Source organism: Squalius cephalus, assembly GCF_949319135.1.
Source record: "Squalius cephalus genome assembly, chromosome: 3".
Taxonomy (NCBI): domain Eukaryota; kingdom Metazoa; phylum Chordata; class Actinopteri; order Cypriniformes; family Leuciscidae; genus Squalius; species Squalius cephalus.
The window spans coordinates 52,130,777-52,202,865 of record NC_137124.1 but is presented as its reverse complement, the minus strand read 5'-3'; the positions used below and the strand labels follow the sequence as shown (position 1 = coordinate 52,202,865).

The 72,089-nt window shown below is 37.6% G+C and overlaps 1 protein-coding gene across 2 annotated transcripts; it reads right to left on the bottom strand.

Moving 5' to 3' along the window:
• Window positions 1-25,090: 25,090 nt before the first annotated feature.
• On the bottom strand, window positions 25,091-68,442 carry dhx15 (DEAH (Asp-Glu-Ala-His) box helicase 15). Of its 2 annotated transcripts, none has more exons than XM_079865436.1 (14): window positions 68,030-68,199; window positions 59,919-60,255; window positions 56,685-56,878; window positions 56,352-56,511; window positions 54,268-54,486; window positions 46,885-47,052; window positions 37,306-37,392; window positions 36,881-37,030; window positions 36,456-36,564; window positions 32,411-32,602; window positions 29,968-30,090; window positions 28,300-28,490; window positions 26,206-26,375; window positions 25,091-26,087 (listed from the first exon to the last, which is right to left on the bottom strand). In XM_079865436.1, exons 1-14 carry the CDS (start codon window positions 68,095-68,097, stop codon window positions 25,970-25,972), a joined length of 2,286 nt encoding a protein of 761 aa, XP_079721562.1. In that variant the 5' UTR covers window positions 68,098-68,199; the 3' UTR covers window positions 25,091-25,969. The 2 variants fall into 2 exon arrangements, with proteins under 2 accessions (XP_079721562.1, XP_079721563.1); XM_079865437.1 differs by lacking the exon at window positions 68,030-68,199 and adding an exon at window positions 68,229-68,442 and having other exon boundaries at window positions 25,391-26,087.
• Window positions 68,443-72,089: the final 3,647 nt, after the last annotated feature.

The window sequence follows — 72,089 nt, the reverse complement described above, 5'->3', positions numbered from 1 at the left end:
TATAGAGCAGCAGTTCTGTTGCACAGCAGAAACACCTTCAGAGTGAAAGCACAACGTGAGCCTGCTGTTAAACTTCTCAAACTTGCCTCAGTAATCACAACTCCCTCTGCCTAATCGCAGTATTGTCTTATAAAGTGTGTATGCAATGAGCGTCTCAAAAGCAACAGGAGTAAAAAGCTTCGGAACAAAAACACGCAAGGGAAAAAAGAAAATGGATGGAAGTGCTGGAGCAGCAGAACTCAAGGCCTAAATCTATTTAATCACAAAATAAGGAGAGTTCAAGAAGTGGCAGAGTAATATTCCCTGCATAAAAATACTCCCACCTTTCGCAATGACCTGCAGTCTGCTCTACCGGCTGCTTTATAACAGAATACATTTGTGTGGCGAAGAAGCTTGAAAGCACCAAAATAATTTCATCCATCCGCTGCAGATTGGCCTTGGAAATTAATATACCCATGCTGGCCAGACCTGACCAGGCTTGCCACCAAAACAAGAGCCTGCGGAGTTATTACATGTAATAAATAAATAAATGGAAATGAAAGTAGGATGGACGGTAATTGCAAGGGAGACTGAGATAGGAGCGTATGAGCGATTCACCTCCAGGTAAGTGTGTGTGGGTGTCCAATGCTATAGTCCACAGTGAGGCAGTATAGGCAAAAAAGAAGACAACACACAAACATTCACAGACACACACAAACACCCTGAACCCTGAGTAATTAAGGTGCAGTTGAGGTGATCTCTTTGCCCTACCCTGGAGTAAAACGCTGGCTCTAAGACCCGTTTATCATCTTTACAGTAAACAATCATCAAACACATGCTCTCTATACTGACAGAACACCAGTATCACCTAATGTTGCTGCTTTCCTCTTGTAACAAGCCCTGGTATTTTGAAGGACAAACATTACTGACCTCAATGCGAACAAGAAAGAGTATGAATCAATATCATGGTGGAAATAGTATATAAACTGATAACCTTTTGATGTGGTACAGAGCCCCTAAAGGGACATGGTGGTTGGGGGAAAAATGAGATGGGAGGAAAAATTATAAGTCAATGTTTTTTTGAATTCTCTTGCAAATGTTTTGTGTTCCCCTGAGAAACTTTGTGTTTGATCGCAAAATGTTTGCGTTCCCCAGAGAAACATTACGTTCGCTCACAAAATGGGCCCTATCTTACACCCGGCACAATGCAGCGCCAAGCGCGACGCAAGTGTTTTTTTGCTAGTTTCAGCCTGACACAGTTATCATTTTCATGTCCTGCGCCATATTGTTTAAATAGCAAATGCATTTGTGTCCATCTGTGCGCCCATGGGTGTGCTGGTCTGAAAACGAGGTGTGTTCTGGCGCATTGTTGGTGTGTTGCTATTTTGAGGCAACTGAAATAGACTGTGCCATTGAGAAACTGAAACCTGGTCTAAGGTCAACGGCGCAATATTTTTTTTGTTATTTAAAGAGCGCGTTAGTAATGTGCGCCTATAGGCGGGTCCACAACGAGCGTACTTTAAACACACAGGGACGCAGAGCAGCACACAAATATGTCAAATATTAAAAATAAAAGGATTACAATGTAAAGGATTATTATTGTGTACATGGTGGAATGAATCCGGCTTGTCCCGTAGATGGTATGCTTGTGCACTTTAACCTCGCGCACGAGCAGATCCGTTTGCCCTCTGGATACACGTTCGGTCTTTCCACTATCAAATTCCGTCATGTAAATAGCAAATCCGCTATGGCGCGAGCACAACTGGCATTTAAAGGGAATGGGAGATGAGACTCTGATTGGTTTATTGCATGTAAAGCCGAAAACACACCCATTACTCATTAAGAGAATAGGGACAACCCTCTTAGACCATGCACCGGGCGTGCCGACCATTTTTCCATGGTCAACCATTTTAGGACATGCCCTAAGTGCACTTGCGCCCTGCACTTTAGACCATGCGCTTAGATCGTTAAAATAGGGCCCAATGTGTCTTATGCTCACCAAAGCTTATTTGAACAAAAATACAGCAAAAAAGTAATATAATGAATTAACATTATTACAATTTAAAAAACTTTTCCATTTGTTCTAGAAATATGGCTAAACTAAGTCAAAACAAGAATGGTCTAAAAAGTTAAGAGAAGATATCATCGCCCTTCACAAACAAGGAACAGGATGCAAAAAGATAGCGAAGGCACTAAAGTTCCTAGAAACATTGTTGGAAGCATAAGTTCAAAGTTAAAGGAACAGTTGTTACACTACCTGGACAGGGCAGAAAAAGGAAACTATCATTGGCTGCTACCAGATTTCTGAGAAGGCAAGTTCAGAAAAACCCTTGAGTGACTGCAAAAGATCTGCAGCAAGACTTGGTGGCAACAGGCACTGAGGTTTCAGCTTTCACAGTAAAGCACGTACTAAACGCATGCTGTTTCCATACCAGAACTCCAAGACATACACCACTACTGACCCAAAAGCACAAGAAAAGTCAGCTCCAATTTGCTAAAAATCATATAAATAAGCAACAGTAGTTTTGTGATTCTGTTCTGTGGAGCGATGAAACAAAACTTGGAACTTTTCGGCCCTTTGGATCAGCGATATGTCTGGAGGAAGGCCCCATAGGCTCGGTGATGCTCTGGGGCTGCTTTGCATCCTCTGGCACTGGAAACCTGCAGCGTGTGGAAGACAAGATGGATTCATTGAAGTATCAGGAAATCCTAGGAGAAAACGTCAGGACATCAGTGAGGAAGCTGAAGCTTGAGCATCATTTGACCTTCCTACAGGACAATGATCCCAAGCATACCTCAAATTCCACCAAGGCTTGGTTGCAAAAGAAGTCCTAGAAGATTCTAGAGTGGCCATCAGGCACCTAACTTGAGCCCCATTGAAAATCTCTGGAGGGATTTGAAGAAGGCGGTTGCAGCACGCAAACCCAAGAATATTACTGAACTGGAGGCCATTGCTCATGAGGAATGGGCTCAGATTCCTCAGAAATGCTGCCAGAAGCTTCTGTCTGGTTATACATCTCATTTGCAGCAGGTCATAACAGCAAAAGGGTGTTCTATTAGGTACTAAAGATGGTTGCAATGAAGGGGTTGGATAATTTTGAGACTGTCATTAAAGTCATTAAAAGTTGTGTTTTTCAGTTGAATTTGGGGAAATCACTTGAAACATTTGTGTTGAGCTATTTCATTTACTTTTTTTTATTTGTCTGTATATATATAACATATACATACCATTTAATTGTCTAATTATTTCAACAACTAATATTTTATTGCTACACCACACCTTTAAATATTTTCCTTTCTATGGATGGGCCACTATTTAATCACACTTATTCATGCATTTGCGTGAAGCAACTGATTGAGAATAATTCAGCAGTCAAGACTCTCTGCGCTTTTATGGTATCTCCAGATCATGTGCTATGTGTTCACATTTTCATGCAACACACACCAAACAAATCAGACAGACACAAAAAGATGTTTAACAGGTCAGCAGTGAACATGCAGCAGCTCTTTTGAGAAGTCTGATTAGACAGGCATTCATGCATGGCACGGCAATATGGCACAAAGAAAAGACACTACGATGAGATAATTTCATCTGGTAGACACATTGGTTAGGCACCTGTGGACCCCTATTTCAGAACATTTTCTAAGGATGAGAGATACTGAGTGGCTCAATAGCAAAGAATACTGTGTTATGATACTAAAGTAAAAGACAGTCGAACATTCAAATGCAGACTTCAGTTTAAAGTAATCACGATATTTACATCAAAAAATATCCTAATTTATAAGTAAGTATTTCCTATATCCTGTTTTTGACCCTCTCTTTGAATGCTCCGTTTGGATAGACGTGCCGCATTCAAGAATTGGAAGTAAACGCCCATTGCTATGATTAGGTTACAGTTTTGCATATTAAAATAAGTTTTAATGTCCCCGCCATTACACGTGTGGAATTGTTTTGAAAACTTCAGATGCTGAACAATATCTCATTTCACTGTTTAAACATTTGCCAACAATGTGAAATATTTATATGAATTAAATATCCTTTATAGATCTTGGTTGTGCAAAAAAAAATTAAGTACTTGGAGTTACCACATTTAAGCCTATAGTTGACACATAATAACTTGCGGTGTTTAGTGTAAACGGAATTATGAATGAATGTACCATTGTTTGTCACACTGTCATTCTTATAGACTATTCATAGTTCATCCTTTTCGATAAAATAAAATAAATGTATGTATTGTCATTTGTAGTGTCATGTTTTAAAATAAAATGCAATGTCTTGCTGATGAAAAAAAAAAAAAAGATGAAGCTTTTATTCAGTATTACAGTGAATGGCTTAGATCAAAACAATAACCTCTACGTCCTCCATGTGCTTTCTTCCATATCCGATAATACAATGCATTAACCCCATAAATGCCAAAGCAAAGGAAAGAACAGCAAATCACAACTATTCACAGTTTGACTGTTGCACTGCAGTATAAATGCTCAGTACATATCAAACAATTTGTAACAGACAAAGACATAGTCACACACGGTTAAAAAAAAATCAGTTACTCACACTTGTGTGTTGCGACATTACTGTCGGATCCAATGTAGTTGGCACTGCATCATCTTTTATTTTCAGTCTCTCTGAAAAGCCTGCGCCGAATAGGCCTAGTGTCTTGTTTAAAAACGAATCCGCAGTCAAATGAAGCGAACAAACAAACAGTCTTAACTGACACGACCTGACTGGATCTTCGTTAAAAAAAATAAAGTTCATCCACGCTTTCTTAATGTTAGTATCATGGACAGCAATGCAAAGACTGTATTTTTAGACTTAAAGACTTAACCAAATATATTGTAATCCTCAGAGGTATCTCTATTGTTTTGTTGCTGGAGTAATCCTTTGTTTGCCCTTTCTTGTATTCACTACATGAATCGGCAGGCGGGGCTAAAGAAGGAATGATGTAGAAGTAGGCGTTGATCTTCTTCTGCAGAAATACTGCAGAGGGCGGTATTTCGTCACACTATGAGGTAATAATGAGACAAAATTCGAAACAAGTCTTTTTCTGAGCTTTTTTTTCAATAAAAGCTGGGGGGGTTTCAGGGTAAGACAAAAACACATTTTGGATAAAGGATTGATGATGTATTAACTCTTTTGTTATTTAAATTTTGAACAAAAAAAGTTACATAGAGTTAGCCTGGCTAACGTCAGACCTCGTCTCATTGAGACGTGGTCTGGGAACCACATGTTCATGTTCTCGTATTTGAGGCGTGGTTTACGAATGCCCAGAGCCGTTTATTGGGCGCTACGAATGTCTATCAAATGCGCCTGTACGTAGCTCATACACAATCGTTTCAATTATACCAGATGACGTATGTAGAGTGACAGAAATTCGACGAGGAAGAAGACGAAATAATCTTGCATTCTAAACTACATAGAACACTATCAAAGGCTAGCCTGGCAAGCAAGACCTACATCAAGAGGTTAGGTCTGGCAACTCACCATAGACACGGCTCAATCCGAGGGGCGGGATAAACGGCTGTCTTTTAAATTCCCTCTGCACGCAATAGGACAGCGCTTCAACCAACCAGAGCGTTTTCCCAACAGCGGAGCTAACGTTAGTTGATAGATTCAACTTTTGAATCTGGCCGGCAAAACTACGAACACATCTTCCTTTTTTTAAGAATGACCTAAGTGCCGTTCTTTGCTCTTTTCTCAAAGAAAAACTCCAAGTCCTCCAGAGTCGCGGCCAAAGCCGATTCGAAAGACTGTTCTCCAGCAGCAGCCGCCATTCTTTGTTTTCAAGTAACGTTAGCAGGGAACCGTCGCAACTCTGTCGTCATTATGTTAAGCCCGCCCCGCCTACTCTATACACGATGTGATTGGCCTGACCCAATTTAGGTTTTTGCAGCTCGAAAGTCAATGGAGAGTTACTAGACTACCCTGGTTGCAAAATACATTTTGCTGCCGCTAGGGTGCGTCTAGATTTCTAGGCTAATCTAAGGCTGCATCGAAAGGTAACTTCACGTCTGATGCCATGTTGGATCCATAGATATAAACAAACTGCTTCGGTGTGTCGCACAGACGTCGTCATCGTCTTGCTGCTCCCTCCCCGTTCTGTGATTAGTTCCCTTTTTGAGGGGAAAATCTGGTCCATGGTGTCCAGCAGCCTAGCCTAGCAGCGTGAATAAAATCGCACTGCGCTCAAGCCAGCATGGGGAAACCCAGGCTAACATAGAGTACCTTTAAGTAGGAATACTTTTATTATGTTATGTTTTTTATGCCATTTGCTGTAAAAAAAAAAAAGAAAAAGAAAAGGCTATGATTAAAAATATTCCATACTTCCATACTCGAAAAGAAGGCTCTTTTCATCTCTGCAAGCTTGATGAATCATAAAGTTATTTGTTTTATTTTTTATTTATTTGCCCTTTATTTAACCAGATAAAACTTTCTGAGATTAAAATCTCTTTTACAGAAGTGACCTGGCCAAGATGAGCAGCACAACATTATAAAAAAAAAGAAAAAGAAAGGAATAAATAAAGAAAGAATCACCATAACATTAAAAACGTATCATCAAACCAGTTAAACACATTTACAAATTGTTTCTTCCTTTACCAGCTCATTAAGCAAAGATCTAAAAATATTCATTGACACCAGGGTCTGCAATTTCAGGTCATTTTGTACAAAAGGACACTTGTTTGATCAGTGGAGATGAACCGAACTCGTTGTTTTTAAGAGCACAGAAAGCCTGACAACTGTTTGCGTCTGGAATTTCTTAGGGACACGTAGAATTAAACGTAGAATTAAAATGTCAGCACCTTGGACAGCTCCCTCAAGAGGCGTACCAGCAGCGCTAGCCTTGAAAATGCTTCCCGATGCTTAACTCACTAACAAAACTTGAGCTACCCCAGAGAATACAGCACACTTCATAAATGAACCTGTCATCCTTCCTACGGACTGGACTGCGAGGCGGATGTGCACGCTGCAAGCACAGGAAGCTTAAAAGTCCAACTTAAATCTAGTGAACCTCTCTCTGAGAGAAATTCCCAGCATTTCTCCACATCTCTCTCTCCCAGCCCAGGCCCAGCATGCCATGCACAGCTGACTGAATAATGTAAAGGCTTTACCCACCGCTCAGGCATGAGTGGATAATCTGGCCACAAGGACACAGTGTGTCAACACTGCACTTATTTTTATTTATTTATTTCTTTAGTCCATTCGAGACAGGAGGGAAAAGGCAGCAGAAGTTCTGGAAATGAGGAGCATCTCTGGCTTTTAATTACCTTGCTAAATTTAGGGCTGAACACCAATTAAACAATGAATCCTTTGGGGGTTATCAATGGTACAATCATATGGCATGTTAAAATTCTACTTTTTTTATTATTTGCACACTAGCACTGCCAATTAGTAGTTCAAAATTCATTTTCATAAACGCAATCTTTGGCTACATCGCTAGCAAAAGGGAAAAATCAAGAGTTTGAGAGTAAAATACACCATTTCTATCCACAAATTTACAACTTTTCTTAATTTATTTTACATTTTCACAGAACAGAAAGGACAAAATAGGGTAGTTAATTCATAGTTCTCACTCTAGTTCTCACTGGAACGCCCACCTGGAGGGCAAAACAAGGCTTTTCTCCTTTGCCCACAAGTTATTTTTGAACAGGTTTGTACTAATTACTAATGTAACATACACCTTATTGATGAACCGCACTATACAGGTAAGCAGATGCGCCAAGGCTATGAGCGCAACACGCTAAATTGCAAGTTAAGCATTTTCCCATAGAAAACCATTCTAAAGAAAATACTAAACAAGGCTTAATGTATTAAGACAGTGATATTAAAAGGTCAAACTCAAATATATAGTCACGCAGAAGAGACCAAAATATGAATGCCCTGCGCTAAATTGCATGTTAAGTGTTTCCCATATAAAACCATCATAAAGAAAATGCTTAATATAGCTTGATGCATTAAGACAGTGAAGTATTGGAGGACCAAATTGCCTTATTAATAAAACATGCTATGTGCAGGCAAGTGGATGAACCCAGCGTTCATATTTATTTTACATCATCAATCAGGTATAAACCAAATTTGATCTTTTAATATCACGGTCTCAGTACATTCATTTAAAGTGCCCCTATTTTGCTATTTTAAAAGTTCCTAATTTTGTTGCTGGTCTCCTATAATATAGGTTTATATTCATCCAATGTCAAAAAAATACTTCAATTTCCTCATAATATACATTGCACATCACCTCTTTCCTCAACGTGTCTGAAACAACCCGATAAAGCATTCAGTCTTAACTCCTCCTTTCCAAGAGCCTACTCTGCTCTGATTGGTCAGACGGCCCAGTCTGTTGTGATTGGTCTATCGCTTACAGCACACGTTGAAAATTAAAAGTCCATTACTATATCTGAATTTCAGCTCCGGAGGCTTCCTCAGCACATGTATACACAGTCATACGAACAGTAACAATGGCGTCGGGTTTACCGTATCAATTCCAGCATGAGTCCTTATCATTTGGAAGTGCATACCTGGTGGATTCACAGCATGACATGACATGTCGACAACACAACTTCTCAGTTGTGATCTGGTTCTCAGATTCAACTACAGTGTTTGAGGGCGGGTCAAAGAAGTAACTTTGTCCGCGGGCAGCCAATGAAGACCATAGGCAGGCATAATGCAAATTTGTTATGTACGGTATGTTACAGAAGTGAGAATGGAAATGCTGACAATGAGTGTTTTTTATGTTAAGCGTTTTAGAATGTACTGCAACAGTCAAATGACTGAAGACTGTGAATAATCACAAAAAAAGAAGCTTTTGAGCAAAAATAATAAAAATCTGTATCATAACATTCAGATGAGTAGCTTATTTCCCTAGTGCATAAATATACAAACATCAAATGAATGCCTTCACCCATCCACTAAATTCCAGTATAGGTTGTCTTAAGTAAGGCCCATATGAAATTGCACAATCCAATACTCCTGTATGTCAGGTGCCTTTTCCAACAAACAGACTCATACATCATTTAAACTTTGCCCAGCACATGTCTCAAATGATATGCGTCAAATACAATTTCATTTCAAATACCTCTAGAGCACTGATGTCAAAGTGAGTCTGACACACAGATCCATACCTTACATCTCTGTAGATTTGTCCCAAAATCACATTTCGGTTTTATTTGCTTCCAAACAGGACGGTGAAGCTCTTTGCTTTTATTTTATAGATGTCATTCCTGCAATGGATTTTGCTATTCTGTCAATTGTGTTCATTATTAATATCAAGGACATGAGGGGAGGGGGGAGGGGTGATCTCCAGGTAACCTCATCGAGGCATCCGTTTTGTGAATTGATGTTTGCTTGCAATTGAACTGAATTAGTCAGATTCATAAAGCAAGAGGTGGTCTAGCACACAGCTGTGGCCACCCTTTGCTCATATCTGCTACTTATGATGAGAACTATGTTAAAAGGAAATACAACTTGGGTTCAAAACCAAAAATGGAAATTATTGTAATCAATTACTCACACTCATGTCGTTCCAAACCCATAAGACTTTCGTTCATCTTAGAAACACGAATGAAAATATATTTAATGAAATTTGAGAGATTTCAGCCCCTCCATTGAAAGTCGTTTGCACCAAAACTTTGACACACATTCAGAGAGCACATCAAATATGATAAATCAAAGCTGAAATATGGTTGCTTAACAAGCAGCAACAAACCTCATTGGTTCTCATGTATCAAGCAAGCATGTTTGAGCTTCTTTTTACCATATATTATATTAGGGATGCACCGATATAAAAATTTGGGTCGATACCGATAACGGCCGATAAATCTAAACAAATTTTTATAACATTTTTGAGAGCCTGGTTACAAAAACAAGTCTCACCATTAAAAGCCACGTCCCAAGCACACAATTATAATGTTATCATAATTTAAGTAGCCTATATGACACTTGCGGTGCACATGTTGCACTTACCTGTATTTTCATTTTTTAAGTGATTTAAATCATATTTCAAGCAATTTAAAACAATCATGGTGACCAGTGAGCATCTGAAGTGTCTCAGCTGAAGTAAATAATCCATTATTTACCGGCTTTCATATATCGGCCAAATTTTCTTATCGGGCCGATAACGATAACATTAAAAATGAACATCGGCTGACACGATATGGTGGCCGATGTATCGTGCATCCCTATATTATATTCTTTATGTTTGTGAGCTGATCATTGTTTATAGGCTATGTTGGCAAACACCTATTGGCACAACATGCAGGTGAGTAATTGATGTAATTGACACAAAAGCTAAACCTTTAAAGGACAAATCAATCGACAGCCCTAGCATAATGTTGATTACCACAAAAAATTATTTTGACCTTTTCTAAAAAAAAAACTTTTTCTAAGAAAATGCTGTTTTCAGAATATAGCCATAAGATTTACACATCGTTTCAAAATAGCTTATTAAGCTTTTATGTGAAGTTATATCCCATTTACAACTTCACGCATCAAACAACCTTTTTGCTCAACAGCTGAAAACAAGTTTTAACAGAAGAAAAAAAAATTAGAAACATTGATTGGCATGAAAATGTATTGAACCTGGGATACACCCATACAACCTCAAATGACAGTATTTGTTGCATTAAAAATAAGGCCATAATTGCAGTTAAAGCACTTATGGTAAATTATTATGGTCATATTTCTGTTAAAGAATTTACAAGAACTCTTCTGCAGAAATGTAGGGATAGCCTATTTTATCTGCATTTTATCATCATGTCAACAAATCTGAAATAGTCTATTGGATATATACAGAGTAGCATGCGATTACACTAGTCGTGTATTCTATAGTGGCTGTGTATTTTAACATTCATGGATTGTGTTTACTTCCATTTACTGCAGGGGTCAACTGCAGAGGGCCTGACTGTCTTGCAAAGTTTAGCTCACACACCTGAACCTGCTAATCAAGGTCTTACTAGGTATTCTAGAAACTTCCAGGCAGGTGTGTTGAGGCAAGCAGGAGCTAAACTCTGCAGGACAGTGGCCCTCCAGGACCGAGTTAGGTCCTGGAGTTTCTGCGTTTCTAGGTTGGAGTTTAACTGCATTTCGAGTCAAATTTAATTATTTTCTGTGGTAACATTATCCCACAAATTCTGTTGACTGATCCTGAAATGAACACAAAATAGTGCCAATTAATCCATGTGTAGACTGTTCTAATTTGGTGACGGGAGAGTAAAACTTTGAGATCCACAATTTCATGGTAATTTTCCCCAATATTAAAGCAGAAACTTACAAAAAAATAGTTTAGCTACATCCCTAATCATGACACATTACGTACAGTATGTAATAGGGCTGGACGATTTTGGAAAATAATCTAATTGCGATTTTTTTTACCAATATTGCGATTGCGATTTAATATGCGATTCTTTTTTAAGCTCTTTATCTTTTCTATTATTCAACAAAAACAAGCAATAAATCATTGTAAAATAGGGAAGGGAATCTTTAGGCACCTCATGAGCCGATACATTTTTTTTCTTTAATTGATCTTATTAATAAAACTTAAAATATTTAATTACATAATTATAAGTAGGCCTACTTATAATAATTACACATTAAAAAACAAAATTAATACAATTACATGTTAATAATCTTAACAAATATAGCTTCAAAACAAATAACAAAGAGGGAAAAAAATATTACAAGCAATAAACAAAGAGTGCTTTCAGTATTTAAGAGTAGGCTGTCTGAACGTGTTCATCTCTTGAAATTATAAGATGTGGTTTGTCCTGTCTGTTTAATAACTGACTGTGTCACATTACCGGTAATTTCGCGTCATAAAAGCATTTTGAGATGCAAACGTACATTTAACCACGTAGACTCGCTCACAGCCGCATGCTCAAATGCTCTTGGCAAAACGCACGTGAGTATTTGAAATTGAAAGCAGCTTCTGTCGGTGATTTTCATATTTTTAATATATAAGCCAACTGCATTCCAAGACATATGATGCCTTCGTAGAACATTTGTAAGTAAAATACCGGCGGGCGAGACCGCACACTACAAGAGTAACATCACGCAGACCGCGCGTATCTCATATCTTGCGCAATGAAGCCCGCGAATGTCCTTGTAACTCGCTTCAACTTTTCCGAACTTTATTAAAGATTATTTCTCGTAAGGTTCGAGTGGTGTCGTGTGTGTGTGTGTGTGTGTGTGTGTGTGTGTGTGTGTGAGAGAGAGAGACAGAGGAATTAGAAGCAAGCAGAATACGGTTGTTTATAAAGCACGCGCGTCGTAATTGTGTTTAAAACTAGCTCAGACATATACAATACAGAATCGTTGGAGAGAATCTATAACACAATATCACATAAATTAAACATAAACTGTTATTTCCTGTAGCCAGGTCTATATGTGTCGCGTGCCAAGTTGATGCTTCATCTGCAATACAGACTGGTTTACTCTCGCGTGTCACGTGACCAGACTATAATCGCAGCTTTGCGGTTTAAAAAATCGCATTTCATCATATCGCGATATTATCGCAAATGCAATTAATCGTTCAGCCCTAGTATGTAATGGGGGAAAAAACTTTTTAAAAAGCATTGAATGGAGGTGCCAAAACACTGGTTTTGATTGAGCCCCAAGACTCACCTTAAAGGGATAGGCCTAGTTCACCTAAAAAATGTAATTATGTCATTAATTACTCACCCTCATGTCGTTTCAAACCCGTAAGACTTTCCTTCATCTTTCTGTCTTTCTGTCACTCCATTGACAGCTACACAACTACCAAAATGACGCTTCAAAAAGTTAATAAATTGATTGTATAACTAATCCATATGAATTGAGCAGTTTTGTCCGGATTTTCTGAAGAGACACAATCGCTTTATATGATGAACAGATTCAATTTAGGCTTTTATTCACATTTAAACACTGATCAGCGAACACAAACAGCAGCTCAACCGAACCTGCTTGACGCGCAACAACTATAACTCTTTCAGAAGCTCAAACATGCTGCATAACACAAGAATGAATGTCATTGGTTCTCGCACCTCAAGCGACCATGCCTGTTTAACACAACTGATGTGCGAGTTAATGAATGTTTTTATGTGAATAAAAACCTAAATTAAATCTGTTCCTCATAAAGCGCCCATGTCTCTTCAGAAAATGTTGACTAAACCGCTCAATTGATATCAGTTTTACGATCTCTCTTTATGAACTTTTTGAAATGTCAAAGTGGTATAGTTGCATAATGTTGCTGTGGATGGACAGAAACCCTCAGATTTCAACAAAAAGATCTCCATTTGTGTTCAGAAGATAAACGTGTCTTACGTGTTTGGAACGACATGCGAGTGTAATTAATGACAGAATATTCATTTTTGAGTGAACTGTCCCTTTAAGATACCAACTACATAGGCTAACATAACTCCGATGAAAGTCACTGTACAATTCACACAGAGAATTCGGTGCGATAAAAGGCTTCTACAAGGAATCCAAGGGCAGAGGAGAGGAGGTATCCCGAGGTGTCCGCTCTTACCTGCTCAGATGAATTCTCCCAGGTGAAGTTGAGCAGACAGGAGGAGAAGAGCTCGTCGTCCGAAAGCCCGTAAGCGTCCATCGTCCCGTGCTCCCGCTCAAATATTTCTTAGGCGAAAACGTCTATTTCTTCCCCACGACGAGTCTCAGCCGGTTCGGTTCTCCTCGTCCTTGGGTTTAACGAACTGAAACTGTGAGGCGCGGAAGCTCAGCTCCGTCACGTGCGCACCGTCGCCTCCAAAAACCAGGATCTCTCCACTGGAACAGGGTTGTTTGATTCCTGTTTGTATCCTCTTATTTGGATCTTTATTTTCAAACATTTGACTAACGGGGCTGCCTGACTCAGATGAGGCTGTATAAAATAAAACTAGTAAAACTGCATAATGGTATGCCTCATGTTTACAGGTATGCTAATTAACAACCTAATGAGGCCTGAACTGTTGTAGCATCAGGATGGATAGCAAACTGGCTTGGAAATATTTGCAGATTTCTCTACATGATAATGAATAAGATAAGATACATAAAATAGGATAAGATTGTCACTTGCACTCATTATGGTGCGGTCAAAGCAGCTTCATTATGATTAGGGGAAATGTGCAACAGTCCACATATATTTTCCATTAAAAGGCTATTGTTGACAGTCTGTATAAAATAGATAGTTCACCAAAGAAAATGGAGACTTCTGTTGTACTCACCACATGTCGCTCCAAACCTGAATGACCTTCTTTCTTCCATGGCACACAAAGTGATAAGTGTATATTGTGAGTTTTTGGGCTTTTTCTTTATGTGTTTTTGCAATGTTAAAAAAAACAACAAGCACAATGTTCTGGTCACCCAGTTTATTGAACTATATCTCATTAATTATTCTCATGGACTATAGCCTACTTGGAATTTCTTGTTACACTCATCAAATCCTTGGAAGCAGTTTAAAATTTTAGTTTCTAACATCATTTCTAATCCCTATTATTAGCATCTCTCTCTCTCTCTCTCTCTCTCTCTCTCTCTCTCTCTCTCTCTCTCTCTCTCTCTCTCTCTCTCTCTCTCTCTCTCTCTCTCTCTCTCTCTCTCTCTCTCTCTCTCTCTCTCTCTCTCTCTCTCTCTCTATATACCTATAATATATATAGTTTTTGTCTGTCAAAAGGATGGAAAGCATTTTGAATCACCTGTCAGTGTTTTTTTTTTTTTTTTAAATTTGGTAAATGACTGAAAAAATTCTGTTAACATACAAACTTTCTTTTGATATCAAGGTTTAAATAGAATCCAGCTAAAGAATATCCAGATACTATCCAATTATGTAACATGTTAATGCCAGGTGTCAAAGCACCGCCATATTATAGCAAATTATAGATTCGTTTGAGGAACAGGCTGAAATGTAAGTCATTAGTTGTGGCTATAGACTTGCTGTGCAAGGTTTGACATCAATGACGGCAAATTATTAATTAATTCTGTGAATTAACAGGATAATAAATTGACATTGTTTTCTTAATTATTTACAGTCATTTAAAATCCTCTGTGGTGATGTTTCCTTTTTGAACTGCCTGATAAAACCTCTACATAGCCTGCTCTACATATCAAAGAGCATAGATACATCGATCAAATGTTGCAACAGATGTATTTTTTATCTTACAGGCACAGTGCTTGGTAAGTGCTTTTGAAAGTTTAGATGGTTATCTATTGACTTTAATTTTAGTGATTCTTAAGGAGCCCTTTCATGTAATATTTCCTTTTGCTTTGTGAACGAATGTAGATATACTGAAACTGAATAAATCTACAGCCAGCAGATATTATCAAAAAAGGCTCTTTTGAACCTAACTCTGGTAATGGAAGTGATGCAAGTAAACGCAGTAGATTGGGTTTGTTCATCATCCTTATTGTGCTCTCACAATATCTGATAATTTCCTTTTAGCGTAGATAGCGCTAAAGACCGCGCATTTATAATATATATATATATATATATATATACACACACTCACTGGCCTTTATTAGCACCAGTACCAGGTTGGACCTGTTAGGTTGGGGGTCTTAATTCTTCATGGCATTGATTCAACAAGCTTCTAGAAACATTCCTCAGAGATTTTGGTCCTTATTGACATGATCGCATCACGCAGTTGATGCAGTTTTGTCGGCTGCACATCCAGATCTAGGAGTGCCGAAAACCACAGTCTGTAGCAGGCATTAGGCGTCTTACATGATGAACATTGCTCTGGCCACATCTGCCGTCCTCATGCATGTTCACGCAGGTGATCAGGGGCCTATACCATGAAGCCGGTTTAGGTGGCTAGCCAGGTATGTTTCAGTTTAGTTTGCGCCAACCCTGGGTTTTAGGCACCATGAAAGTGGTTTGGCTTTTAGCAGTGTTCATCGTAACTGCTAACCGGCTAACCTGGTCCGGGGCAGGTTATGTTCCAGGTTGGAAAATAAAGTCACTCCACCTGTTTCTACTCCAAATTAAAGGTCACTACAAAGCAAATGATTGTTAAAGACAAAATCGTCTGGCTTTTACTAATGCTTATTTAGAATAATCATTTTGTATGATTTATATATTAGATATACCCTTAATCGGTCACACATGTACAATTTTAGTTTATCAATTATTATTATGTACAGTTTAAATTAATAAATATATGAAGGTAATATAAATACGCTTTAGATAATATCAATAGTTAAAGCTATAAAATGACTACATGTGAGCTTAAATGTTTAATTCTCTTTATACCTTTATCAACTGTATACATTAACTTCACAAATTTTACTTGCACTGATATAGCAAGACTTTTTCTTTTAGTTGTCCTCTTTCATATAGACAGATATTTTCTTCTTGCTGTGTAAATTTGTTTAAATTGTTAATATTTTTCAATGTCGTAATATTCTGCAGAAGAGAGAAGTTAATCGCACTGCTTCTCTCGCGAGAAATGAATCGCAGTTTGACTCTTTCTCAGCATGTGATTGGCTGTTTGCTACTGATGTCACACCTAAACTCAGGATCAAAGCCTGAGTTGACAGAGAAAGTTGATGATCAGCGTCATGGTACCAACAAAGCCTGATTGGATTTCTTTGGTTTTGTCAACTCAAAACTACTAATCCTGTAACCCTGAGTTTGTTCAACTTCCATCATGGTACAGGCCCCAGGGACCCTGGATATCTTTTTCTTTTTCTTTTTTTTCTGAAAGGAAAAAGGAAGTAGAAAGGTCTTTTTAGTGCCCTAAGTTATTGTAACTGTGACATTAATTGTCTACTGCCTGTAAATTGTTAGAGTCTTAAAGGGATGGTTCAGAGTTAAATCAACCTAGGGTCCTTTGCACCATGACCTCGAGCCAAACACCCCCCAGAAGCCTTTTTTCCCTTTGTCGAACATTATTAAAGTTAGAGCTTATTTAGAGATCAGCCGAATGGCTTAGTGCAGGCGCTAATGGATCCAAGGTTGTATCTCGTAACTTACCCCACTAATAATGCCCAGAATGGTACCAAACTTCCACAGTAGTACAAATAGGGTCTGTACTCATAAAACGAGGCATTGGGAAGTTTGGCTCGAGGTCATGGTGCAAAGGACCCTAGGTTGATTTTACTCCGAACCATACCTTTAAGGACTGTTCCACGTGCAACAATTGTTAGTTCAATGAGCAAGCATGAGAAATATTGTTTAAACCCTTTCCAATAAATATCTGCAAAGTTTATTTGGATTTTACACAATTATCTTTAGAAAAAAAGGGATGTTTCTTTTAATTATTTTGCTGAGCTTGTATATTTCCAGGCCCAACACACCTTGGTGTCTCACTGAGAAACTTGGTGAAGCAAATAGAAGTCATAGCATATGCTCCAGAATCTTGTAAAGCTCTCATTTCTCCCATTTTCAGCACTGCAGATGGTGGAAAATCACCCTGAACTGTCTTTTAACTGAGGTGAGATTAATTTCTCAAAGATTCACCATTTGCAGTTTGTTTCAAACAAGCAGGATACTCCTCCTCTCCCTGTAGGACTAATATATCAACGGCAACCTTGCGTCCGCCGCGCAGGAACCTATCACAGGTAGGCTGCTGAGCTCCTGTCAGAGATGGCGTGATTGAATTGTTCCATTGCTCTGTCACCAGAGGGGCCATTACTTCAAATTAGCATACAAATTCAAACCAGGACAGATTGATTTGTCACATTCCAGTCGACATCTTCCTCCGAGATTGGCTTCGCTAACACTGTGCGATGAAGATAAGACACCTGTCTCTGCTTTATTCAGGACAACAGGTGGAGGACAACATGAAAAGGGAGGTAGGGAAATGCTGAGTTGCCCACAAAAACGCAATTCCAGCTGAAGGAAACATCCTCGGAGTGCTGCGGGTGGCCCTGTCGGCCTATATGCATCAGCTTGATATTTGGTCATACTATGTAAGTTGGCTACGTTTGCAAGGCAATGCATCAGGACAATGTCTACACACTGACGTGGTTACTCCTAAATTTTAGTTCCAATCATGATAAATACTCTCATGTCTGAATTATTCACACAATTTTGAATGGAATTAATGCATGCTGATGGCAGTAGTGTGCATAGTTCTTTTAGTCAATGTTCCAGACTCAGTAAACCATATCTTTATGGACCTTGAAAGTTACCACAAAACTGTCTAGAACAGGAGATTTTTATTTATTTCAAGGACCCCTAAATATGATGATCCCTTTGCAGTTAACCCTTTTTATAATATAAAGCATTCTATGTACAAAGACCCATTTACACTGTGTGAGGAAAAATGCATATATTCCCAGACCCTACTTTGAAAAGCTCTACAATGTCTTGGAATTACTATTTTTTTAATCATGTATAGTCGGGACCATGTAAAACCAGGGTCACCGTGCCAAGACATGTTCCTGGACCAACATATTTTGATGATCCATGAACAACATTCCTGTCTGAAAACATCGTCTTAACCATATCCCTATACCCCAAAACCTAACCCTACCCATAACTTATGCCTAAAGTAAGAGAGAAATTATAGCCTCAAATCTGTTGGTTGTTTGGAATGTTGTTCCAGGATCAACAAATATGTTGACCCAGGAACATGCTGAACTTAGTCATTGGTGGAAGGATCTTAGTTATCAAAGATATCTTTTTTTTTTCTTTGCAAATACAACCTAAAAAGTGTTTTCACACTGCGAATTAGTGAATTATTTTACACATAATATATGTGTGTGTACTGTGTATAATGATTTTGTATAAATACACACACATGCATGCATACATACACAAGTGATGATGCATTTTTGTATCACCCTGGTTGCCTTGAAAAACACAATAGGATTTTTTCATTTGGCTTTTGGATTATTGCAGAAAATAAACGATAATAAATGATTCTTGCGTTTTGTTCATGACAATATTCACAAATGAACCCACTTTTAACGAAATATGAAGCCTAAATACAATCACCAGAAGTAAAAAGCTCCTTTCAAGATAAATAGAAACTTCAAAAATAATCACAAGGGGGTTTTATGATGGAATAAAACGTGACAATATCCTGAGCTTGTTAACCTCAGACCTTATTTCAAGCCTTTAACCAAAAACCCATTAAAAAAACCCAGGAAGTGCTAATAAAAGTACTAGTTTCTGGGTTTTGGACTATATATCTAAGAAATTGAAGGAAAAAAAAGGGTCTGAAACCATAACAGCAGTAGTTAGTTCACTTCAAAGGGCTTATGAATTGATCTTGGGCAGAATCATCATATTTATATATTATACAATGCTTTCAAGAAATGGTTAAATGAAACCTTGTACGACAAAACCGTTTTATTGAAATAAGACGAGAAAGCCAAAATTGTGGGTTTTGCTTCCAGCTCATGCCACTGACCAGTCTAATAAGAGACTACTTAGAAAAATAATGATTTTCTTGGGTAATTATGCTGGGAAGGATCAATTGGAAACACTCAGTATGACAAAACCCCTTTCCCCTCTAGATCAATGGCACATAATTTCTAGATCAGCTCAAACTAATGTGTTTTCTATTGGCTCCAGCGAACCACAGTAATCTCTGGCACAATTTCACGGTTACATGTGTGCTTGTGAGTAGAAAGCCATCTATTTAAAAACTTGGGGCTGAACAATATTTTTTTTCCCAACAGTCAGAAAAGATCAAAATAAACATGCTAATCTCTAGCATTTGCATATTGCACACGTTTTAGCCTTGATGTGAAACTCCTTTCCCCCTCTCTTCTCATCTACTCCACACAAGTACCCCTCCTTTCTGCTGATATTCCTTTGAAACTTCAATTGAGGGCAAATGCTAACTTAAGGTCGCTTTTGAAGTTTTCGCATCTCTCTCACGTGTCACCTTGCAAATGGCTCATCCCCTCTCCTCGCACATAACCGTGGTGTATAATGCCATAGGTGAAAAAATGGATTTGGTCTTCATCTACGACTAATGGATTAATATGGAAATAGAACAAAAAGACCCCCTGGGTGCCGTGTTCTCTCTTATCAAAAGTGCAGCAAAACACAACAATGAAACTTTAAAGTCTCAGGGCCAAGGGGAAAGGCACTGCCGTGGATTAATAAGACACTGCCTTCTGTATGTCTCAGGGAAAAAAAGGGAAACAAATACCTGTGCTCTTTCAAAAGACACTGAAAATTAGGTATCGAGCTCTTTTCCCCTATCAACAGGATCGTTCTTTCCTCTGTCAGGAGTGTTCGATGCTTTCATTTTATGATGGCACTATTAAAATACAATGGAAATGCAATGACAAAGGAACAACAATGAGACTTTGACCACTGGCATGTTGGGTGGACCTTAGCTGACCTGGGCCTTAAGGAAGCCACTGTTTTCAAGGACCCTCTCTTCTAAGATGCCCAGCTCAGCTGTACAATTTCTGTTGGTTTCACGCTTCAGCAAGCTCAGCAGGCTGACAGTTGTAGAACTAGCCTACAGAATGAGAGTTGGAGAAGTTATTTGAAATCCCTATATTAAAAAAAAAAAAAAAACTACATTAGGTTGAATGAAGTTGTCATGTTTTATTGTTTTACAACATGGAACCACAGAAAATTGAGCTTTTTTGACATTGACCAGCTAAAAAAGTTGACCAATCATTAAATTGAGCACTAATTTTTTTTTTTAAAAACTAGAAATTGGTCAAATAAAATGTAATGCACTGTTTGCTTAAGTATTTAGCCACTCGGTTTTTAGTTTTAGTAGGGTTGTACAAAATTCAGAATTTAAAATGCCCCAATTATACTACTTTAAAGGTTCCTAGTTTTGTTTAGGAGTCTTTTACAAGAGGTTTATTTTCTTATAATATACATAGCAGAATTGCCATCTTTTCTCACAGTGTCTGAAACGGTTCGAATAGCGATCCGTTCTCTAAACCCCTCCTTTCCGAGAGCGTACTCTGCTCTAATAGACCTTCTACGCCAAAGAAATAAGCGCGCAGCAATCGTCAGAATTTTGTTTTGAACTTCCATTTTCTATGGTATCGCTGTTGAACAGTAGTTAGCTGGAGAAGTGAATTTACTTCTTGTAAAGTTAACAAAAGTTATCAAGAGCATTGTAATGTTTGAAGCATTTGTCATAACAATTGTCAGTAGACCGGGAAGATTCATTCATAAATCCGTAAGATCTTATCTTCATGCTGTGGAAATATATGTGTAAAGACAGAACACAACGAGCGTAACGTTGAAAAGAAGCAGGGCTACATTAGGTCTATTGGTCGTACGGGCCAGTCTATTGTGATTGGTCTACCACTTAAAGCGCGTGTCGGAAACTAAACAGCCATTACCATATCGGAATTTCAGCTCAGGAAGCTTCTTCAGCACTTATTCATACATAGTGATACGAACAGTAATGATGTTGGTTTTTAAGTCCTCAACCTTTGGAAATGAATGAAAAGTGGATCTGCTTTCACGGCGCACAAAACAGCGCCTTCTCAACCTATCGACAACGCAATACAAACTATTCCAAGCAGGGTTCATCATTATATATACAGTGAATTGTGCAAAATCTGCGCATATCTGACTTACTTTAACATGCACGTCACTACACAAATAACAGCACGCTTGTTCATTTGCATTGAAGCAATAGCGAAGATTAAAAAGCATTTGGTTAACGGAAAAGAAAATATTTGTATTGTATTGTAAATGTATTGATCTGTCCACCTAAAACACATTTTTGGGGATGAGGATGAAAGAGGAAGGGAGGAGATGGCTGGATGACAGGATTTTGTTTGACTAAGAAATGAATGTATGAAATCCAAATTTTATAATAAATACAGAGGTGGCCAAAAATATTAGAACGGTAAGATTTTTTTAATGTTTTAAAAGAAGTAACTTCAGCTCACCAAGGCTTCATTTATTTGATCCAAAATACAGCAAAAAATTTTACAATTTAAAATAACCGTTTTGCGTTTTCTATTTGAATATATTTTAAAATGCAATTTATTCCTGTGATCAAAGCTGAATTTCAAGCATCATTACTCCAGTCTTCAGTGATCCTTCAGAAATAATTCTAAAATGCCGATTTGCTGCTCAAGAAACATTTATTAATATTATCAATGTTAAAAATAGAATAGAAAGAAAAAATAGAAAGCTATCGCAACATAATAAATGTGTATACTGTCACTTTTGATCAATTTAATGCATCCTTGCTGAAAAAATTCTTTCCACAAAAAAAAAAAAACCTCTTAGCCTACTGACCCTAAACTTCTGAACCATTTCTATTTTATAAAGTTTATAAACTTTCTATTCTTTTTATACCTAAAGGTCACTTGATGGAGTTTTTTGGTTCCTTGCCACTGTTGCCTTTGGCTTGCTCAGTTGGGGATATTTAATTTAATTTAATCGATCAATAATACTATTGATCAGCATTACTAAACGTGGACGTTTTTTCCACTAGAAACAAACCTTGTTGTGTTATTTGGATTTAATACTGTGAAGCTGCTTTGATACAATCTGTATTGTGAAAAGCGCTATACAAATATACTTGACTATTCATCAAATAATCCTGAAAAAAAATGTTTTCAACATTGATAATAATAATAATAATAAATGTTTCTTGAGCATAAAATCATCATATTAGAATTATATCTGAAGGATCACGTGTGCAGGAAGTAAGGCTGGAATTACTGACGACTCTTTTCAGGCAGAATCGTTCTTTCCTTTGGGAGACAATAACTCCATTTATCTGCATTTTGATCTTTGCAGACCTTTTACATTCACAAACAGCTATAACATGCCTAAGAAGCATAATAGAGGCACTTTGAGAACAGGGGCCAGTTGCATATACAGACACTACTGTGTCCTAAGAACTAGTTTGATCAACTAGTAGTTAGCTAGTGTAATCAGTCTTACTTTTCAGAATCAAATTGGACCAATATACGTTTTTATTTAACTGACTTATAAGTCTTGAAGAAAACTAAATTATATGATTAACTGGTAAGACTAGTCAAGCACTTTTCCTTTCCATTCATCAGTGTGAATTAGTCACACTCCATATAATGTTGAATTGAAAGTTGGAGGAATTTACTAAATTGACTTTTTATTTTTAAATTAGTCATGGATTTTCTTTGAAATTAATCTTAATACTACTTCCTTACGATCAAATATGAATTGCATTCTGCATTCTTTTTGCGCCTTAAGTTCCAATTCAGTAACTGATTTGGAATTTAAAAGGTATTCTCAATTCAGTTCTAAATGGAGCAACTTTACTCAGTTGATGTGCCTTTTGAAGTGTTTCACAGGCCTTAAGTCTGTCTGGATGAATCTCAGTCAGCCACTGCGATGCTTCCCTTCCTCTTTGAAAAACTGCTTAAAGGGATATTTCACCGCTGGAAAGATGAATGTGTATTTAAATTGGGTAATTTATGTAGCAGAAATGGGAAATTATTTTAGAAGTTGGTGGCTTCTAGACTGAGAAAAGCCAAAAAATGTATTTTTGGCTCATGTGGATGAAAGACAACAACTCCCAGAATGCACTTGCTTCGCTGCCCTACGAGGCCACTCCCAAGCCACGCCTACCGGTTACAGAGGGCAGTATCGGAAGAAATGATACAACTAGGCTACTAGTTGACTCGAAACTGAAAAGACCCCGTTTTATCGTGAGATCCCACCCCCTGAGGGCGGGTTGAAAACATGCAGAACTAGCTCCTACTACTGGCTGTAGTCTCTAGGCTCTGGCCAAAAAAGCCTCCGATTACACAAAATGACGATTCTTGCGTCATCTGATGTTTTTTTCCAGACACACAATACAGATATCTCTCGTCTCAGGGGGACATGAGGGAGGGAAGCACAGTCATTCGAAAATACTGCCGGGTTTCTACTGAGACAAAGCCTAATGCTAATCGGGGGGAGTATCCCTTTAAGCTCAGTCTGGTTTTATGAAGCTTGTGAATGGACAGCACTTTTTTGAGATTTCGTCTTGGCCACTTCAGGACTTTCTGTGTAACATCGGCTTCATGCTTGGGTCATTGACCTGGAAAACAAATCTTCTCCCGAGTCGCATGTGTCGCAGACGGAATCGAGTTTTCCTCCAGGATTTACCAGTGTTCTGTTGCATTGATTTCAGAGAAGTTCCCCGCAGCATCACCACGCTTCATGGTCGGGATGGTGTGTTTCTGATAATGGACAGCAAACATGGCATTTAGCTTGATAGCCAAAAGCTCTATTTCGGTCTCATCAGACCAGAGATTCTTCTTCCATCTGGCTTCAGAGTCTTCCTCATGCCTTCTGGCGAACTGCAGCAGAGATGTCATATGACATTTTCAACAGTGGCTTCTCTCTGTCACTCTTCCATAAAGCTGTGACTGGTGAAGCACCCACATGACAGTTGTTGGATCCAGTCTCTTCAATCTCAGCCACTGAAGCTTGTAAGTCCTTCATTGGTCACCAGCCTCTTGGTGGCCTCTCTCTGAGTGTCATCCTTGCATGGCCACTCAGGTTTTGAGGACATCCTTCTCTAGGTACATTGACAGCCACGCTCTTTCCATTTCTTAATTATTGATGAACTCCAAGGGCAAGGGCTAATCAATAACTTGTATCCATCACCTGCCTTGTGCTCTTCGATCATTTTTTTTTCTTTCAGGCTCTGCAACAAAACCGACTCACCAGAAGTTGAGTATTGAGTATCAAGTATTTATTTTCGAATCAATTGAAACCCTCGGATGCTGCACAAATGACATGCATTTATTAATATTTAAAGGTAGCTTTGACTTTTATATTTTCATTTTAGTTCAAGTCTAAGAAATTGTAATGTGCTCTTTTAATTTTTAAATATTTCTATTGATAATTATTTTAGAATATACAATATAAATTATTTTAGTTCATACGTTTTATTAGTTTAAGTTGCCAAGGCAACATTTCTTATTTTCATCTACATTTTTTAAGTTTTTCATCTAATATTTATATTTAAAAAATTGAAATATCTTTATTTAAACTAATAAAAAACTTTTTCCACTAACAGGGCATAACAGTGATGCTTTACAAACTGAATCAAATTAAGAGACCAGAGAAATAAAATTAACTTGAATGATCTTGAACTCAAATTAAACCACACAAATTTTTCCAAAATATAATATTTTGTGCTCCAAATAGCATTCAAGGTATGAAATACCTAGTTTTTCCTCCATCATTAACAGATAAACAAGCGCCCAGATACTGGATTGTTGCGTTTGTATTCAACAGTGTGAAACAACCATTCATGGGTCAAAGTATTTCTTCGACCAGTCTTTAGAAATCAGAAGGAAACTGCTGGAATCCCAAAATGGCTGAATATGATTATAAAAAATGAATGCTGTAAAACATGCAATTAACCTCATAAATGAGCACATTAACATGACTGCCCTAATCTTAACCCTTACAAAGATGACCACTGATGTACATTAATTTATTGAAAACATTTATAGAAATACTAGCTGAACCGAACTCATTCAATAAATCAAACCATTAATAAACATTATGGTCAATACTACTTTATTTTGATTGCAACTGCAATGCTGTGAATGCATTTGTGCAATTTAGGTCCTCCTCATTAACTAACGCAGTAAGTAATTGTATAATTTATTCTTTTATTTTTATTCAACAAAAATAATAGTACGCATGAACTTGATTGAGCATGACTGATATCAAGGTTTTTTTTTATTATTGAAGTAAAAGCTCCTTTACAGAATAAACAGGGACTTTTCTACTCAATAACATAGCAGGAAGTTCTCAATGTCAATAAGGAATGTCAACATTCACATGAATGCTCATGCAAAAAAAGTTGATGGTGGTATCCCTGTTAAGCATTTGCTCCCAATCAATCATTAGTGCCTAAATCGACCAATTTAACTGTTTTTATCAAGTGCCAAAATGCACGGCGGAGCACGGAGCAAAGAGTTATAAAAAAATAATTATATCTTGACGACAAATCAAAACAAAAAAACAAAACACAGACAGAAATCTAATGTTGAATGACAATGTGTGATGATGTACAACCTCAGAAGCATTGCACAGCGCATAGTGAATTCAAAATGTATAGTCCTTATACCGTTCGGTTAGGTTCAGTATTGAGAGTACTCCTTGGTTTGAAGTTTAGCAACAATGCGCTCCAGTTGCCTCTTAGCCTCGCACTGAGGGAAGTTGCCCATCTCGTAGTATTGTGGAGCGATTTTCACCAGCCTACAGGAAGAGACGGTACACAGAATGTTTACTAACTTTCTCCTTTCTTGGTTGCAAAAACAGTTACTCTTTGCCAACAATGCACAAACAAATTCTGCATTTGCATGTTTTAGCTTACCATTCGGGTTTTATATCAGTGCAGGTGCGGATGTAGTTCTTGGTGGTCAGCACAAACTCATTGTAGAGAACCCACTCGGGCTTGTGGTCCAGTACGGTGGAAGGGTGCAACTGGACCACCTGGTTGTCCTTCACTGTGAGATAGTGGCCGGTGCGCTCCAGGTGAGCAACCTGATAAAACCAGACACGCAAATTAACAAATAAATCAACCACAAGCAAACCAAATGCGCACACACTGACGTTTCTTCAGGCACCTACACAGGCAGTGTGAGGATGTCGAGATTAACCCGGGCAATCAGTCTCAATAAACGGCCGACTCAAACAGAGACGTCGGGAATGCAACTCCAGGTAATTCGTAAGCCAAGGTGCAAATTTGTCTCACCAGTAAAGGTTAATGTTGACAAATATTTCAATATTAATGGAGTAATTCAACTAGTCAGGTCACTTGTTTCAGGTACCCCCTTCCCGGAGAGCGACTCGATAAAAACGTCATTTATTTGCGCTACGTGGGCCGAAAATTGCCTTGATTTCTTGTATGCATTAAATGGTCACACTTTGATAAAAAGCCTTGCATTACATTAGCAAGCCTCAGTGATTCTGCATTCCCAACAGACACGGTATCTTTTAATTCAGACAGAGAATAAGAGGAGAAATCAAGCTCTACTTTAAAACTAACTGTACTTTAGTTTAGGATTAAAAAACTAAAGTGGACAAAGACTTAACTAAATCCTTAAGTTGTAAGACCATCCAAGGCTGTTCTATTAGAAATGATCATGGCTAAAGGGTGATACGGTCTTGAAACCCCTTCAGCTGTGACTATATTCAACTCTACAGAATTGTAGGACACTCAGAACACTGAGGGTGATCTATTGTAACTGGTCCAGTCTCTATATTTCAAAAAGTTTAATTGTCTTTACCAGCTACAAATAATTCTCATTTATACCAATGTTTATTATAAAATGCTCTTAAACATGCTGTTTAATAGGCCTAAATGCTAAATGTACATAGATAATTAAAATAAAAAATCAGCATCACAAACCTGGTTTGAATGCTTGGAGTTATATAGTGAATGTATGACTATTTGCTGCGTTCTCGTTTTCTGAAGCGTTTCAGAGATTTTTTTCTTTTTTGCTGCTCACCATGTTTCGGCTACTGTTGTTAAAATAACCGTAGCATTTTACGTCTTTAACAGGAGAGCGCATGGAGCCGAAAGGGCTTGAATGAAGCGCATTTGGCACTAGATAAAAACATTAGAATGACCATAACCATAAACAGCCCTGAGCGCTTGTGGAGTGAACAGCTCCGTTGTTTTGACGTGCTGCTCGCTTTAAAATGTAGTAACGGTAAAATGGTGCTACAGTTGTCATTTTGTCTGGCGGTCCAGCTGGAACGTGCGATCTGCTATTTGAGGATGCCTGCTCTAGGCTGAAGACATTGCCCAGGATAAAAAGAGGAAAATAGCAATGGACATTACAATTTACCAAAAATATATGTCTTTGCACAATATCAGCAATTGTGATTCAAAACACTCTGCACTCAAAACCTTAGCAGGACTGAAGAAGCTTATTAGGTTGGGTTTTTCACATTGTTCAATAACCTGTAAACTGTCACCCTCCCCCTTTTTGAGCATAGATCTGAACTTAAATGTTGTAATTCATGAAAACGTTTGAATATTGACCTAACATTGGTCTCTTTTTAAAGACCTTTAGCAGATTATTGCAGAAGTGCAAGCACTTCCAAAAAAAAAAAAAGGTTTACAAAACCATTTGGAATAATTTGGAATAAAAAAATAAAATTAAAAAAACAGCCATATGTCAAACCAAGTTGTGATCCAAGTTGTTTTTGGTATCACAAAATTTGAGCCCACTAAAAAGGTTTTAATGTACCGTTTCCATTACGCAATTTCAAATTTCAAATAGTTTTCAGTATTTAATCTTTCAATTGATATCTACTTTATGATGATTACTAAAATGTGTGAAGGAGAAAAAAACGCAATTAAAAAAGCGTATCAACCATCCCGCTATCAGGACACTGACAGTTAACAGGTTGAACAAATGTAAGTGAACATTTTTAGCACATTTATAGACAGACACACCTGCATGAAGAACCCGGTGACTAGAGCTCGGCGAATGTTGATGTAGTAGTCTCGGCTGGTGAACTCTGTGCTGCGTCGTGGCAGGTTGAAGCGGTCCATGATGCGTGAGAGCTGCTGCCGCACGTTATCAGCCGACATCAGTGAGCGGTAGTTAACGAAGTTATCGTAGCACCACTGCACTGACTCGTGGTCTTGGAATAGAATGGTTACACATTAAAACCAGGTTAAGGGCAACATACAAGCAGACCTGAACTCAGACCAGCACTGCAAAATCATCTATGAACTTCTAAATCGCTTACTATTGCGTCACAAAATGGATTTGCTAAAAAAATCTTGTCAAACTAATTTTTCCAAACACTTTTCCATATCTGCTACTGACAGGCCAAACAAAGTACCACCCCAAACTCAAGCCATTGGTTGAGCCAATGTTGTCAGGATGTTCAAACAAACAGTGTCTCAGAACCACATGCTTCTTGCTTTCGTGGGAATCAACCAACAAATGGATTGCTTGACTTCAGAAATATTTACACGTCACCTTTTAAAATCATCGTCTAACGATGACAGAACAATATATACATGTAGAGTGTTACTAGGAATGCAAGAAATATTGTGAGCATACCAGCTATTGGCACATATGGTTTAGTTGGAAGAAATGCAACCCTCAGAGACCCAGAGTAGCAGAACTGCAACATTTGTATGAAGCAATTAAATACCTAATTGTCATTAAAAGTGGGTAACACGTACAAGAAGCTTACACTCTAGAATTGACCACAACCACGGTTTTTGTGAGGAAAAGTAAAACCGCATATTAACTGAATTTTTCTATTTACAAAGTATTTAACATCTAATATTTTTCTTATTTTACTTCTATATAAATACATTAAAATGTCAAATACTGAAATTTCATGATTTTATGACAGTACACTTACTGTTTGAAATATATTACTTTTCAATTACATTTGTGTGCTGAATTGTGTTGTGAATACAAAACATTTCACTTTAACTTTGTGTATTGAAAAACAGTGGTGAAAACCCTAAATGGCCAGCACTGCAATTTTTCAACGTGTTATACCCCAAATGCAAATTCTGCCTAAACAAAATGGTTTAAATAACCAATGGCTTCCTTAAGGGGTGAAAAAAAAGATGTATCATGAATATCAAAGGTTTGGTCCAAAGTGTTAACTGTAGACTCTTGTTTCTGCTAATTTCAAAATTTATGTAATCTGGTTCTAATGTCAAGGGTTTATACAATTTACACAATCAAATTCACTGGACTTTATTGTACTGACAAATTAAAATGCCGTAACATGAAACTTGTCAGCATCACATGAACACAAATATACTCTCATGATTTTTAGAATGTTTCAAATAAGCACTGGCTACCAGATAACGAGTGAGATGCAAGAAACCCCATGAGAGTTTGAGAAAATATGGAAGCTAAAGTGAGAAATGAACGGCACATAATTCGCTGTGCCTTTCAGAACAGTTTTAGTACCATGGTGCCTCGAAGGCACTGATTTTGATGAAACAAATTACGATTTTCAGCCACCTACAAAAACAACCTGAAATTAGTTGTAATAGATTTAGGCAATTAGGCTAATTAAAAATGGGGGGAGGGAATCATTTCACATGAGTATAAGATGCAAGTGTATGTGTGTGTATACGTACTCTGTTTAAAGGCGTGGTAGACGTTGAGCAAGGTCAGGTGGTCCCCGTCGATGTGGGCAAACCTCATTTTGGACTCGTCAGCTGCCTTCTTGGCTTCGGTGGGACGCACAAAGCACTGTGGGACTAAACAAGGTTGGTATGGGCCCCAACATAGCCGCCCATAGGGATGAGTCAAGCGTTCACCCAGACAGGACAAAAGGCCTAGTTCTGAGGCTAGAGCACGGCACAGGGTAGACTACACCAAATGGTAGGACGGGGTGGGGGGAGAGCTTCTGCTTTCGGCTTTTCGTTTTGCCTTTTTGGAAGAGAGAAATTATTGCAGTGGAAATTAAGCTAAACCTGTGGCCTGATCATTTTTCTGGGGGGACGAGGTCACTCGACAGAGTCAAACCTAACTGACGTTCATTTAAAATACATGCTGCCATTTACACAAAAATAAATAGGCCTAAATTAATTTGAATTGCATTTACATTTACATTTGTTTGCATTGCAGTTTTGAACGATTAAACATTTTGTAATGAGTTCATTATTAAAATATGAATATAAAAATTTCACAGTATAGTTAAACAATGTCATGATTTTTTGAGTGCAGAAAGCTTACCCGCATTTCATTTATGATGACATTAAGTCTTTAATTAAGATTAAATAAAAAAATTGTTTATTAAATTTGTTAAAACTTGGTCAAATTTGATATGCAATTCAGATACATAAATCTTAAATTTAGTCCTAGAAAAAAGTAAATTATTTTAAAATATATATTTATATTTTTTAAATAGGAAACTGTGAGGTTCATGTTTTTTTTATTTTAGGTTATATAGTACCTGATTTGGAACCCAGAATTGTTTGAAGGGTTTACTCGGGTCAGTTCAGATCTGTCAAACAAAGCTTGAACCTCTAAAGTGCTAGTAAGCGATAGCTCTTAAGACAGGGGTGTCCAAAGTTTGTCTATTAAAATATATTACATGTCCCACTGCGCATAATTTACAAATCATGCAGTTTCACAATGTCAACACAAGGTGACAGCACTACATTTTTGGCCAGGTGTAGCGGTAAACCATGAGTGAATACAATTTGATAACTAATTAACTGCTGCCATTTCCGTTGTGTGAGGAACCTTAAACGCGCCAACAGCGGATCAGCCCTACTTGTTTGAACCGCACTACAAAGACCATTTATTAAGTTTGACCAAAAGACAGCGCAGCGCGAGCTTAGAGCAAATGAGTTTACTCGCTGGGCACAACACCGCTCTGGATCATGCTACCGATAAACAGTGCAGTGAGATCCAGTGAGAAGCATTCCAGTTCGGTGCAGAGTTCTCTGATACAAGCACAAATGTCTTGATTTAAACTAGTTTAAAGCCAGATGAAATAATGCTGACATTCTCCAACACTGATGCGAAAAATAGGAGAAAGATTGTGCCACAACGATCCATTTAGAAGGCTTTTTCAATCCACAACATCGAATCTGGCCTCCTTTAAACAAAGTTTGGACTACTGTTGTCACGATACTGAAATTTCCAACTTATGATAAGATACCTTGAAAAATATAAATATTTGATGCCATTTTCAATACCATTGGGGAAGACTGACTGTATTCACCTGAATACTCGGCAAAATGGGCATTTTGACAATTTTTTTTAATGTATTTGACCGTTTAAGTGCAAAAAGCCACGGAAAATAAGTCACTTTGGTACTCGCGAACTGTTTAAGAGGCGGCTTAATGTGAACAGCACTTATATAGATCAGTGGTGTGCGCGCTTTTGATGTGAGCATGAATCCTGTGGGAATTACTAAAATTATGCGCAATACAAGCACTATTCAACAGGGGCGAACGAGACGAGTGAGAGAGAGGAGGGTTGTGTGTGTCAATTCACTGTCGAAGGGAAGAGAGCGAGAATGTGCAGCTGGGATTGGTGTATCAATACTGCAGAAAAAGAGTATTGGAACCGTTTCAGATATTTCAGTATCGAAATATCACAACACTAGTTTGGACACCCCTGTCTTAAGCGGTTGTACTTTACATCTTTATGTCCTACTCTCCCCCACCCCTCTGCATCACAGACATTCAATAGCTCAAACACCATTCTGATTTGGCAGTCTTACAGTGCGACACATTAAGAGACTTGACTGTTTGCGAGTCTTTCCTTTGAGAGTCGTTCTATATAATATAATGACTTCAGCCAAGCAGCTAAAAGCATAAGCAGACTGTTTATGCAACCATTATGATTAACTTGGTTGGCAACTTAAAATTGTGGATCTGTAGACAATAAAACAGGAGACTAACATCTTTTTGTTATTTTGTCCTGAGCATATTCAGACACACTTCTAATTGATAATGAGTGAGCTACAAAGCATTAATATTTCATAGTCCGTTAGATTTCATAGCCATTCTTTGTCTAATAATTCATATGCAGGGGTCATGTGTGTACATGAGCACATACTACCTGATAACATTGCGGTGATGGACAGGATCTCATTGGAGCAGTTGAACTCGCAGCTGGCGATGACCATCTTGGCCAGCTGGGGGTCGAGAGGGAACTCAGCCATCATGGAGCCCAGCTCCGTCAGGTCACCATCGTCATTCAGTGCTGCAAGATAGTTCAACAGCTCCAGGGCTCGCATCAGGGTCTCAGGAGCTGCCAGAAAAATATTATATTACAATACAATAATCAGGGATGCAAACACAAGTATGGTCAAAAAAGAGAGAGGTTATCGAAGCCCTCGCCCCGCGGCAAATATCCAGATACTTACATAATTGTGATGAATTTAATCCTTTGCAAGTGATCATTTTGCAGTGTAAGAGTACAGTTAACACCTTTACATATTACATAAATGTATTATGTATTTTTATTAAACTTAGTGAGTGTATAAATCAGCAGCAAAAAGTAATTCTTGAAAAAATCTGCACAGTAATTTTATCAAATCTAAACATGTTAATAAAAACAAATTACTATTAGTACTCTTATAAAATTCAATCAGGCAATCATACATTTCACAATTTTATATTTATATATGAATGTCAAGAATTCAGAAGCGTGTATATTTATATAGCCTACACTACACTACACAGAAATAACATACAATTAAATTATGCTTATTTTAAATGTATTGTGCAGGCTAGGTATACAAACATATAGGCTTTTAATAATCTTTCAGTGCGCAAAACTATGAAAATATGAAACGCTTCAAAACAGAGCGCACAAAGCGCGTATGCGCATCGCGGGCGCAGAATGATGTGCTCAAAGCAACATGGAGTCACAGTGTGCAGCGCTGCGCTGCACAAGTGCGCATTTAAAAGTTCACGGCACAAAGCGAAGAAATGTCGAGCGCACAAATCCTAGTGTCTATCTGTCCAACAGTTTATTGATCATTTGTTTCTTCACAGTTTTAAATTCCAGTTATTGTGCGTTTGATGCAGATTTAGTCCTTGTGATGTGTGATCTAACAGGCACACGGTAGCGAGTCGTTTAAAAACGGCAACAAACTCCAACAAAATAAAGTCATTTTATGCAAATCCACAGCCTTTTCTCTACAGATCAAGCATTATAATGTGAATATCATATTGAAGAGAGTTTTACCGTGCTTGTGCTGCTGTAACCGGACGAAGCGCGCGCGCTGTTTGAATACTGAATGGAGAATGATTGACAGCCGCAGAGGAGGGAAAACGAGTTTTTGTAAACTTTAATGATGTAAATAGACTTCTGTCCCTCACATTAAGCTATGAAATAGGCTTCAGATGAATTTGTCACCCAAACTGACGTGAAAAAAGCGGGAGGCGCCGAAAAGCGCGCTGTTTGCATCCCTGAATAATAAACTGTGAAATTTTTGTAAATTAAACTATGCCACTGGAAAATGCCATGGGTAGTTGCCAGGTTTTTGGACGTGTTATGAGTAGGTGTGTAAGAATGACAAAAAAATTATATTTTTGTTGAACAATAATTGGACAATATTTTGTCAATTGGCCCTTAGTTAGGGTAGGACTAGGAGTGTGCCATATCGTACCGTCCACGATAACACCGGTATAAATTTTACATGATAAAAAAAAAAAAAGTGTCATATCACGATATCAAAGATATAGGTCATCAATTGATGACGATATCAATATCATGACGTATTAGCACTTTAGCATGTAGATTGTATGAGTATCCTAAATTAATCCACACAGATTATACAAATCAAATCAATCATTTTAAAACTTTCTCCGAGACACAATTTCACAAACCGTGCGAGTGTTCAGCGGTACACTCTCCCTCCAAGCGCTGCAAGTGTCGATACTACACTCTTGCGTTTAGGAGTCGGGACATGACGGAACTGTGACTTGCACAATCGGGCCAGCAGTGCATCGTAACTAAAGTCTATAATTTTCGCCTCACAAACAGCTTGCGAGTAACAAAAGTTATTTTTCGTGGATCATATCGCTTTAACGAGAAAAAAACACGCAAAATTGTTTCAAAATTCCGGTCTTGGTTAGTATACTCGACTCGTAAACACAGTCGGTTATGTCTTAAATAATCATAAAACGCGTGTGACAGACAGTATAATGAGAACAGTAATGGATCCGTGCACTAGCTCTAAAAGTGACAGCAGCCATATGTGTCTGTCATTAATGCTGTCGTCAAAACAACAAAAGCTAGGCTATTCATTCTGATTCCTTACAATTAAAGCTATGTATTTAATTTAGTCAGGACTCAGGACTAAAAGACTATCAGTGTTATTTTACATTTGATTACATTCAGTTTCTGTAGTATTTCTGAATACTATTGTTAGACCTAACCAAAAACTTCTCTTTATTTGTATCTATTATTTGTATGCATTTTTGCTACTTTTTTCAATTTAATTCAAAGATTGAAATCAAGCTTCCTTGTGTTGTGTAAAGTCTTAAACTTACCTCATTGTAAAAACGCAATGAGTGAGCAAACATTTATGTGAGATCAATGTAATTAAAAAAAACTTTTTTTTTCCTATATCATCATAAATATCATTATCACAAACATTCTTGAAATTTCATGATTAATTGAGGCTATAATCACCCACCCCTAGGTAGGACCATCTTTAATTTTTGATTATGAAATTATGAAAACTAGGCACGTTGTTAAAACAACAATTACAATATTATCATAGTTGATACATAACACTCATTCTAAACCAAAGCATGAGAAAAAGTTATATGGGATACTTGCATTAGCTACATTGGAGGTATATAAAAAAGCAACATAAGAGACAAATGAAAGCCATCGGTTTGCAGTAAAAACATTGTGGCTGTGGTCCCCTGGACAACAACTAACTTTTAATTCAAGACAAAGGGGGCTAATTTTTCATCTGACATGCAAGCAGTTCCAAACAGCAGCGCCACTAATTCAATTATATGGAGGAAGCTCTACTTAATGCATCAACACTGGTCACACACCAACAAATTCAATTACTGACCTTTGGCTCTAGAGAGTTTGGCTCTAATGACCAGTTGCATGTTAACTGAAAATTAGCATTGCCTAAGGTTTGGAGAAGTTTGCTGAATAGGATGAAAGACTGTGGCTGTCTTTATCAATGAGTCAGGAAAACTTCATTTAAAATGCAACGGTCAGTTTGTTATTAGAAATAAGTATTGATCTTGTATATCAGAAATACTTTCCTTTTTTTTTTTTTTAAAGGATGTAGCATTTACTCGTGCAACGCTAGTAACGCAAGTAATCCGTTTTGGGAAATAATTAAGTATAGATGCCATGCAGTGAGCCCGCCTGAAAAGTAATTTACACTGCGGACACCACATCAGAAATTAACTATAACGGGAACGAGCCGATGTGTTAACTGAAGGCAAATCAATGAGAAGGAAATCTAAAAGGTACATTGAAGTAAGGAAAGTTTAAGCGAGTATTTGGCAAATGTCACCAGGCTTCCATCAGCCTTATCCAGTGCTACAAATTCCTGCTGTTTTCATTTGGCCTCTTGTGTGCCAGATTGAGTGAATCTAATCCCATGCTTACTGAATACAGGTAAACAAATACATAGATTTACTACTAATGAATTATTAATTATACTCATGAATTACTACTAGTCGACAAGAAAAATCTTATTTGCAGGCAGCCCTAAACGATACTGAATATTGTCTTTTATATTACCCATCCATACATTTAGTTAGGTGGTTTTAAGTAGTCAAATGTATCAGTATTACAAGAAGTAGAAAGCTTTAATAAGACAGCATTTTTAGGGTGACTTCAGAGATCTTTAAGGTCATGAACCATTCAGAAAAGATGATGAGCCAATCACAAGGAAATGTTCCAGTCGTTACTATTCAGCGACTACAAGTCTGGTCATCATGCAGTTTTAATGAATTTCCACATCAGTCTTCATATAGCATAAACGCAATTACACGATCAAAGCAAAGACTCCGAAATATCAGTCCGTTTATGTGAGGAAGTGTGCTGCCCCATAACACAGAACCATTTTATAGTATCAGACACTGAGGAACAAACTCAAAACTTTATTTTATACCTGGTGGGTCCATGAAGTCAAAGTGCACTAGGTCATCGATACCAAGCTTCTTGAGCTGTAGCACCACAGAGCCCAAATTCGACCTGAGAATCTCAGGGTATGTGTTATCCTGACAGGAGAAATGAGGAAAAACAGAGAAAAAGGAAAACAAATTAGCTGATGTTTTCTATTAATACTCTCAAGTTGCAGCTCATAAGGAAATATTCAAACTCATTTAGTTGATATGGACATTTTCCATTTGTACGAGTGCACAAAAAAAAGGCTAGAAGTGACCAGAAGTACTAAAGACTTGTGAAGGAACCAGTGTCTGGCTTGACCAGTGAGTCCATCTGTGGTTTGATCAACAAATGACCCAACCAACATCGCTGGCATATAATCAAATCGCTTCCCAGATGCCTACAGCAGTAATGATCCGTTACACAAACCTGCATCTCAGTCTTGTAGGCCTTCTCGGTGTAGAGCCGGAAGCACTTTCCCGGGCGCGTACGTCCAGCACGGCCGGCTCTCTGCTGGGCTGAAGCCTTACTAATAGCCGTTACGAGCAGCGACTCGACTCGAATGCGAGGGTTATACACCTGTGCGACGAGAAGGAAAGAGCTGTGTGAATAATAAATGCACACCATTGCACCACAGCAATATGCCAAAGCGAAGCCATCCTTCATCTCTGACTGGACTACATGTATGACAGCAGCAGCTGGGCTAGGGAAATGTCAGCAGAATAAATAACTAGCTTTTCCATCTCGAGTCGCTGTCAGAGCCCCGCCACTGGGTTTATCAGGGGATTTCAGAAGCAAGAGAAACAGATGATGGGGTGAGATTAGACAAGTGAGGCAGAGAAGAGAAGACTAACCTTTTGCTTGGCAAAGCCAGGATCAATTACAAACACCACGCCATCGATGGTCAGGGACGTCTCAGCGATGTTTGTAGAAACCACAACCTATGAGAGGCGAAACATTACGGTCAAGACTGAGATCAAACAGCTATTGACCAAAAAATAAATAAAAGCAAAAATCGAAGTCCATCTACTTTTTGAACAAGTTGTACAAGACACTCTAAAATGACCTGGATGCCTATGCATAACATTTTAAAAGCAGCAAGTATTTTGACATTTCTGCAGAAAGGTGCTTGCCTGAGCTAAACTCACTGCCACAATGGAACTTGGGTGGTTGACAAGGTGTTGCTATGCAGATAGGTTGGTGTTCTGAGTAGTTTAAGTATATTTCAATAAAAATGCAAAGATGTTCTAAATGGGTTTTAGAACAATGCTGTGTGGTTGCTATTGTGTTCTGAGTGTTTAAGTACATCGCTATAATGCAAAAATGTTAAGACCTACTTAGAAAGTTGCCATGTTGCTCTGGTGTTCTGAATGTTTTCAAAACCTTGCTTTGCGGTTGCTATGGTGTTCTGATTGGTATATTAAGTATGTTGCTATAAAAATGCAAAGAATATCCAATTGATTTTTAGAACGCTGCTATGAAGGAATGACCAAAAGGAACAAGAGAGCCCACCCTTAAATCTGTACAATATTTCTGCTCTCTACACATGGTTAAGGTCCTTTTTTCCCCATCACACTTTAAAATGTCTTTAGAGTAATATCACAAGGGCTGCCACAATTCCACGATCAAATTCAGAGTACTCGATTTTTAAAAATCCTCTACAGCAATTTACCTGTGTTGAGTACCCAGCAAAATACCGGAAGTGACGCATTCCACGGACAAGAATCCATTAACTGTTAAGGGATAGTTCATCCAAAAATGAAAATTCTGTCATCATTTACTCTCCCTCAAGTTGTTCCAAACCTGTATGATTTCCTTTCTTCTGCTAAACACAAAAGAAGATATTTTCAAGAAGGTTGGTAATCAAACGGTTGCTGGTCCCCATTGACATCCATAGTATTTTTTTTTCCTACTATGGAAGTCAATGGGGTCCATCAGTCGTTTGGTTACCGACTTTCTTCAAAATATCTTCTTTTGTGTTCAGCAGAAGAAAGAGTCATACAGGTTTGGAACAACTTGAGGGAGAGTAAATGATGACAGAATTTTCATTTTTGGATGAACTATCCCTTTAGATCATTTTCTAAGGCTGCACACTGTATGAACAATTTTAAAAAAACACACTATAGCAGAGTGCTATTGTAAATTCACAAAGGCTGCAATTCAATTAAATATATGCCCTGCAGGTTTAATAAAACATTTTAATATTAATATTAATTATTATTAGTTTAATATTAATTATTTCCATGTCTGTAGGTTACGTGCGTCTCAGATCGGCACCGTTCACACAAACAAGTCTCAAAATAAAAGTTTAAACCCTCACTCTGAGTTTACATGTTTTGATGTCCACATATTCTTGATCAAGATATTGCAGTGGCTGTAGCATTTCTATTGTAAACAAGAGACCAAATATTAAAGATTAAATAAATTTAATTAAATGTCGTATTGCCAATATTATTGATCTGATCGGATTTGATCTGATGCATTTTTACACTTGTTCTATAAAACCATGATTGCTTGCTTTTGATATTTTATTTGAAATCAAAGATTATTGCCTCGTTATTATTTATGTATTTTAAGTCTTTTTAAAGGCTATTGTTTGCTTGGGTCTTTTTTTATTACAACAAAAAACATCCGCTTACTCGATTACCAAAATAATCATTAGTGACAGCCATAAATATCACTTCACTTAAGTTACACAAGTTGAGAAATTATTAAATGTTAATTGCAAGTGTGTGGGACAAATTATGTGGCCAAGTTGAATACTTGGCGTAAAGTATTTATTCAAATCTCTAACCACTCTCTACACCAGCAGGGTTGCTTTTTTTAGTACATTTCATTGGTGATTAGACTCTTCTGCACTGATCTGGGCAAACTAAAAAAAAATCAAATTAAAGAAAAAAAGTTCTGTTGTAACTGGAGAGAGGGTGAAAAAAAGGCACACACACAAAAAAAAAAAATCAGTGGGAATTAAATCCTTAAAGACACTTCAGTGAGCTGTCGCAAGCTGGAAGACTAATACAACCCAACAGGGAAGTAAGGCAACAGTTGCTGCAATCAAGTCAAATTGGGAGTGTGCTGGCTGAGCCGGACTGCTTTCCGCCGAGCAGCCCGTCCAGACACATTACTATTGCTCTTTTTGGCGGCAAGATACATGTCTGTGCACAGCACGTAGCCATCTTCCCCTCCCTGGAGAAGCACACATCTAAGAAACTGTATTATTAATGCCACGTCTCGCTTCTTCGCTCTCTCTGTCCCTTTACAGTACAGGTGGCCTTCATCATGTGTGGTATAGTGACATATTGAATCATCTTTGAGCTAGAGACTGTGGACTGTCTTTGATGCGCTGAGATGATCTGAGATGAGCCCCCAGAATCTGAGCAGCCCCCAGAGCTGTGGAAGGATGTCGTCCATGGCAAAAGAAGGTGTACATTCATAGAGAACAATAGTTTTGAATGTCGCTCGCAAGCAAGTCATGGATTAAATGACTGGATAAGGTCTTGTCACCGGAAGATCAGGTTATAACCATTTTATTAAAATTGGCAAGATCAAAAATAAATCTTGAACAAATACATTAAAGAAAATTAAACATGCATGGATGCATCATTCATAATAAGATTAATAAATGAATAGGGTGAATTTCCATTTCTTGCCAACTGAGTCTCTATGATATTCTGGTTCCTAAACATGGCTCAGGCTCCCTCTTTCGATTAAAATCAATGGGATTTTTGCACCTTTTTATCAAAAAGAATTCAGATGTCTTGCAGCAATACGCACATAGTTTGAGTTATAAATAATGCCTACAGCAAAAAACAAGCACTGAAGTTTAATTCATTAGGTTAGGGATTTATTTAAAATCCTAACCTTAAGTAGGAGCAATAGTATTATAAGTGTTTCCTTTAGCAAGCTCCACTAAAAAAAGGTTTTGCTGTGTATATTTGCAAAATGTAAATTGAGTTTCATAATTTCTGGCCTCCATTACTAACAGAGAGCAAATAATAGAGAGAAAGCTTATATATTTCATGTAATTCAGCCTCCTAAAAATGCCTTTCAGGCACTTAAGTCCTTCTTTTATAAGTGGATTTCACTCTAGCCACAAAATGAGTGGCTTCAGAATTTATTTATTTATTTTTTACTCTATTCATGGAGCCTTTGACCTGATGTAATTCAGCTGCTGAAAAGAATCATCTACCTATATATTCATAGAAAGGCCGGGAGAATTTGCTGAAAAAAGGCCATCTGGAGTCTGGAGACTGGGGGCCACGACCCAATGACCACAGAGCGTGCTCCTAACAGACCACTGAATGACAGCGGGGTCCGGAGCGCTCCAGACATGTGATGAAAAGAAATGAGGGTTCCTAACCAGTCTGCATCCTTTCAGAAAATAGGGCCACCTGGGAAAGACCTTTGAGATGAAATATATTCCAGAGTGGTAGCCATGGAAATTATCGCAAGGTGAGCACCATTGGAATGAATTTCACAGCAAAAACACTAAATGCATTACAAGTACTTAGACATACTCATTGAACCATGAGGTGTTGAGAAATTGCATCTTTTAGGAAGCAATGATCCATAAGCAAGTGGTCTGGAAAAAAGTTGGCGGGCTGACTGAACAAGGCTAATACCAGCAACATTTCACATGAATAAGTGCAATTTCAATTCTCTCGAATGAGCCTCTCATTCAATGCTCATTTTTGGTAAAATACCTCAAGGTAGAGACATACACTACATACCCTACTGGTCATAAGATTGGAATAATTAAGTCTCTTATGGACACCAATGGTTCACTTATTTGATTGAAATCACAGTAAAATAGTAATATTGTAAAGTATTCATTTAAAACAACCATTTTCAATTTTAATATATTTCAAAATGTAAATCCTGTGGTGACTAAGCTGAATTTTCAGCATCATTACTCCACTCAAGAAATATATTATCAATGTTGAAAACAGTTTGATGATGCCTTTTTTTTTCCCCAGGATTCTTTGATGAAAAGAAAAGTTCAAGTTCTGCCTTTATTTGAATAACTTTTGTTCAATTTATTGTCCTTTCAAATCACAATATATAGTGTCACAATATATCGCAATACAAAAATGCAACAATATGTATCATGGATAGTGACTATGTATTGTGTATAGTTCACCGAAAAAATAAAAATTACATTGTGTCAGTACTACAATAAAATACTATATATAATGTTGAATATAAAGTAAATATTTGTGGGTTCTGATAATGCCAAATGTTATACGTTACCAGTAAAAAGTGGCCTATACATTACTTTAAATATATCTAGGCAGTGACAGAGTACAAGCATATTAGTCTAAAATAATTCTGTATTTTCAGCTTCAGAATCATGAATATTTTTATTCTGGTGTCACCATTGTCCAGCATCAAGTCCAAGCCTATTAATTTAATCCATTCACAATAATATCGTATCGTGATATGCATCATATCGTATCGTGACGTGGGTATCATTACACCCCTGGTCCTTTCTGAATAAAAGTATTCTTTTTATTTGTTTTACTTAAACTTTTAAAATGGTACTGTATCTCAGTTTCCACAAAAATATTAAGCAGCTTTCATCATTGATAAGAAATGTTTCTTGATCACACGACACTGAAGACTGTATCTTCAAAGTAATGCAAATCACATTAATAAATTACTTTAAATAATTATTTATTAAAATAAAAACAGTTCATTGAAATGTAATAATATTTGTCAATATTACTGTTTTTACAGCATTTTTGATTAAATAAATGCAGCCTTGGTGAACATATTGTGGAACAGACTTATTTCAAAAGCATTAAAGAAATCGCAACTATCCGAAACCTTTGACTGGTAGTGTAAGTTTGCAAACGGTGACAAATGCTTTTGCAAGTGCATTTTTGCATTGCCGTAGTGGTACTAAGTCTCTGGTGGGTGATAGAGCCTTACCTTCAAATGTTTGTGCCATTAAATCGGATGTACCGCTATCCAGGTAATTAGCTATAAACATGTCCGACAGTTTTACCTTGAGAATTTTTTTAACTTGCTCCACCAAGACAGCAGTTGACCAGACAGAGTCGCTCGCATTTTATATTCAAAAAGATAAGGGAAACCCTGCCTTCAATCACACTGAATTAAAAGTGACTATGGAAACCATGGCAATTGCAAATAGACCGAGACTATTCTCATCTGTCTGTTTCTGTACTGAACTAAACAGACATTTCGTCAGCAATAGCGCAATTCCATTGTGCCTCAGGGTTTTTAAGCTGCATGAAGGGAAGGATATCCAAAAATCATTATTACTGGGCTGTATCGACAACTTTTAAAACAGACATGTTATATGACAATCCTTAGAGTGAAGAGTGGCATATCAAATGTTTCGACTACAAGCAAAGGTATGCCTGAACATGGTGTCTATCAGGCTAGAAGGGTCTAAATACCTCGCATTCTGCACCATCTGGAGGAAGACCACTTTCTATCCAGAACCGGTTATTAACAAGCAAAATTTGCCACCTAAAGCAGATATTCATTAAAGATTGATTTGGGTGGTTAACGCACACACGGCACACTCACAGTCTCCTAAATTCTTCCATAAGCCTCCATTCCTGCAGACAGCACAAGGGAGATCTTACCACATCCCATTTATATCAAGAATCAACAAGAATGTTGCATCCGAAATTTGCCACAGTCCTCAATTCCCATACATGTGACTGCTGAGTGTCACATGAAGTTAAATCCCATCTAATAAATCCATGCACATCAGCAGTGCAATAGGGCTGTTGGATTTGTCCTCAAGGAGGATGTGACTGCACAGGTGCGATCTCAAAATCCACACACGCACCCCGTATCTGCTAAAGGTGGCTTATATGCATTGTGTTTAATATATGCCAGAGGGTGTGAAGAGTTGACATTTTTACAAGGTAATCTGAGCCTATCCTTATGTACTGCTGCCACAGAAGGACAGAAAAACAAGGTGCCAGAAAAATAAATAAATATGAGACACTGTACAGATACTGCACACTCAAAAAACGATTTTTGCTGCTTGTTCAAATTACTTTGTTAAAATGACGTGATGCAACAAATATTTACCATTCTATCACAATGTATATTGACACACAATGTCACCTGTAAAGAGCTGCATGACAACCATGATGTTTTATGTTGCTTCACTCAAAGAGCAATAACTGTGCTAATGCCAGTATTGAGACCATAATAATCTACAAATAATAATAAATGATTACCTTTAGCATGCAAGTTAACCAACACAGGAACTTAAATTTATTAAGTTCCAGGTAATAGGTAAACAACATCTCATTGTAATTTAGTTTAACGATGTACTAAAATAAACAAATGACAACAGGAACTAGGGATGCTAATGTTTAATTGACGATCAATTAATTGTCAATAACTTCATAGATAAAACGTATCGATGGTCGATTAAGCAAGCTCATCATCAGAGTGCATAGTTTCGAAGTGCGTGCGACTCATGCACAAAACACGTGCAGCAGACATGAGGAAAAGTGAATCGAGCTTGCCATAGTTGCGTATTCTAAATGTACTATGTCTTCAAGTCATGCAATGGATTAGGTAGGTTAGCCGTTTATTTTGAAAATTATCCAAGGGTCCAAACAAGTGATTTTACTGAACATAAGAACTACTTGTGTAAACTCCACAATAAAAGTAGGCTACATAGAATAAACAAGTAATAAGATCCTGGTGGATGAGTGATCTTCCAGCACTGTTTTAACTGTGCGCTCCTATTTTATGGCGCGTAGTAAATCAAGACCTGTCAATCTTGAGTGATCGAACCAATCCAAGAGTGCTCCAGTGGTAAAATGGTGTTCGATTGGTCTCTACACATTGTCCCTACCCACTATATCCACCCGCCACACCAGAGATCCTTTTTCCATTGGTTGAACTATCAAATAAAGTCAAAAGAAAACACTGCGTGATCATCCTATTGCTTGAGCCAAGCAGCATGTGACGTCACTCCGTGATCTACGCATTGTTTTATGTTATGTATGGGCTCATTCGAGACTAACTACTATGGTTTACTAATATATTAATAATGTTCAAACAAGTTACAAATAAAAATGCGGCGCAAAAGCATCGTGTATACTGTTTACAGGTGCGTCAGCGGCGCTTTTTCAAACAAATACTTGGCACAACAAACAAATGTGCTTGTATTCTGCAAGTTGAGACCTTTTCAATGATATATAACTTATGTACAATGATTTTACAGATTGCATTTTCATGTAACTTTTTTTTTTTGTACATTATGAAAATAGAGCACATCTAGTGTCAGCTAATTTAAAAGCACTTGTTAAGTGGCCATATTCCCTATATTTATTGTAAAACAACAGCTATTTTTGGTTAGTAACAGCTAAGTGGTTGTTAAGTAACTTGATAACTTAGCCCCCACGCTTCGGATTTAAGATGTTAAGGTTAACGGATGAATCGATTAATTGATCGTTCATTTAAAAAAAATGACCGATTATGGGAATTTATGTAAATAGACAACCCTAAAAGGAAAAACAAAATTACTATAACTAAAACAGAAAAGATAAATATTTCAAAATATTAATTAAAAAAAACTATAATATTATCTCTTTAATACTGAAACACTAGATGGTTAAAAAAAACATTGCGTTGAAATAAACTTGTATGTACCTAAAGTAATTGCATGGGAAGGTTCTTAATTGAAACTATTTTTTGAGGGGAGACATTTTTAGTTACTTTTATTCATTAGTCTGAAATTTTCACAAAAAAATATTACATTATGTATTTTTTCCATCCAGAAAATAGCTAGTTTTTGTTGTTGTTGTTTTAAATAGAACAGTTTCTGAACAAGCAGTTCTCTGTCCCCAACATTATTTTGCATCACAAGGGTTGCTGCATATTCACATCAGCCCCTGTGAATCCATGTTCACTTTCATTTTCTTCTGAACAGTACAGGCAAACAGCGGCGGTTCTTTGAACTTCTGAAGCAGCTTATGCCCTGGCTTACGAGTAATCAAACCTCAGAGAAACCCAGAGCCTCTTTAAACATGGAAGTGGTCAGGGGAGAGATGAAATGACACAATGCCCTAGTGAAGAGGAATGGACGAGGCAGATGCTTGATATCTGAAGCAGGCGGATACTGATGCTGTTTGGTACATCAAAACACAAACCAGGCATGTAGCGAAGACTTCGTTAAGGCTACAAATACAGCCATCAAGTTGAAGGAACAAGAATGAGGAAATTTGCGGATCAGTGAACATTTGCGTTCGCTCATTAGGACATCAGTAATCTTTGCCAGCAATAATGACAAGCGGATCGGTTTCTGTAGGGGAAGCTGGGGCGATGACTCATTAATCAACTCCTCATCAGATGTTCAGCTAAATGTTTGCAAACTCATAGCTGATGATCAGTTATGATATTCTGTCAGATCTTTGGCCAGTCACGCAGACGTCCAGGTGCTTTTCATACTGTAATAATCGTCAGGGTTGTTTGAGAGAAGTGAATTGGGAATAGAGAAAACAAAAGGACGATTGCATCTGCACAACCTCCTGCTAAGAGTAAAGGATGACGGATGATGAAACTCTTTACAGTGGATGAGCTCTGATAAAACATCTAGTGCAACTCATTCTTTCAAAGACAACATGCCAAAAATGGAAAAATGGCAAGTCAGGCGACAGACGGGAAGCAAAACAGGGAGTGAAAGCAAACGGTCCAAAACAGACTATAGAAAAAAAATAAGATTACTGCTCTAACACTTTTCAAATGATAGAAGTATAAGTAAATTTCCTTTCCAAATTTTGAGGGAAAAAAAGTAATATGCTGAAAAAAGCAGCATATGTTATGAGTCATTGCTTCACCAAAGCTAAAGATGGAAGGGGAGAAAAAAGAAAAACCTAATTTCCACCATTCCTTGCTCCTCATTCTTCCCTCTACAGACAAACTTGAGTCATTCTCTCATCCTCTTCTTTTTTTTTTTAAATGTATTAAAAAGGCTACTATGGCTGTGCCAATACGAATATCAATATTTTGATTGTTTGAAACAATATGGCACTGACAAAAGTGAAAGGGATAGTTGACCCAAACATGTTGATCATTTACCCTCCTTACGTTGTTCCAAATCCATTAGAATTTTGTTCACTACTTTTATGATTTCTTCTTGTACTTTTTAATGCATGGAAGATTTGAATAAAATAGACATTCAATGCATGGGGAAAAATTCTGAAAATATCTTCATTGTGTTTCAAGGATGAATGAAAGACTGGAGTAATTTTTAGGTAAACTATCCCCTTCACGTTTGTCTTTGAGATATTTTGATTCTTTGATGCAATATTTCAAAAGGAAACCACAGAGGGACTAAATGCAATACCTTTCATGAAAATACTGTGTTTGCAGCAGTTCAAAACACAATCTAGTTCCATGTATGTATCGTGATGCGTGGCGGTGATGTTTACCTTCCTGCCGATGGCGCCGCTTGGTTTGCGTGGTGGAGGTGGCTCAAAGATCCTCTGCTGCTGCTGTGGTGGCAGCGTGGAGTAGAGCGGGATGATTTTGATGTCACCAACCTCAGGCCCGAGATCGTCAATCTCTCGTTTGATCCGTTTGCAGGCTTCGTCGATTTCCTAGAAATGTAAACAGACTGACGTTAAAGGCCACAGACTGAGAATCAGGTGCAAAATTAACACCAAGTGCCAAAAGACAGACATTTTTGGTGAGCCAATTCAATAGAATTACTACAAATTAGGGGAAAAAATTGCCTCTACATTGGATTTGTTTTTTTGGGGGGGGGGGGGGGGGTTCCTAACTTATTACTTTTCACACAAATTATGATTATAGTTGCAGAATATGGATTAATAAAGACTTATTCTAGCATAGTTCCTTGCACAATACTATGTTATGACCTCAAACGGTGATCAGTGAATAAACTAATACATTTTGACTCACTGGACACTTTGAAAGTGGCATGAAACATGCAATTAAGCAGCAACGTAATATTTTGCAGATTATTTCACAGGCAAGTTTTTTCCAATGAGCCTGGGTGATTTTATTATGAGAGGTTAGTCTAGGATGGCTTGTATCTTTCTATCCAGAAAAAGGCTAGTTTTTATTTATTTTTTCTTCAATTGGACCCAAAAGCCACAAAACAAAAACATTGTAACAAAACCACAATGTTCCCTTAGGAATTTGTGACTGATTCAGTTTCCCTGGGATTAGACCACCATTTTGAAGGATGTTTCAAGTATTTTTGTCCATACAGCAAATGCCACTGGAGTTCAGTGTTGTTTTGAACTCCACTGACTTCCGTTGTATAGAAAATAGCTCATGTTACACACAAAAAAGTCAGTCATACACGTTTGGAATGACTATGAATGAGTAAATGGTGAAAATTGTAATTTTTAGTGAACTGTCCTTTCAAAACATTGCAGAATAGGGTGTTTTGACAAACTGCCCTCTATCTCCAACTTCAACTCATATCAACTGATTCTGGATCAGCTACCAACTAATCTCCACCTTAGCTTATTTTACAAACATCATTAACTGAATCAATTCCCCAAAGCTGGAAAACACCAGAATCACTAAGGCTTGGGTGGTTTAGTTGCGGTACACTTGACATGCCAGTTGTGTCGACCGAGTGAGAAAACGAAAGCTGGAGTGCATAGCGCTTGGGTAAGATTCCTATGGCTGCGCCATCAACAGCGGCAGTCACAAGGGTATGTGTACACTCACACGCAAGCTTTATTATTCCAGATGGCAATGTAGTAGGGCTAATGTGAGATGAGAAAGCTGCAATGATGCATAACCAGGAGCAAATCACAACAGATCAGTTAAGTGATGCTGAACGTCACAAAACTTGTGGGCTTGAGATCTAGAAATACATGACAGTCGTCACAGCAAATTAGAGATAACACTGATCCAACCAGCTCAAATCTGTTTAAAAAAAAAAAAAAAAAAAAAAGTACATGGTGAAGCACAAACCATTAAAAAGCTACACATTTTACAAGAATGTGTCAAAGTTAATCTAGACCACTATTACTAAATGCCTTCTCTCACGAGTCAGAGAAAATATTCACTGCATTCACAAATGAAGAATGCTCAGCATTTACTACAAAGCTTTGTCTTCATGCATGAGCACATTAAGCTCATCACAAGTGGAACGGACCTACTGATTTCAAAGTCACAGCTTATGCAGTACTGCCATCCTCAGGTCAAAGTGAGTATTGCGACTTAAACAGGAAAGAGATCAACGATAAACAGTCAAGCAATGATCTCTACAAAAACTTCAGGCTGTTATAATAAAGCATTTATTGATATAAAGACATGCACTGTGACATCAAAAGGCCCTTAACATTTTACTTGAAACTTTTTCATTGCGTATCTAAGCAGCCATAGCCAATCATTTGTCCATAAAAGCATTAAAGCTCGTAAGCGCGCTGATATCCCAGGCATGGTAGTCCACGCACGCTCTGCATTGCTCCCTGGGGTACAATATGCGCAGAAAATGGCGCCGGTGGCCATGTGCATCTTAATCAAAGCTCTGCCACAACGGTGCAGGACAAGGCAAATCTGAATGGATTGATCAAATTAGCCAAAGTATTAATAGTCCATCAGCCCTTGGGAAGCGGCAGCTGTCAGGAGGACTGCTATCCGTGCTGCCAAGGCGCCGGGGAGAGAGGGACACGCGGCTGTGCCAATGCAGAAGAGCCTGCACCTGGAGCAAGGCGCCAAATCCAGATCCCTCGCTTCTCACAGCGGGCATGATACAATACTGGAGGAAAATATTTTAAATGGACCCTTTAATCTACATGCTGCAGATGCAAATTAGCTGGCACAGATCTAAAGGAGAAAACTAATCTTAATCAGTGGTAATTTAGACCTGATTTGAACGAGCAAAGTTGAACAAATAACTGCAACTGTTTTTTTCTCTTTCTGAGAAATTGTGAGGTTTAAAACTAATTGCTATTTGCAAGTTCGCGAAAAGCCTAGAGAGTTAAGTCATTTGTTTCTTCTGCAGAGTCTCATTGCATTAACGGGAAAGAAAGAACCTTTTCATCCCCCAAAACGGAGTGGACAAACAGTGCAAATTGCTCAACTAAAATGAGGCGCCTTAAAGGGATAGTTCATCCCATGATTTCCTCATCCTCAAGCCATCCTAATTGTACATGACTTTCTTCTTTCAGACGAACACTCAAAGTTACATTAAAAAAATATCATTGCTCTGGTAGTGAATGGAGGTCCTGATTTTGAAGTCCAAAAAAAGTGCATCCATCCATCATAAAAGTAATCTATACGGCTCCAGGGGGTTAATAAAGGCCTTCTGAAGCGAATCTATGCGTTTAAGAAAATTATACATATTTATAACTTTAGAAAACAAAAATAACTAGCTTCCGACAGACAGCCGTACGCATCGATTTATGGTGAAAGTGACCTCTGACCTGACGCATAACGTATTGACGAACGTGGAAGCGCAGAGGATAGAGCAAAACAAAACACCAGTCACAAATTAGAAGTCTATAATGAGAAATTTTAAAGAGAAATGTTGGAGGAGATTGAATTTGTTGCCCAGCCCTATTTGTTTGAACCGCGAGAGGCGTCAATACATCCTGCATCATACATCGCGTCAGGGGGTACTCTTTTGGAGTACTTGTGTAGGCCGTCTGCCAGAAGCTAGTTATTTTAGTTTATATAGTTTTAAATATGGATAATTTTCTTTAAAAAAAAACATTGCTTTGCTCCAGAAGGCATTTATTAACCCCCTGGAGTCGTATGGATTACTTTTATGATGGATGGATGCACTTTTTTGGACTGCCATTCACAACCATTATAAAGCTTGGACGAGCAATGATATTTTTTTAATGTAACTCCGATTGTGTTCGTCAGAAAGAAGAATGTCATATACACCTAGGATGGCTAGAGGGTGAGTAAATCATGGGATCATTTTCATTTTTGGATCAACTATCCCTTTAATTGATCTAAAGGAGCAAACTGAGCTACTTTGTTACCAGCCTAAAATAACATATTCTTGGCCTAAATTTTAGCATACTCAATCATTTTTTAAATGGGTGAAATATAATAGCCAACTCCACTACTGTGATCATTAGTCTCATCACATGCTTAAGATGGGAAATGCTTAAGCACAGCACCCTTTCAACTGCCCTAGTCCATTTGAAGTCCGTTAACCTAATTAAAAACACATTAACAAGCCACCAAAGCGAATACCTGCAACGCTAGATCTGAAATTCTTTTCTGTTCTTCGCTTAGGGGTAAAAAGAAGTTTGAAATACCTTTGCAGCTATATACTGTTAGCAAACATCCTGACACCACCCACATGCTAGGAGAGGCATTTAGATGAAGGTGTGAATATGTGCTGCATGCTTTAGTCTCAATAACAAAAACAGTCAACAAAAAGGCAGTAAGAAAACAGCAGTTAAGAATAAGAAAGCATCTGATTATAGCAATGTGTCTAGTAAGTCACATCATGTTTATTCGTATAGCACTTTATAATAGATTGCTTTAAAGCAAGCAGCATTACGGTCTTAAACACGAAAAACAGTGTCAGTGTCTCTTTCAATTAGAATTACAACTTAAACTTCTACTCTAAAGCAGTTCTCCAGTGTGTTCATGTTTTTAACTGGAACAATAGCGTGAGTCTGGGACACGACTGTGTTTGACAGGACAATGGTAGATGGGCAAGTGTTTGGAAAAAAATGTTTAATTACAATTGAAACCACTAACAATGCAGAAAACACACTCTTAAACGTCACATATGCAAACACGGAATTGATCTGTTCATGATAAACATGAGCTCCTTGTGTCCGCTGACATTCTGGACTTGATAATGATTAGTTCACTGCAAAGAGAACAATCCTGCGCATCAATAAATCTCCACTCAATTATCATCCAATGGTGATGGAGATACTCCAACTGCAACTTACTTCATTCATTCTGCAACGAGCCAGCGATCAATCTCACACCTGCAAATGAAAACGGATGTACACGACCAGACCCACTGGAGAAACTAATGACGGGAGTCTGCCGTTAATAAATAGGGTGTCAAATTATCTGATTGGGTGGATGGTGCGAAGAAGTGACTTCTCTTTGAAAAGGGAAGTGAGACACAAATGAAGGAAGTACAATGTTCAGTTATTTGACAAGTCAGACTCAATGTGGCATAAAAGGTGTTCATTTGCCTGGCATGTTTTGCAAATGCAGTTTTAAATCTTCTGAATTACTGGATTCCTCTAATTGCATAATTTATTGGTCTTCTCATTATCTCTATGTAAAGCATCTAAGGACATTAAGTTAATTTGTCTTTGAGCCTTGCAAAAGAGAACAAATATGCAGGGAATGCTGGTGATTCTCCATCTGTGACCGTATTTATCATTTGGGTGGGTCCCTGACCCTCCACTGCGCTCAGGTGAGCACTGGTTGCAGGAGACGTAAAATAATAAATGGCTTAATTTCAGGGCTGAATCTAGGTCATTCCCTGCCATCTCTCACAGGCCTTTGCCTTTGCGCCAAGGCCAGCTGTGTTCATGGCCATTATCAATCTAAGCATTGATCTCTTCTGCACTATTTAACTGTTCTGTGCGAGGCAGCTTGAAAAATGTCACAAATGACAAATGTGGCTCATAATGAGCATCTTGAATGTGAAGTCAAAGCCACACACAGCGAAAACAACAGGAAGCACCCACAGTTAGGTTTTATTGTTTTCTTCTACGATATTTGTATTTTATTTTAATGCTACATAAATTCCGCGCGACTAAATCACTTTGGAGCAGCAGAGAGTTACTTTATGAAAAACGCTGATTGGCTGATAGCACTACAAACCCAAACAATCCAGAGCTGTGATATCAATCGCAGCAGACCAACAAATATAATTAAATAATTTTATTTGCAAGCAACAATTAAAATTTAGGCAAAATACATGACTATGTACCCCATCTGAAAGCTGTATGGTTCATCATTGTTCAAAATCAGTTACTAGTAGCAGTATTATTTTAGTACGCTATTATTTAGATATAATTACTAAAGTATTATATCTAAGTAAACTAGTATACTAAGTAATCAATATTTTAAAGAGGCTACATGCGATTTTCTGAAATTTAAACTCGCGACTGACACCTGTGGCCAAAAAACGGAACTGCTCTTCCTTTCTGCTCGCTCTCGTACGTGCACACTTCACAAGTCATCCGCTGCAAAGAAGTCAACATTATGTTTACAGAGGTAAGAACAGTCAAATACATATATTGTTTGAGAAACTAAGTTTGTTTGCTGACTAGCGGTGGTGGCAGAGTGATCTGAAACGTTTAACATGAACGCGCTTGACGTCACATCCGCAGACAGCGCGCGAAAAATCCGACCCGACAGAAAATAGGAAAAATAGGATACAGGCTTATAGGTGCACCCGCTGTGAGCTGACAAGGTGTCAGTATGCTCATCAGGAGATGTTTGAGTCATAAATGGTCAAATAAAAAGGCTATTGTTACGTTTATTTTGGGGAAAAAGTTGCATATAGCCTCTTTAAATAAACCTTAATTTTTATATACTTGAATTGTAATTTTAGTTTGAGTATTTGGATACACTTTATTTTAAAGCAACACTAGAGAACTTTTCCTCTTCGGTCGCCCTACAGGTTGGAAGCGGAATTGTCCTTTACAACTGTCGTAAATAATTCAGCCTACCGTCACACACACACACTCACTGTTTATCCAGCACTGGCTTTGGAATGAACAATGTCCACAGACAAGGTAGAGTATGTTGCATGATTTTATGAAAGTATGATGTATTGTGACATCAGAAACGAAGAAAAACAAAATAATGACTATTTTAACGCTTGCCGTAAAGCAAGTCAAATCTGTAGTTTCTTATGTCTCTTTCGAATACTCAATCTACCCGATCTAACGCTACCCGATCTGGCAAACTTGCATAGTGCGGTTATAGCAGATATAGGGCCGCAAAGAGAATGCAGAAGTGCCTTTCACCCTGTTACGACTTGATGAACCACAGAAACAATTTTGGAAAAATGATTTTAAAGGTAAAAAATTATCTTTAGTGTTGCTTTAAGGTGATGTAGTTACATTGTACTTACACATAAGTACTGAGTAATATCGATTAACTACATGCACTTACTATAGAGTTATGGTTAGGGTTAGTTACTTGTAATTATGCAGAATTTACTGTAATTACAATAGTAAGTACATGTAGTAACGTAACTACGTCACCTTAAAATAAAGTGGCACCGAGTATTTTTTGTTGTTTATTTTTATTCGTTTGTTTAGCTTTGATTCAAATCTGTTTCAGTTTTTGTAATTTTAGTACTTGAACGCAAACTTATTTCAGTTAGTTCCCAAGGCAACCTTTCTAATTTTCAAATTTTTCCTCTAATAATTTATTTTAATTGTATCATTTATTTGTTTTGTTTTTTTTCTTCATTTCAGCCTTACATTAATTGATACTTTTTTTTTTGTATTTTTACTTAACTGTAACACTGTTAACAATGGCAGCTAAGTTGATTTCTCCCCTCAAAAAATAAAGCATCACTATACTAGGATAAAATTATAATATTATATTATATTATAAGTAAAATGCTTGGATTTTAGACAGAGTTCATGAGTGAAATTGAAGAACTTTTCCAGCACTTTCCAAGTACAGTCGGTGCTTTTCAAGTGCAGGGAAGGCATTTATAATAAACTAAGGAAAAAATATCAAGCATTTTCATGGACAACACTCAAAATTCAGGCACATTTCAAACCTTGAAAACATAACGCTTAAAATCAAGCGTTTTCCACTCTGCACGAACCATTTAAACAAATGCACCAGGACATCAGTAACATTACCTCCTGTCCAGTAAGGAAGAGCAGTACATCTCCCTCATCTTCCTCGCACATGTGTATCTGGATGACAGTGCGAATGGCCGCTTCCAAGTAGTCTCTCTCCGGCTCGGGTGTGTAAAAGATCTCCACGGGATGCGTCCGGCCGGGAATGGTGAGCAAGGGGCAGTTGTCAAAATAAACCTGGAACTTTCCAGCGTCCAGAGTGGCGCTCATTACGATGACCTGGGGAGGAGAAAATAGACTCAATTGGCTTTTGAAAGGACACCATTTCACACAGCACTTGGTAAAAGAAGCTACTCTTCGCCCGTGTCTACAGCGAGCACATTTTGTTCTCTCTGGGGACATTATGATTCTAATGGAGGAAAAAACACAGAGGCATTTTGAAGTCCACCCGGCACCTTTCCACATCATGACGCGTTATAATTGCTCTTAAAGCATATTAAACTTTAAAGCTGGATGGGGACACTGGGCCGAGGGATCACTTGGAGTCACCTAGACCTTATTTAACAGTCTCTGAACACATGTATAACCTTTGATTTGTTCCTGACAACAAGTAGTCATTACCCATCTGCTTTATGAGAATCGGTCCAGCACATTTCAGCCATAAAACTCGCTGCGCTTCTGCTCTCCTTGGGCTGATGGCTTTCAAATGGGCTGACCCAGCAGCAGTCGCTTTACCTCCACTAAAGCGACTGGCTGTGCATTTCTGAGTGGAATGGCCACGTTTGTCTTCAAACAAACGGCCACACAGCTGTCAGGTGTGTGAACAGCATCATCGGCAACCGTCCGAGGAAGAATATACAGAGACAGACGTTCAAAGAATGATTTGATTTGTTACGAGGACGATTTCTCCTGGCTCAGCTTGATTCTGCTTCAAAACTGAAGCTTTTCTCTCCATGAGACTGAATGCATGTTTTTATAACAGATTATTAAATGAAAATGATCCCATGATTTACACACCCTCAAACCATCCTAGGTGTATATGACTATATTCTTTCTGACGAACATCTGACCATAGAACATTTGAAAAGTAGCTGACACTACTGGAACTTCAGACGGGATGGGTTCTATGGTTAGATGAAACAAAAACATTAGCTTTTTTGGCAGCAAACACTTAAGATGGGTTTGGTGCACACAGGGATAAAAAAGTGCCCCATGTGTAAAATGAAATACTCTGCTGTATCTTTAATGCTGTGGGCCTAATTTTCTGCCAGAGGTCCTGGACAACTTGTTCAGATACATGGCATCATGGATTCGATCAAATACCAACAGATAAAAAATCTAAACCTGACAGCCTGTGCTAGACATCTTATAACGGAGAACAGGATGGAGAGATTCTGTATGGAGGAATGGTCTCTGATCTCTTGTCAGTTGTTCTCCAAACTCATCAGGCATTATAGGAGAAAACTCGGAGCTCTTAACTTGGAAAAAAGAGGTTACAAAAAGTATTTAATAAAAGGGGGCAAACAATTTTTCCCAACGTGTTTTGGAGAAAAACATTTATTTCATAATGTGATTTTCCCCCCACTTTCAATTATTTTACTTCAATGAAAGGTTAGATTTTTGCACATTTTTTAAATAAAATATCAAAAGGATTAAAAATGCAGATTTATTTTTTACAGCCATATTTGATCATATTTACCAAGGGGGCAAACACTTTTTCACACCACTGTATATATGTATATATATATATATATATATATATATATATATATATATATATATATATATATATATATATATATATATATATATATATATATATATATATATATATATATATATCAGATTGTATTCGTCTGAAAGAAGAAAGTCATATACACCTGTGATGGCTTGAGGGCGAGTACATCATAGGGTAATTAAACTTTTTGGGTGAACTATCCCTTTAATATTTACTCAATACTCATTTGTATTTACAACAGTGTAACAAGGGCACCTTGAAGTGTAAAGGATAGTCGATCATTAAGATGGGGATGAATTTCTATTTCATGTCGACTTAATATTCTTCCCTACACGTCCCCCACTTTAAATGGAATTAAAAAACAACCACAAGGTGGTGCAAATACATGATCAGCAGCATCACATACCTTAAGGTCGGACCTCTGACGGACCACTTCTTTGAGGACGCCCATCAGAATATCTGTGGCTAATGTGCGCTCGTGAGCCTCATCGAGAATAATGACACCGTATCGCTCCAGTAAGGGGTCGTTCATAGCCTCACGGAGTAACATACCATCAGTCATATATCTGTAGACAGAAGACATGTTTTTAATCTCTCTTCATTATCTCAGGTGTCACCAAAAAAGACCAAATGTCTTTTTCTTTTTTTCAAAATGTACCCAACTACTATAAACTTCCACTATCTTGAAAAATCGTGTACACATTATTTGATGTCTAAATGTTTGTTTTCTATAACTTACTTCAGTATGGTCTTTGCAGAGCTACAGTCCTCAAATCTGATTGAGTACCCAACCTCCTGCCCCAGCATGACGTCCATTTCATCTGCCACTCTCTGAGCCACACTCATGGCTGCCACCCTACGTGGCTGCGTACAAGCCACGCCACGCTTCGGGCCAGGGAGGGATCTCACCATGTCCACACACCACTGAGGGATCTGAAAAAGAGGACGCGACCAAATCATTAGTATTCTCTACTGGGTTTCTCAGTTCTTTAAAACAAATGAATGAGTACATTTGGTCCCAGTCTCTGATTCCCTCTTGGCAAGGTTGTGAAAAAGGGTAGCGCAGCTTTGGTAGTATCACTAATATGACTAGGCTAAAACAACAATAATTATTATTACTGTTTGTCAAAATATTAAGTTAAAACATTAGCCTAAATCAATAAAAAAATATTACTATTGCACTGTAAAATAAAATCTGAAAGAAAATAGAAATATAATAATTACTATCATAATAATAATAATAATAATAATAATAATCATCAAAATATAATAAAATAATTATTGTAATATAGTTTTATAATAAATATTAGATTTTACAGAACAACAGTAAGATTACAATACTAATATTAATAATCATCCAAATTTCTTTGCTTTCAAACATTAAACCATTGAGTTTGTTTAGGCAGAAAAGTGAAGGGAAACCTTAACTTTTTTAAGACAAAATTTGGGAAGATGCAGGGCTCGACAGTGCGAGTGTTTCACTCACATTTGTGACTAAAAATAGATGTGTGCAAAGTGCAAACTGTAAAATGTATTTAGGGGAAAGAGTGCGACTAAAATGTCTAAGTCCCTTTACCAAATGAAGCACACTTCATTTACACTTTCGGTCTTGTGGACTTATAATGGCTGCCGCGTGCGCGTGTCCGTTAAGTCCATGAGACCGGAGGGTGACCCATTTGTCATTTTCTCTTATTTATCAATATCTTAAATGGTATAACAAATGTCTTAATTGTCACTTTAAAAGGACTTCAATTTGTGAAATGGAAAACAGCAATAGAGCCTAATGCGATTATTAAACTTCAAATATAAACTTCAGCTTCAAAAATAATGGATGAGAAGAATGGCAGAATGCAATTAATGAAAATGCACATTCATTCTCTGACAGCAGAAATGCAGCCGTTACACTGGTGACTCTGTAAACAAATCAGCTGCGCTACTTTGTTTCTCAACAGTATTTAAATGTTTCAAACAGCCATTCAGATTAGAGCCCTGCATTTCAGCCCGAGCCCGACGGGCCCCGGCTTTTTTACGCCCCTAGGGCCGGGCTTCGGGCCAATTTTCACGTCATAGTTCACATGCGGGCCGGGCCTCGGGCCTTTTTTGAGTTATCCTTCTTTTTATATTTTTAGACATTAATAAAAAAAAAAATGAGAAATTGACGTCGACGATAGAAAAACAAACATAGAAAGACATTTAATAACCTCATAACTTTAATAATCTTATAATTATTTACACTGACATATGATTGACATGACAGTCGCACGCACGCACGCGCACACACAAGTGGTTTCCCGTCAGCGCAACCAACGATTCACCTCATGTGCAAATAATGGAGAATATTAAGAGAAAAATCGCGAGTGATAGAAGAGAGGACTGGGTTAAAATCTTCCACTGTGGATGCTATTCTTTTTCTCCACGATGCTCTGTAAGAGACTGTTCTAACTTTTCGTTTGATTGGACTTTATTTTCGTTTAACTGTTGGAAACTTCTGATGTTTTTCGTTTTTCGTTCGATTGGACTTTATTTTCGTTTAACTGTTGGAAACTACTGGAAAAAAGAATGGCCATGTTCTGTGGTGCATTTTTGAGGTAAGATAACCTGCAAGTTTGTTTTTTATTTATTTTATTTAATTTGTTTAGATTGACTATTGCTCATTTCGTTTGCGAGCGCTGTTGCGAGCAGCCTGAGCCTGCCTCAGTATTTCAAAAAAAAAACTACTCACTGTGGTTTAATAAATAAACATTAAACTAACTGTCTGTGTGATATGCTTGAAGTGTTTTACATCTATGGATTTTATTGTAGCTAAGTAAAGTATTAGCGTTGATTTGAGAGGCTAAATTGATCAAACATGTTTTACTCGCTGTTGGCTCGGCTGCTTGGTCGTCTTTTTTTTTTAAATGCTCCCAACATTTGTCTAAATTAGCTTAATAAAGAAAAGAAACATAACTAACAAAACGAACATATTTTAATGGCAGTCTGCCGCTGTGAAAAAAAAAAAAAAAAAAAAAAAAACGGGCTCGGGTCGGACTCGGGCTGATAATTCTGATGAGCTGTCGGACACGGGTCGGGCTAGGGCCTGAGCGTCTCGGGCCAGGGCCGGGCTCGGGCCTAGATTTGAGGCCCGTACAGGGCTCTAATTCAGATGCATGTATAAATCCAAATACTTAATACTTAAAGACTTAATAGATATTTATTTTCAAACTTGTGCACTCTCTTTTTTGCTTTTAAATTTGGAAAATTTATATAGGCCCTAATGAGCGAGTACTTCATGTTTTTGTTTTTTTTATATGAAAAAGTTATTAAACCTGTTAGGACAACAACACTTTTTTGTAACAATTCAATACTGTGATAATACCATATACTATGATAAAAGCTTTAGCAGTTGTTGTGATATATCTAATATATATCATTTTGCCTGTAAAAGTCCCTTGTATCCCTTTATTAAAGTAAAACACATTATTTGATCAATTTTAAATTGCGCTCCTAAAGTTTTTTAATGCACTCCTAAAAAACAAAAGTAAGTGTCAAGCTCTGCGATGGTCGGTGCACGTTGAGTTTTCAAATGAGAGTTATAATTGACCCAAACACAGAGCGCTTGTAGTGGAGCAATATAATTAAAATCAAAGAATTGTGATTTGATAATTGCACTATGCCATATTACATTCTCATCACCTTGCATTGTTAAAATTCATTAAAAAAAAAAAATTTGCTGACCAGTTGGCGCGTAGCACTGCTTTATACAGTATACTCTGTGTAAAAACACAGATTTTTACTCATATGTGGCACTTGGCAAGAGTTCATTTTGGACAGTCTGAGATGCTAGCTCATGCAATTTTTTTTTCCAGATTTACACAATTATAGAATATAAAAGAATGCATAACAGAGTATAAAATCTAGAAATACTTATAAATACAGAAATGTGACTAGCTTGTGAAAAGCTGTAAGGCATAAGGAAAACGTTGTGCTCTCTGACCTGTGTAGTCTTTCCAGAGCCTGTCTCTCCAACGAGCACAAAGCTCTGATGACGGTTGAGGATGTCATTAAATCGTTCTTTGTACTCCCAAACGGGCAACTGCAGCCTTTTCTTGAGGATCTCGTAGTAACGCGGTGTGTGAGGCAGGTTGGTGAAGGGGTTGATCTGCTGATTCATGGCTGTCTGCTTCAGAGGAAGTATCCCAACGGCAGGTACGCTGAGGGGCACGCTTGATCCCTTGCTGTCCCTCTCTCGGTCCCGATCACGGTCTCGGTCTCTGTCGCGGTCACGATCGCGATCCTTCGACCGGTCGTCCCGATCTCTGTCCCGGTCCTTACTGATGGGAAGACAAGCAAAAGCAACACGTAAGCAGAGATTGGGATTTAATGACCTGGTTTTAGTTTTCTGGCAAACCAAAAGTTAAAAGTGCAGAAGGTGATCTGGGAAATGCTAACGTAAGCCTGCTAGCATTGAAAGCATAAGCAGGGCTCGACATTAAGCCTTGTCATGTGCTTGTCCTTTGGACAAGTAAATCTGTCATTCACTTGTCCGAGTAAAAAACTTGCTTGTCCGGAATTTTTGTGCTTGTGCGTGCGTGCTGTAAATATAATTTATTCTTAAGAAATATTCTCATCTGTGTTCAATCAGCTCTGATATATTAAAATCTGCATATTATCACATCTGCACCTTTAAAGAGCATTTCCCCCCCTGATCTTATTGAATGTATGCTTCATCTTTCATTTTAAATTTTTAAATTTGATCAATAAATTAAATTAGAATAGCCTAATAAGATACTATAGGGCTGTTGTTACCCTAGGTAGGGCTGATCAAATTAAAACCTACTGTCGCGAATTCACAACAAACCCCTTCCATTCAGACTGCAGGCGAGATAGCATGTGTTTTCCCCCAATGCCTGTTTGTGCACATTCGATACATACCTAGGAACCTTTTGCATGCACTGGTTTCTCGTAGGAGCGGTCGGAGTGGTAACTACATCCGGTTCACGGAAGCTAATATTTGGTTTGCAAAATCAGCATATCAAGGGCGCAAATGTGGAGAAATTGCCCAAAATGAGTTAAGTTGTGCTAAGATAAAAATACGTACCAGCTTATTGATTGCTTCTATAGCTATGTTATTCATATAGACTTCATGTGACGAATATTTTTTATATACTTTGTAGATTTCTGTTTGTAGCAAATTCGCGACATTCGTCCATAACGGCTGGATTGGGCTATAATGGCTACATATAGGCTAATAATGCTGTATTTAGATGGTTTCAGCCCAAAAAAAAAAAAAAAATTTTTTTTTTCCACAAAAAAATAGCATGTTAGGATATAACACTATAAGAATATATAATGTATGCACTGGAGAAACAAGGAAAGAGTTAAACAGAGTGTAACATGGAATAAAAAACTACTGTCAATGTTAGGGAGTAGGAGAGTGTTTTGTTTCTTGCTGTTGTCAAGATTCATTAATTTGTCAATTAAAGTTTATAAGTTCTAATAACTTTGTGCCATGAATAAAATCTACATACCTGAGATGGGAAAATGTGTTTTATTAATTTTACCATTTTGTAAAAAAAATTACCCTAAATGCCTGTTGTCGCTAATTTGCAACATACCTAAATTTATATCTATTCTATATGGTATAGACAAATTAACAATCTCAACTTAATTTAGCATCAGCTTGGAGCCAGAAACACACATAATATTTTTTTTTATTTAATTGTAAATAAATTCAGGCGTCAAGGGGTTAAATCATTTATACTGAAAATTTACAACTGCATTAAATAATGTTATGAGATTGTTTTAAATATTTTTGAATGTACAAATATGAAACTTTGGAAAGAATGATACTTTTAAACATGAAAGTAAACCGCCAGTAGGAGGCGGCAGGCGACCGTCTAAATGAGCGAGTCATTGAGTCATTCATTCAAATGATTCGTTCAAACAACTGATTCATTCGAGAATGAGACAGATGTTTATGAATTGGAGCCAATTCGTTCAAAACGCTGAATCATTCAGTAATGAAACACGGTTAAGTGTTAATAGCATTCTCTCATTTTAGTGATTCCCTAGTTATTTTTTTGTTATTGACATTTACTCAGGCTACTTGTCCGGTCGGGCAAGTAAAAAACTACAAATTATATATTGACATTTCATTTCACTGGGGCTTTACACATTCTGTGGCCAAGATTTGAAATTTGGTCTTCTGGCTCTATATCATCTCAACCCGATGATATTGGCACATGATTTGTCATTTGCATACATTATGTTAATCGCATTCGCAACTCCGTTCTTTTTCCATGAGCTGCAACATAGGTTTAAATTTAGTGAAGGCAAGCTCTTCTTTGGCGATGGTGTATGCGGTGTTATATTTAGGGATGTCCCGATCAGGTTTTTTTGCCCTCGAGTCCGAGTCCGAGTCATTTGATTTTGAGTATCTGCCGATACCGAGTCCCGATCCGATACTTAATACATAAAAAAAGAATAAAGAAGAGCGAAAAAACAGATCCAAAAAAAAAACTGTTCCTTATTTTTTATTTAATTCACCTTATTTTAACATTCAACAACTCTGTTAACAAACAGCACTTCTGTGAGGTAGCTTGAACAATCAAGTAATACATAAATTCTTCACTTTTGGACTTTAGTGAAACAGTAAATATAAAAAAAGTCTAATATATAAACAAATAGCACCTCAACTTAAAATACCCGGTAGGCATGTGAACAAATAAAAAATAAAAGTGCTACAGTGTTTGCAAAGCCAGTAATGTGCTTTTAGGATCTACACTCCTAACTCTTACGCCGGTTTCACACTGCACTGTTAGCAGAGCGTGCAGCGCGTATTTTTTTTCGCCGCCCATGTTACCAGATTAAACCAGGCTTTAGAGCATTCACACCGCGCGCAGAGGCGGCGCGGCAGTGCGTAGCAGAGCAGAGCAGAGCAGAGCAGGAGTGCCGTGATCGTTTCGGCGCCGAGTCTACTTTTGCTGCGCCGCTTTTGCTGAATTAAAGTGACAATACATTGATCATGGCCAAAATACACCGCAGTTTTATCCAAAAAGTGCATTGATGATATCTATTGTGTTTTAAACAGTCAATCAAATGACCAACAGCAATTTAAAAAGAAAACAAATGTCCAAAAACAAACTTGTTGCCATAACAATAAAATCAAAGATGAAACAAAAGTTATATAAATGAAATTATTAATAAAATAAGCTTCTTGACAAGTCTTTTCTCTTAAATGTATTTGAAAACGAAAAAAAGCAATGCCAACTTATCCATTATGGAGTACTCTGTCTGTAGCCTGACCTACACAACCCGCGGTTCAGCCGCGCGTGACAAACGCTGCCAGTGTGAAAGCAAAACGCACGTGTCCTGCTCCTGCTCACCGCTCCTGCGCTGCTTACTAACGCGTGCAGTGTGAAACCGGCGTAACTCTGTGCCACCGCATAAATATTGATGTGTTAAAAAATAATGAGAATATATATATCCGAGTCCTGATCGGGAGGTAACGTCCGATTCCGATCGAGTCTGAAAACACGTGATCGGGCCCGATTTCCGATCATGTGATCGGATCGGGACATCCCTAGTTATATTTGACGTATAATTAGCTCTGCCAATACAGCGGAATGACCAGCAGCATCCTGCCCATTAAAAGCCTTAATAATCGAACCTGATGAACCTGATTTGTTTGCCACACACCTGTCCCTGCCCCTGGCACTTGGCACTCTATTGCTATCAATATGCTGTATTAATCTTTGTTAATCTCTTTGTTAATATTGTTCGTTCATGTTACTTCACAGTGCATTAACTATGTTAACAAATAAAAAAATGTTAAAAAAAAAACAATAATGCAGGCTATTAGTAGTGTAAATGTTGAAATTAACATTAACAATGGTTAACAAATTAACAACGTGCAGTTTATTAATAGTGCATGTTAACTAATGTAGTTAACTAGAATTTAATAAATGGAACATTATTGTAAAGTGTTACCGATTTGTTATACACCGATTCAGACGTCTCGTGAGTTCAGTGTTGGACAGATCAGTTGTTTTAACCATTCATTAAAGTGAATCGGTTCAAATGAGTCATTAGTTCGCGAATCGGACGTGTCATTAGTAGACGTGTAGCATACAGCACGTGTGATTATCCCGGCAGTTTATTTTTTAGCACAATTCACACTCCGCGGCAATTCAGGGGAAAAAAAATCGCCGAATGCTCCACGTGAAACTTTGGTCTTCCGCCCTTTTTCTATCGTGTCAAACAGGGACGTCACTAGGATTGGAAGACAGGGGGGGCTTAGCCCCCAGGGTATTTGTAACTTGCGTTTATAGAAAATCTTACAGTGGATTTGAGTAAAAAACAGCTATGTACTGTTACTGTACATGTTTAGCTGTATTTGTCTCTTCAACCCCGTTACATCTTCAACCCTGTTACCCTAGTCTCAACCCCGTCACACCTACATTTTTATTAATTATTTTTTTAAGTTTATGAATAAGTAATTTAATGTTTGTTGAACTTAGTCAGAAATGTTCAGAGCAATCATAAGAATACAATTTCTGGTAAGCTACGCTTTTTTATTATTTCAATTCAATTCAATTATTGTATTTTGATTTAATATTGACTCATTTGGATAAATATTAGGTAGGCTACATAAGGTAGGCGTTAATTTTTCTCAAGAAAAAAACAACTCACCTAATGCGTTAAACACACAGAGAGCCCTATCAGCTGGGAGTATTATTTAAGGTTAAAAATAACTCTAATTAAATATAATGCGTTTTTTTTTATAATAACAACTTTATTTAATGATATAATTAAAAATCTAATAAATATGTAATATAGAACACATATTTAGCAAAATACTCTCTATAGCTCTTTTTTCTTGCTAACTACGTGCTGTAGCCTATTATGGTCATAAAATGGCTTTCCTGAGGTAAATGTGACATGTTCTCCAGCTATGTTATTGACCTCTTCACGCTGATAAAAAAAAACACTGATTGATCGATATTTTGTATGAGGAATATACATTTCGGTAAGTTGTAGCCTACTACTGTATCTTTCAACCGTGTTCGTGTTATTTACTATTAGCTAGTATAGAGCTGGTAAGTCCCGCCCCTTCCGCTAACCCCGCTGGACCTCAAAGTTGAAAAATCGTCAATGCAAGTGAATGGGAGAAAATAATTATTTTCTGGTCCCGTTTGAATTTTGCCATGAATGTGAACATATGTTGTCTGTGAATTTTTTATATAATCTTTCGTGTGAAGAATGCTACAATTTAGCGGGTAGAAGTTTGATACGGTTAGACTTTGTGTGAGAGCACTTTGTGGACTACAACTCATCTGCTTTCGACGCGTTTGAAACATCACCACCACTAGCACACGGACACTAGCTCACGGATCCCGCTAAACATGGCTGTGTCTTTGGTGCACTTCACCGCCTTCTTTCAGGGAGAGGACTAAATCGTTGAGGTTGGCGAAAACAACGGGTAAGTCAACTTTATGGGGTGACGTCACATAGGCGACATGTAGTCTTTCTCGTTATGTCTCTTCCACAACTGCTAGCCAAAGAATCATACCATATACTGTCAAACTCGTAACATGAAAGATTATATAAAAAATTCACAGACAACATATGTTCACATTCATGGCACAATTCAAACGGGACCAGAAAATAATTATTTTCTCCCATTCACTTGCATTGACGGTTTTTCAACTTTGAGGTCCAGCGGGGTTTTGCGGAAGGGGCGGGACTTACCAGCTCTATAGATGACCGGTTCACGTGACGTGCGCTAGGGATCTGTCACGTAACATTTACAAACGCCAAAACGGTATTTATTGTTTGAATTTCGTAATAAAATTGACAGAATCTGAGAGTTGAGATTCTTTTATATGATAAAGTAACCTGTTCTGTATAGTCTGTTGGTCTCCGTGTCCTCTTTGCTTCACGATTTTTCTGTGCGTGAGAAAATGGATGTGTGGCGTGAGAGCGTGTGAAAAGTGTCAATTGCGTGTCTCACGGGGAATGCGTGAGAGTTGGCAGCTCTGCGACTCTTTGCACTGTCCAACTTCTGACTTTTCGGCTATTTTTTGTAGCTGGATATATATATCATTTGTTGCGTCTAAATATGAATGAGGATACAGTTATTGATAAATCGAATTGTTATTGTTGTTCTTATTATAATTTAGGGGGGCTTAGGAACATTTTGGGGTAGCTTCAGCCCCCCTAAAATAGGCCTAACGACGTCCCTGGTGTCAAAGGATTTTGATTATATGCGCGAGCGCGAGGGAGAGAGAGCAAGACAGCGCTCGTGTTGTTTGAAGACACGAGAGTGCGCGCGCGCCCTGTCCAGCGCAGCAGTCCTTCTTTTCTACATCACTCACCGATCAAATAATAAGGCTTTGGCGGGCGCCAAAAAAAAATTCAATGCAGGAAAACCCCTGGATTGGTTATGTAACGTTGGTAAGAATGATGGTCCGGCCATCGCGTATCAGCGCACATAAGGTACACACTGTGAAGTAATTTGCAAACGTTTTTTTAGAGAAATGAAAACAGGTCGCACCACAACCATTATTTGCACTCGCACAAATGCTCCCAAATATATTTTTAGGTCGCACAGATTCAGGAGCATATGCGACCAAAATGGTCGCAATTTCGAGCCTTGCGTTATCAAATTTTTTTGGTCATACTGCCCAGCACTACTCTTGAATGAATAACTTTAATAATCATTAGGCTAATCTATCAATTTATACAGTGAAAACTATGTAGTGCTATTTTACATTTGATTCCTTTTTTTTTTTGTAGGTCATTACTCATCTAAACAGTAATGTTATATTACAGATTATTTAAATGACTGTTTATTTAATTAATATTTGTTTTATTATTGTAGGCCCATTTATTTGAGCATTAGCTTGTAACGTTACTTGTTTGTTCTTATTGTATCATTATGTACATAAAACACAAAAATTGCCTGCACACTGGTGCATTTACAGATGTTTTATATTAGTTTTGTGTTTAAACACTGATGTTTCTTTTGCTAAAGAAGTTTATTTTACATTTCAGAATATAAAATAAAGTTAATTATGCTCTTTAATTTGTTTCTATTTTATTTTTTAAAATAACCGATAATTGTATATAGCCTACCAATCCATATTAATGCATTTAATGAGGACAAGGACTAAAATCTCCCCCACAAAAACATTGCGAATGACAATCAAATTAGAAATTAAGAAATGTATTTTACAATCAAGAATAAGATCATCGATTCACTCTGTTCACTTCACTCATCGGTTCAACAAGTTGACGACCAAACAGATTTACTATTCCGACACATATTCGGACAACGCTACTCACATATTACTACGAGCCATCACTTAAAATTAAGAAATAAATATGTTAAAAATGATTTAATAAGAAGATAATTAATAACAAAAAAAATGCCACTACAACTACAAATGATCCGAAGTGAAATAGTAGGCCGCACTATTAACCGTGGGCAACCACAAATCGGGCTTATTAACATAAACCCTAGAATTAACACTCTCACACCCCCACTATTTATTTCCAATTTACTTTTTCTAGTCAGTTTTAGTTTCTTTGCGGACAGTTTCAGAGCTAAGTGAGCTACATTCCGACACCGGCAAAGTCAGGATTACACAACATGTTACACTAGTCTAGAGTTCGTTAAGCGGCCTTCTTCAAAACACATCTTTGTGTATATCTCCACACATGTTTCATGTCTGCTTCTTTACACACCGAGACAGAACTATAAGTAACAAATGAAGAAAGCAGGTGAAACGTAAATGGTGTGTGTTGTACGTCAACCTGCTTGTTGTGCACGCGCGGGCAGACCCATGCAGTAGTGAGCACACGTGCTATCGGCACTAGTCACAAAGACTCGCGCGCAACTGCGCAAACAACCCGCATTCCTGAGTGTTACAATAACCTTTGTGGATATCAGCTGTGCATTTTATGTATATTATTTATTAGCAGCGATGTCAGAGTACTTGCTATTATAAAGCAACACCAGCACAAGTGTGAGCATGCTAGTGCAACCTAGCAGCTCTTTCCCTCCTCAGCGGACAGATAAAACCCTCCTCAAGCTCAACATACCCGTCAGAAGATCTCTTCTTGCTCGACGAATAATCATCGCCTAAATCCAACCGATGCCGTTTTGACATCTTGTAATATAAGGATTAATAAGGTAAAAGAGGAAAGAGTTTGTCGGTTACTCCAACGCAGCCGCTGCTCTCTCTCTTACACACACACATACATACGGCTAAAAGACAAGATGGCGACCGGAAGTACTTACCTCATCATTATTGTTTCAAGTGCACTGAGGATAAACACACCACCCGCCTATGTTTATGCCTTTTATTCATTGCAGTTCTCAGTGTATTTTGGCCAAATATTAAAATAGAAGTATGCTAAATAATGTACGTTGTGGATGATCTTCATGAAGGACCCGGAGGATATTATATCTAGCGCCAAATAAGACGACCGCCCCCTCTCAGAGCTGCAGTTCCTGCTTTCACCGCACGGGGCTCTGCAGAGTTTGTGTCCTTGGATTTTCTTCACTCACCCTAGCTATCTGTAGAACTTTACGTATAAATTACATAATTTACATTAAAAAAAACAGACAATTATTTTATTTTCATACAATATAGGCCTACATGAAAGTACACGTGTTTTGTATTTATTTATTAGAAGTGTCACTATAAAATATCTTTAGCAAACGTGAAAGAAAACTGATTATTTTTGTGAAAAAGAAGTAGGCTACTAAGGAGCGGACTGTCTGAATGTATTGTTTCTTAAAAAATAAAAAAAACGATATACTTGCTGATAATAATACATTAATGAAATAAAAGGCTACTTAAGTGAGCAGTAGGACTACTGTCATGACTGTTTCTTACTTTCAAAAACTTTTAATGTCATTTTAAATCATTGTCTTTTGTCATGCTTTAAATAATTACTTTTATTTTGATATGTTGATGTGTTGACTATGCTGTTACATTTAAAGTTAATATATTTCAAATGTAGTCTACTATATTGCAACTTCATCATACACATATTTAAATACATGACATACAATGTTCAATAGAAATTACATTATATTTTACAAGGACATTTTATTTTATTTTAATTTTTCTCCATTCTGTCACTTGACAGAGTTTGGATTCATTGCCACTGTCGCCTCTGACCTGCTTAGTTGGGGACACTTTATATTCAACAACATTATTGATCTGACTGTACTGACGCTATTGTGTGAGAATTGAACTGAGCTGGACGATTACATCATTTTATTGCAGAACTGCTTTATAGAACAAATTTAATAATTAATGATCTTTACAAAGGAACTGAACCAACACTGATCTGACTTCAGTGAACAACAGTCAAAATGCATAATTGTCCTGTTATCACTGTAAAGCTGCTTGAAAATCTGTACTGTATAAAGCGCTATATAAATAAAGGTGACTTGTATACATTCACTATACAAAAGCACACTTCTTTTTTATAAAGGAAATTTTCAATGTGATGTGATTCTTACAACAAAAATGGAAATTCTGTCATTATTTATTCAAACTAATGTTGTCCCAAACCTGTTTTTTTTTTTTTTTTTTTTTTTTTTTTTGGTTTGTTTGTTTTCTGTGGTACACAGAGGAAGAAGTTTGGTGCAATGTTACCTTTGTGCAGAAGACAGTTACAGATTTGCATGTGTTGAGTATGTCTGATGAAATGTTACCAGATGGAACATAGATGTATAAAAATACATCATATTTATATAATGTTTAGTCAAAAGTTCATTTTATATCCAATATTCGTATATCCCTAAAAACTGCATCGGCGTCCCTTGATAGAATCTTAAATCGAGTCTCTGAATTTAAGGAGCTCTCGTACATCTCCTTTACAGACTATGATAATTTACTGCAATGAATCAGCTAGTGCAGAAGACAATCATTGCCACCGACACAGGTAATTACACAGCCAAGGCATGGCTAACAAGCTACATAATAGCAACTGGATCATTGGTCGTGACTAGGAATTGATGGTGATGGGAAAAACAAAGTTAACGTTAACAAGACTTTGCACTGCTCTCTGTATAAATCTAAAAATACAGGGCATTTTTACTTCTGCTTTCAAAGACAATTAAATAACATTCCAATTGCATGTGAAATATAGGCTTGTCAGGTTTGGGACATCATGTCTGTAGAAATGGTTTCTTGAAAAAGAAAAACTGTCAGATATTCACTTATGTCAGATGAATATCTGCTATACGAAGTGGTGTCAAGCATGTTCCTCATGTTGAATTGTAGACTAACTAAGAATTAATGAGTCACAGTTGAGTCACCAAATGAAGAGAAGAGGAATCTATAGCAGAACTTCTTTTAATAAACACAAAACAACGACGATAATCTACACTGGAGAACATATTGTGCAATACAAGACAAAGAACTGAATAAATGGAGTGCTATATATAAACAGGCAAACAAAGGGAGCTAAATGAAACACAGGTGAACTTAATTAGTGACTAACAGACTATCATGGTTAACTTGTAGCTCCACATGAGCTCCTAAAAGAGCAGCCAAAAGTGTGATTGCAAAGGAACATTCTCTCAACCCCAGTTCAGGACTGCACACGGATTAAGTGTTGTAGTATTTTTGTGACTGCAATATTCAGGCAGAAAATAAGATGAGTTAAGTTCAATCTGTAAAGTGAAGAAAGGATGAGAGGAGCAAAATTTAGTTTCAGAATGTAACGCTTTAAAATATAGACACAATTTAAGTTCATTTAAAGTGTTCAGAGAAAACAGACACAAATGTTTTTACAATATGGTTACGATTTTAAATGTTCATCTTATTGAATTTGTGTTAGCAGTATTTGTTGCATGTGATGTAATTCCATTTTTAATGTTGAAGAGTTCATTTTCATCCATATTCAGATTTCATCCAATTTAATGTCAACATAACATGTTCTATCAGTTGTTTTGAATTTTACACATGCATTGAGTGAACTGATGAATATTACTCATCATAGCCTATATCTATATGCTTTTGGGTTTGTTAAATATGCTTTGGAATACATTTGTTTGATAATATGGGTTAATAAACCATGTGTTTTTAATTAAGATACAAGATAATTTGTGATAAATCAAGGATGGTTCAACTTGCGTGACCAGCTGGCCCACTTTACCTGAAAAAAATGTGTCTGGAGTGCGTGATTTCAAAATGTTTTTTGGTATACCTTGAAAATAACACATATCAACTTGAAAATATTAAAGCTGGATCTTAAAGTAGTGATGTTACATTTGACACTGAAGCTTCAAAGCATGTATCGAGTTCGCAGTGCAATTTTTCATGAAGCCGTATTGTTTTCAGAGAAACACGTGATCAACGAAAAACGAAAGGTGTGTTCGACATCGGCTGCGGCTGGCTGTAACCAGGGGGGCAATGTTTCATAAAAAATTGAAGCTTCCCTGGGCACCGCCATTGATTAGCAGACCATCACCTGCTGTTAGCATTCCATTGACTCCCATTCATTTTGGCGTCACTTTGACAGCGAATAACTTTACATCTGAGGCGTTTAAAGACTCCATTTGTCCATTATTTATTTCTAAAGAAACACAAAAATGTATAAAAGGCTCCATTACCTTGTATCTTACATTATGGCCCTGTAGAAGCAGTTTTTGTAAAAAAAAGGCTAACGATTGCATCATAACCACACGACTCTCTGTCGCACAGTAGAGAAATTACCGTATGGACAGGAGGAGAAGCTCGCGGGCAATCGGGGGGACGTGGAGGCAAAATGACAAAATAATTAATCAGAATACTTAGCAAAAGTTTCTCCTGCTCCTAGCTCATGGACACCTCCTACTCACACTCTCTGTCTCAGCAAGTTTCGGAAGGGAATGATTCAGATTTCTCTTGGCACAGTTACTAGAAGACAGACGGGTTGCTCACCTCACATCTACGTCGTCAAGCTCAGTTTGAGTCTGCGCAGTTCGGTCAGCCATCAGGAAGTGAGAGCTTCTAATTGACTTCACTTTTCTCCGTTGAATCCAGTGGGGTCGCTGTGTCCATTTCTTTTACTGTCTATGGATGTAACCCATCGGCGAGAGTAGCCGCGTGCAGGTGGGGAGGAGCTGCAAATGGAGACGTGAAGTCAGACACCTTCT

Excerpts from the sequence above, each read along its gene's own strand:
- dhx15 (XM_079865436.1), bottom strand. The coding sequence starts at position 68,097 with ATGTCAAAACGGCATCGGTTGGATTTAGGCGATGATTATTCGTCGAGC. Across the intron at positions 60,256-68,029 it reads AAGAAGAGATCTTCTGACGG|TAAGGACCGGGACAGAGATC; the intron begins GTATGTTGAGCT and ends TCTTCCCATCAG. Across the intron at positions 36,565-36,880 it reads CCTACAAGACTGAGATGCAG|GATAACACATACCCTGAGAT; the intron begins GTTTGTGTAACG and ends TTCTCCTGTCAG.